We start from the raw sequence: 72,089 nt of genomic DNA, 5'->3' as shown, positions 1-72,089 counted from the left end.
TCGAATTATTCCATTTGAAATTCGGATTACAAATAGAATAATTCGAATTACAAATGGAATAATTCGAATTACAAATGGAATTCTCGAATTACTAATGAAATGTTACGAATTACAAATAGAATTCTCGAATTACAATTAAAATAATTCGAATTACATCTGAAAAAGGTGTAGAAGAATAAAATTTACTATATCCAATGGAGACAGAAATATAGTACGCCTTAGACTGAGAAGTTTATTTTTTGAATGGCAATTTTTTACTGGAAGAATGCGTCTTTGCTATATCTTACCACATTACTTGCAGCGTACCAGCGATGTAATGCCATTTATAAATAGCCTTAAAAGTTTTTTTTCCTAATTTAATTTTTTCATTGTGATCATTTCACAAAACCCTGACATCACTCTCGATTCTATTTTGGTTCAACATTTCTTAAATTTTAAATCTTTTAACTTTATATATTCTCAAGATAATCTTTCAAATTGTTGTCATTTATGTCAACCACATTTTTTGCAGTTTTTATTATTTACTAGCAGACCAGGGTCCGTGTTGCTGGCCCGTCATATTGATTTTCAATTAAAAAATTGTGAAACCGAGCTATTCATTGAGGATTTTAAATATATCGAGAGCTTTTTCCTGTAAACTTTCCTTTCTCTAACGGTCTTTGTTGGATTTTTTCGCCCAATGATGCTGTTTGGAATTTATTATCGTCCCTGTCCCCTATATTTATCCTAACACGATCTTATTATAAAAGTTAAAAAATGGTAAAATCATTTCTCCCGATTATTGAGACTTTTATGTTTCCAGTTTTTCATATCTGATGGACCGTTGAACCTCACCATTTAAGACAATTTGTAAATACAGTCGAACTTCTTTATAACGTAGCAGATGGGGACCGACGAACTACCACGTTATAGAGAAAATTCGTTATAGAGAAACCGGAGCAAAATGGCAAACCAGTCATTTAACAATGCAATGAAATTATTCATAGTTGTCATGGGAAATTTAACGTACTTTGAATCAATTTTTATTCTAAGAACGTGGATAAATGAGTTTTGATTCTCATTTTTAGTGAGAACTTCAATAGGAAGAGAGTTGATGAATGTGTTTTTTTACATTGAGTGTGCGAACTTTTTTTATTCGTTATAGGGAAATTCGTTATAGAGAAGTTCGACTGTCTGTCGTTTTTGTTAATAGGGGGATACCTTAACACCTCCGAAATTCATGTCTACGTGTACCACGACACATTCAACAAAATTTCATTAAAATAGTTTCGTTAGTTTTCGAGGTATTACATATTTAAGAAGTGACCGTTGTCGGGACTTCGGGCCGTAAGTAAGAATATTTGATCGGGGCGCAACCACCGTTGCAACTGTGGAAAAAACTACCGATTTAGCGCGCCAAAAGTAAAAGTCTATGTTTTATTGTATGTTTGTCCATAAATTCGATATGAACAGCTATAGACTGACAATTTTACTTCATTTATTACTATATTTGGTAAATTTGTATTTTTACCGTAGAATGGTACCTATAGATCTTCGGTATTTTAAAGATTTCTACCATATTATTCAACCGAAACGGCTAGAATATGGTATTTAGTCTCCGTGGGGGTTATGCATACACTCTTATAAACATTTTCGGTACAGGACCACGTTTTCATATAGCCCCCATAGACCGGTACCACCGATTTCGGTAATTTTGGAGGTTTTAGCCGTATTATCCAACCGAAAGTTGACATTTAGTTTTCGTTGGTGGTATGAAATATTCCGACGGAGAATTTTCGGCACAGGTACACGCATTGATATGGCCCCCATAGAAAGGTTCCGCTCTAATTTCAGCATTTTTACATAAAAAATGATATTAATAAAAATAATAATAAAATAAAATGTTGCAGTTTGTTGCAGCTAAAATTTTTCAAATTAGTTAAGAACTATATGTACTAAAAATAAAATAAAAAATCTACGCGCCATCCCGCGACACTCCTTAGTAATGGCTTTAACAATGTGCTCAATTTGGAAAAAAATCGGATGTCACATGTTTTAAGTGTAAAATCCGAGTTGCAATAAATAACATCTTATATTCTTACATTTTTTAAATCACCTGCTTCACGAAATGTTAAATTCAATAAAGCTTTAAAATTGCTTTGTAGGAAGAGAGCATGCGACGATCACAAATTTACTACTAAACTATATTATGAAAACTAGTTCAAAAAATTTCAACCAAAAAAGGACCGTTATTCCGCTTAGACTGATGCAAAACAAATTATTTTAAATGCCGTTGCATTCTGTGGACACCTTAGATTAATACGGCAACAATCATTTTTAAATTGGCGTATGTGACTTTTGGCGCGCTAGATCGGTATTTTTTTCCACTGTGCGTTGTCTCGAAAATTGATTTGCATGCCGATGCATTCATAAGTTTAGCATATAGCGATTATAGAACAATAGGCTCCCGAAATTCATCAACAAATATATAGCATTTTGCACCACGGAATTTTCCTGAACATTTCCTGATAAATTCATGAAATTAGGTTCAGTAGTTTTGGAAAAATAATCTACTGAATAGAGTGGCGGTGGTCATCAGTTTTCCAGATATAATATATTTAAAAAAAATAGGCGTGGTCCGGTATATTGGCTCCAAATATGTACCTAGGGTCAGAGGCCCAATCCCATTGTCTTCCAAAATTAATTCTGAAACCAGCATCGTAATAAGTTTGGCGTATACATGAAGCGTTTAAGAGAAGGGCGTGGGGAAGGAATCCCACCTCCATAAACTATACATTACCACGGTAAATCTTGAGCATTTTCTGCAAATTTCATGGATATCGGTTCAGTAGTTTTGGAGATATAACATATTTAAAAAAGTAGGCGTGGTCGGGTATGTCCCAAGCTCTGGGTGAAGGCCTTCCAAAAGCAAAGCATGCCTGTGAAAGTAGAAAATCTCATCTTTACAACGATGCAAAGTAGGTTGGTCAAATTTTTTCCATTTTTTTTTTTTTCATTTATTATTTGAATTGTACTGATGAATACTCCACCTTTGGTTGCGTGTATTTCACAATTGCGTTAGCAAACGTGGTAAAAGAAATATAGAAAAAGACGCCCTGATATCCCAATTTCCAATTTGTGGAATTTTATTTCCAATGCTTCTGTTTGACATATCGGTCATTTACTCAAAGAGTGACACATCTCAAAAAAAAACATTTCGAGAAAAACGCGTTTTAATTTTGCGATTAAAATTTAACTTCCTAATTATATTATACAAAAACTAAAATAACTACTTGGACCATATTTTGCAAACAGCTAACCAGATATCAGTGTGCAAGATCAAGCCTGATTTGAAGTGTTTTAGTGCTTCATAAACTCAAAAAAATGTTGTGTTGAATTAATCGAAACTCGTAGTAAATGACATAAGATAAAGTAGAAGTCGTAGAAAAAACAGAAATTACTAATTCAGAAAACGAATTTTTTGAGTTATGCCACTCTTTGAGTAAACGAGCGATATGTATATGTCCATGATGAAATTATAAGGTGGCGTAAAACGGCTAGGTGGTTGGTTTCAAGTTTTTTCTTTGTTCACCTTTATACTTCGAGCTGACGATTGATGTATAAAAAGTTTTTTGTTGAAGAAGTTATTGAAAAATAAATTCGGTGCAGAATATCCACAAACATGAAACAAGGGAACTGATGAGATCCAGTGGCGTGGAGCGAAACTAGTCTTCCCTTCCTTACCCCTTGGTGAAACAAACAACGACAATGGGATTAAGCCAGATCTTTTTAAAAAAAAAAAATAAATATTTTACTTTAAACAGAAAAAATTGGTCTGCTTTAAAACTGCAAGGATCTTCAAGTATTTCTATTTTACTCCTTTCCTTTTATTAATTTGAACAATAACAATTTTGTATGCGAGAACACACACATTCTGGTATATATTCTGACTTTGGCATGTTTTATATCATTTCAAGCTGAAAAGTCCTGTTTTCCAGCATGTATGAAGCGCATAAGTTTTAATTTTGGCCATTTTCTAATTTATAGCTCATTTTAATCTGCTTTCATCATAGAAATAATTTATGTCCATAAAGTCATTATAACAAATCTGAATTTGTTAAAGCTGCCAAAGTCTTGAGAAATATCCTCTACAAATTTTTCATTGTCGCAAACATATCACATCTCAAAAAAATCAGATTTTGAGAAAAACCCATTTGAAGTTTTTTATTGAAAATAGTCTTCCCAACTTAAAAATATTATTATTATTACAACTACATAGTCCATCTTTTGCAAGGATTTAACCAGATATCAGTGCTAAATTTCTGTATAAGATCAAGCATGTTTAAAGTTTTTTAGTGCCTCATAAATCAATAAACTTTTTTGTTGATTGAAAACTCAAAAAACGCATGAGCGCCTAATGGAAAGTGATGATTATGAATTATGAAAATGGATATTTTCTAGTATGAAATGGAAGCAGTTTTAATAGAAAAAAGAAACACATTTTTAGATATCTTGGAAATTCCGATGTGAAGTTTACTTTTTTCTTGCTTTGCTGCTCAAAGAACGCATGAGCGCCTAATGGAAAGTGATGATTATGAATTATGAAAATTGATATTTTCTAGTATGAAATGGAAGCAGTTTTAATAGAAAAAAGAAACAAAAGAAATTCCGATGTGAAGTTTACTTTTTTCTTGCTTTGCTGCTTACTAGTTGTTAATTTCCCTCACATTATAAAAAATGCTGACACATATGGGGACAACAAATTTCTTTTCCCACAGAAAGTGTTAAGGTGCAAACACAATGGAATTCGTCGCTTACTTCACTCTCAATTTCATGTAAAAGAATAAAGGGAAGGTTCTACCTAATTAAAATGCGATCTTGTATTTCTTTATTCTTTTACATAAAATGAGGCTTGGATAAGCCTGAATTCCTCATTAAAGGCCTGGGTACAAAAGAATTGGCTCGGCCTTCTTTATTCCTTCGTGATGTAGTTTTTTTTCATATTCTAATTATATTAATTAAAACGAGCTCGAGGTCTTTATGTTGTTGTTTTTATTTATTTATTATTTTATTCAATATTTCGTCTTTCTTCGAAAGACATCATCAGGATCTACATATGAAAAACATTTTGGTTACTTTTTGTATGCATTAACATGTTGTTGTTTCACTTACAAATAATATTTAAAGCTATTACAACAATAACAATATTTTTGCAATGCGTCGATCTAGTGTCGCTGCCATCTGTTTCGTCACTGAAGGGTTCTCCTCTTATTGTACTTTGTTTATTTTTCTAATAAGATGTCCGTAACTATCATTGGTGCTCAAAATATTTTGTGCATTAGTCTCTCTGAGCGAGTCTTTCCTTTGCTAAACCACGACAGATGAGAATAAAGAGAACACATGATGTTGTTGCAGTCACGTTAACGTATATGGGTGATCTTGGCTGGTAACTATGTGCCAAATTTTCTGTATCTGTTTTGTAATTTATACGTTGTGATGTTGGAGCAGCCAAGATCACCCATATACGTTAACGTGACTGCAACATCATCATGTGTTCTCTTTATTCTCATCTGTCGTGGTTTAGCAAAGGAAAGACTCGCTCAGAGAGACTAATGCACAAAATATTTTGAGCACCAATGTGTTGGAGTGTTCATGATGTGGAGAGTTTCCAACATAAGTCTCTTTTGGTAGTTGTTTTCACACTGCAGTACTCTCACTCTCTCCAATTCTGGATGGTGTTGTTCGGTGGCACAGTGGGTGGAAAGTGCAGTGTTATTTATTGAGGTGATTGATCGATTTTTAATGTCTGATTTATGTCCTTATAACCGCGTTTTTAATTTGTTTTTTGTTGTCCCGATATAATAGTTTTTGCAGTTTTCTTTTTCATTACCATTGCATTTTATTTTGTATATTAAATTAGATTTGTCCATAATGTCTATTTTTGATTTTAACTGTGTAAACAATTTTTGTAATGTATTGGATGTTTTTGGTGCTATTGCATGTTTTAAATTTTCATAGCATTTAGATTTAGTGAAGCGTTCCGAAAGGCCGGGTATATATGTCACCGATTTATAATTTTTAATGGACTTTTCCGTTTTTTGTTGACTTTTATTATAGTATTGATTTATTAAAATATTTATGACATTCGAAGGGAAACTATTTTGTTTTAATATTGATGTAATTTTCTTTTTATTTTCTTCGTGAAATTCATTGTCGCTAATATTTAGAACGCGACTAATAAAATTTGCTGCGGTATTCATTATTATTGTTTTAGGGTGTTTCGAGTGGAAGTTAACTAACCTCCCCGAAGCCGTGGGTTTTTGGTACCAATTTGTCAATATCTTGTTGTTTTTCCTTGTGATTAATATGTCTAAGTATGGAAGCCGGTCGTTGTTTTCTTTTTCTATTGTAAATTTTAAGCGATTATCGTAGCTATTGAATGTCGTCAGTAGATTATTTATTGCACTTGATTTTATTATTCCAAAAAGGTCGTCAACGTATTTTGTCAGAAACTTAGGTCTAATATCACAGGTTTCGATACATCTATCCAATAGCTCTTCCATTACAATATCGGCTACTATCGGAGATGCTGAGGATCCCATGGGCAGGCCTTTCTTTTGTTGGTAAAAGTTATTTTTGTATCTAAAATAACGGTTTTCACAGATGCAAAATTTGAGTATTTTTATAAATAAACTCTTTGATATTTTTGTCACTGGTTCCAGATACTTCCACTTTTCTTCTATTATTTTTAAGGCTAAGTCTACTGGAACGCTTGGGAAAATGGACACCACGTCTAGTGAAAAGAATGTACAGGTACCTCACATAAGATACATGTGCAGTTTCTTATATCCATCCGAAAGCCACATTTTTTCAAAAATATGTAAGATTTTCATGAGATGCAAGATCACTTTCCTATTTTTCCCTACATTTCCATTATTTGCTCTCATATTTCCTATCTTGTTTGGTAAATGCTCTCAACTTTGTTATCTTTTTCTTTTGAATGGTCTCATCGTCTCACCATCACATTGACAACAAACCACAACCCCCACCATCGTCTCACCATCACATTGAGACTATATCAACAAACCACAACAACACAATCTGCAAACCTTTTCAATCGCCTAAAGATAATTCGCTATTCTCCAGGAAGATCAATTTGATCGCAGAGTCGTTTGTCGTTGAGTTTTCCCCTTTTGTTTCCTTTTCTGCTTTGTTATGGTTTTTAATTATTCCTTTATGCTGTGGTAATTAGTTATATGTACTGCTGAAGTACTCAGTACTGTTTCCTCATACACTTTGTTGTCTTTTTCGTTAAACATTTCAAAACTCATAATATATACCATTTATATCAAAGTTCTGTAGAAAGTGTATGTGAGACTATATCAACAAACCACAACAACACATAATCTGAATAAACGCTTTACGCTAAACTACCACCGTCGTAACATATAACAAATGGTCTGTTCCAGTACTGCAAGAATCTAATAATTTTTACTATTTTTTCCGATAACATAAAGGAAAAAATGTTATCGTAGTAAAAAATAGTAGCTTCTTGCAGGTTCTGGAACAGAGCAAAACTAAACAACTAAAGTGCGTTTGGTGTCGAAAAAACAAAATGTGTGTTCCAGAACCAGCAAGAATCTACTATTTTTTACTATGATAACAATTTTTCCTTTATGTTATCGGAAATAATAGTAAAAATTAGTAGATTCTTGCAGTTCTGGAACAGACCAATTGTGATTGGCCGTACGATATAGTTCGCATCTATTTTAATTTCTTAAATATAAAGGCAACATCTAATATCTCAACCTAGTGCTGATAGACTCAACAAGTATGTATGTACATATGGTTCATATTGTTCTGCTATGCTCACATGACGATACCAACTACAGTTAAATCATTAGAAGAAACGGTAAATTAACAATAATTGTTCTGTTCCAGAACCTGCAAAAAGCTACTACTTTTTACTACGATAACATTTTTTCCTTTATGTTATCGGAAAAAATAGTAAATATTAGTAGATTCTTGCAGTTCTGGAACAGACCAAATATAAAATAAAAGTATTAAAAAAGCAGCAAAATTTGTCTCTGGTTTGGTTGGTGGTGGTGTGTGGGGTGTTGTTAGTCAATAAAAACAAAACAACTCGCCAAAATTGTTCTTTTCAATCTCTCAGAAGAAACCAGTATTTTTATACCCTCAGCCTTTAGGCTAAAGAGGGTATTTACACTTTGATACGACCAAAAATGTGCCTCATCGAAATAATGGTTTTAGACCCCAAGTATGTTTGTACGATATCCGTTTCAGACAATGTTGAGTAGATCTAGCAATGTCCGTCCGTCTGTCTGTCTGTCCGTCTGTCTGTCTGTCCGTCTGTCTGTCTGGCTGGTGCGCACGATAACTCTCGAACGGATCAATCGATTCGGTTCAAATTTTGGGTATCGAAATATTTTGTCCAGATTCGATTTAAGTTCGAAGATGGGCCATATAGGTCCACTCCTTCAGGTACCTCCCCCACAAATGTTCAAAAATTGTCGCAAAACTTGTGCGCACGATAACTCTTGTAGGGAATAACCGATTTGGTCCATACTTTACACATCGTGTAATTTCTACCAAACTTAGATGAGGTTCCAATATGGACTCAATCGGTCCACTCCTTCGGGTACCTCCCACACAAAATTTCCGAAAAGTTCCGTTTAGGACCTGGTCTCGAATCGCTTTGATTTTTGTTTACACAAGTTGTATTCGCTGTCCTCTATACGACGCTGTATGTTTCATTAGGGGCAAGTCCATACTTCCTGAGAAAATAGCCTGAAAGTTACAAAAACCCTATGACACCGTGTGTAGTGGTTGGAGCGCAAGATAACTCTCGAACGGATCTGCCGATTCGGTCCAAAATTTGGCTTTCGTAATATTTTGTCCAAATTTAGTTCAAGTTCAAAGATGGATTATATTGGTCCTCTCCATCCCATACCTCCCACACAAAATTTTGGATAAGTTCACTTTATGACCTGCTATTGAATCACTTTGGCTTTTGTTGAAGCAACTTACATTCGCTGCCTCAATTACGATGGTAAAAGTTGTTTCAGGGGCAACTCCATACTTCTTGAGAAAACAGCCGAAAGGGTGTAAAAACCCCCTATGGCACCCCCATGGTCTATGTTGGTCCATTCCTTTAAGTACCTTTTCCGCAAAATTTTTGAACTTTTGAAACCCCCTAAATACATAATTTTTTTGTGAAAAAAGTGTTTCAATTTGCACAGGCTGAGGGTATATCTCTGTCGGTAAAGCCGACTGATACTTTTTTACTTGTTTGTTTAGGCGTTCATGAAATGCACAAATTTGAACCTTGGCAAGACTTTATGAACACTATTCCTAAAATGCAATATTTTTTCTGTGTTATATTAGAAACGAAGCAGCCAAGTAGGCCTTTAAGTGGGGTACACACGATCAGTTTTGACTGTCAGTTTTGCTCAAATAATCGGTTGCTTGCCAGTGTGGCCGTTCATTTTTGTCAGTCATCAGGCAACCACAAAATATTTTGTGGTTTCTGGACCTGCGTGAAGTTAGCAACGAAAGTTAGCAACGATAACAAAAGTTATCGAAAAATACAGGGCGACACAGAACGCCCAAAATTTGCATTTAATACGTTTTTTCCAACTGTGGGGACGAAAAATATCTACGAATATAAAAATTTTATTTATTTATTAATTAAAAAATAAGCTCCAATGTATAAACGTACACAAGAAACTATACATAAAAGGAAAGAGAGAGTCCTTATGAGCATTTTGGCATACTCCATATGTTTCAGGTCAGTTTTTTGTAGAACAAAACTTCCAATTTTCTGGTTTCCAACTGGTGGTCAGGACAGAAAATTGGCTCTGGAAGCCATAATATAAAAACGTACACAAAAGTCTTAACGGAATATGAAAGAGGGAGTCCTTATGAGCATTTTGGCATACTCCATATGTTCCAGGTCAGTTTTTTGTAGAACAAAGTTTCCAATTTTCTGGTTTCCAACTGGTGGTCAGGACAGAAAATTGGCTCTGGAAGCCATAATATAAAAACGTACACAAAAGTCTCAACGGAATATGAAAGAGGGAGTCCTTATGAGCATTTTGGCATACTCCATATGTTCCAGGTCAGTTTTTCGTAGAACAAAGTTTCCAATTTTCTGGTTTCCAACTGGTGGTCAGGACAGAAAATTGGCTCTGGAAGCCACAATATAAAAACGTACACAAAAGTCTCAACGGAATATGAAAGAGGGAGTCCTTATGAGCATTTTGGCATACTCCATATGTTCCAGGTCAGTTTTTTGTAGAACAAAGTTTCCAATTTTCTGGTTTCCAACTGGTGGTCAGGACAGAAAATTGGCTCTGGAAGCCATAATATAAAAACGTACACAAAAGTCTCAACGGAATATGAAAGAGGGAGTCGTTATGAGCATTTTGGCATACTCCATATGTTCCAGGTCAGTCTTTTGTAGAACAAAGTTTCCAATTTTCTGGTTTCCAACTAGTGGTCAGGACAGAAAATTGGCTCTGGAAGCCATAATATAAAAACGTACACAAAAGTCTCATCGGAATATGAAAGAGGGAGTCCTTATGAGCATGTTTGCATATTCCATATGTTCCAGGTCAGTTTTTTGTAGAACAAAATTTCCAATTTTCTGGTTTCCAACTGGTGGTCAGGACAGAAAATTGGCTCTGAAAGCCACAATATAAAAACGTACACAAAAGTCTTATGAGCATTTTGGCATACTCCATATGTTCCAGGTCAGTTTTTTGTAGAACAAAATGTCCAATTTTCTGGTTTCCAACTGGTGGTCAGGACAGAAAATTGGCTCTGAAAGCCACAATATAAAAACGTACACAAAAGTCTCATCGCCAAATAAAAGAGTGAGTCCTCATGAGCATTTTGGCATACTCCATATGTTCCAGGTCAGTTTTTTGTAGAACAAAGTTTCCAATTTTCTGGTTTCCAACTGGTGGTCAGGACTAAAAATTGGCTCTGGAAGCCACAATATAAAAACGTACACAAAAGTCCCAACGGAATATGAAAGAGGGAGTCCTTATGAGCATTTTGGCATACTTCATATGTTCCAGGTCAGTTTTCTGTAGAACAAAGTTTCCAATTTTGTGGTTTCCAACTGGTGCACTATAGGTCAAACAGCCCATTTTACTGGCCAAAAGTCAGATTTCACACTTTGAATTTTCCCTTATTTTGTGTTACTTTCTTGTAAGAAACACTTCAAATATAATAAAAATAAATTTTGTTTTTGTATGAGAAATTATACCGTTACATGACAGGCTGCCAAATATGTATTATCCAAATATCTTTAGAAACTTGTTAACGAAATATGTTTTCTTGTATACGTTTAGGGTTAAACAAATTCACAATATTAGCATAAGTAACGATTTGATTAGAAAGTATTCGATATCTATTTATCAAAAATACCCTCCTATCATCATTTATGTGAATAAATAGTTATTAAATGGCTGTTCACTTTGAATTTTCGAAGAAAGTAGAACATTTTGAGGTTATGTACGCTTTTAAAGTCTCGGCAACGTTCGGCAATGAAAGTAAAAATTGAAATTGGTTCATTAACTCGTGCCGAATGCAGACAATTTTATGTGATTTTGCGTAAATTTGCTCGACAAGAATTATACAACTTTTTTAGGTTACCATATTTTCCATAATATTGATTTTTTTGAAGTCAGGGTTAAACCTCTTACCAAATAATGTTAGCCAAATTGAAGTCTACAGCATTTTGCAGTATTCTAAAGTAAAATTATTTGCAAATCTATTATAAATATGTACAGTTATAGTCAAAATATGTCACATCATATTGGGAGATTGTCAAGGTAATAATTTTAAGGCATATTCACATTAAAACTAAAACGAAACACAACAAAAAAGCTTCTGAATTTATCGGGCGTCGATGCCTTCAATTCTGTAGACAAATAACAGACTTTCCAGTTTTTGTCCCCAAAGGGTTAAGGTACCAGTTGCGTATTTGGTCCATAAAGGGTTAATTTTTTGGCCCACGTTGTTCCATTTTTCTCCCTGAATCTAAAAACGCTATATTAACTTAAACCAAATACTTGTGGTGGTCAAAATTTGCGCCAAATTCTTCTTCTTCGCCATCCACTTTGTGCTGTTAACTTCTTTTTATTGATAATCTGTGCATACAAAACATCGCGCTTTCTTCTATTCTTGTATTCTAGTCCCTCTTTTATAGAAATAATATACATCTATATATATAAAATTGAAATTTGTTTGTACGTTTGTTTGTTTGTTTGTTCGTTTGTTTGTGCCTTATGGACTCGAAAACCGCTGTACAGATCTTACTGAATTTTTTAGGGTACATTGCTACATGGCCTGGAATGAAAATAGGCTATATAATTTTTTGAAATTTCGCATGGATCTGGAGATATAGCATCAAACCCGGAGGTACCTCCAAAAAATTTAGATTTTGTATGCAAATATCTTTAGAACTATTACAGATACAGCCTTCAAATTTTGTATGTGTGACGGAATTTGATGTAGAAATAAATTTACCAAATTATATTCACATCGGATCAGATTTGGATATAGCTCCCACATACATATATTTTCGGCCGATTTCCTTATTTTATGTACCACACATGCTATTTATGTCCAATTTCTATTAAATTTGGAATGTGTGACGGAACTTGGTCTGGAAATAAACGTGCTAAATTATATCAAAATCGGTTAAGATTTGGATATAGCTCCCATACACATATATTTTCGGCCGACTTCCTTATTTGATGCACCAAACACGCTAAATATGTCCAATTTCGCTGAAATTTTAAATGTCTGACGGCATTTGTTCTAAAAATAAATGTGCCAAATTATAACGAGATTGGTTTAAATTTGGATATAGTCCCCATATACATATATTTTCGGCCGATTTCCTTATTTTATGCACCAAACACGCTATATATGTCCAATTTCGCTGAAATTTAGAATGTGTGATGGATATTGGCCTAGAAATATATGTGCCAATTTATATCGAAATCGGTTCAGATTTGGATATAGCTCCTATATATATTTTCTGCCGATTTCATGTATTTGAGGCACCAAACACGCTATTTATATCCAATTTGAATAAAATTTCGAGTGTGTGACTGAACTTGGTCTAGAAATACATGAGCCAAATTTTATCGAAATCGGTTCAGATTTTGATATAGCTCCCATATATATTTTCGGCCGATTTTCCGCATTTGATGCACCTAACACGCTATATATGTCCAATTTCACTGAAATTTGGAATGTGTAACGGAATTTGGTCTAGACATAAATGTGTCGAATTATATCGAAATCGGTTCAGATTTGGATATAGCTCCAATATATATTTTCGGCCGATTTTCGACATTTGATGCACCAAACACGCTATATATGTCCAATTTCGTTGAAATTTGGAGGGTCTGACGGAATTTGTTCTAGAAATAAATGTGCTAAATTATATCGAGATCGGTTCAGACTTGAATGTAGCTCCCATATATATTTTCGGCCGATTTCCTGTTTTTTATGCACCAAGCACGCTATATATGTCTAATTTCGCTGAAATTTGGAATGTGTTACAGAACTTGGTCTAGAAATAAATGTGCCAAATTATATCGAAATCGGTTCAGATTTGGATACAGCTCCTGTATATATTTTCGGGCGATTTCCTGTATTTTATGCACCAAACTCGCTATATATGTCTAATTTCGCTGAAATTTAGAATGCGTAACGGGATTTGGGTGACGTAGGGGATGGAAGATACCAACCAACGGTCCTGACCGGTTTGAACATGGCAAAGCCCAGGATTTATCTTGGTCCCTCTTTCATCTCAAGTGGACACTGACCTTCCCGTGGTGTCACCTGGGGAACTGCCTTTAACACCCGTTAAAGGTAGTGAGCTAACATGTGCCGCGCGTTCTCCCACAAGAACGTTAAAAACTTGGGTTTGGGCATCAGGTTAGTAACCCTCCCCAGCATACTATGAAAAAACGAAAGAAAAGAAACGGGATTTGGTCTAGACATAAATGTCCCAAATTATATCGAAATCGGTTCAGATTTAGATATTGCTCCTATATATATTTTCGGCCGATTTTGTGTATTTGATGCATCAAACAAGCTATATGTGTCCAATGTCGCTGAAATTTGGGATGTCTGACGGAATTTGTTCCAAAAGCAAATGTGCCAAATTATATCGAGACCGGTTCAGATTTGGACACACTATATATGTCCAATTTCACTGAAATTTGGAAAGCGTGACGGCATTCGTTCTAGAAATAAATGGGACAAATTATATCGAAATCGGTTCAGATTTGAATATAGCTCCCATATATATTTTCGGCATGTTTTTGTTACATATGTTCAATTTCAATGAAATTTTGAAGACTTAGCAGTCAGTAGAACTCATCATTATATACACAAGAACTTATAGTTGGAAAGGAATTGACCAAGGATACTGCTATTAAGTATCATATCTTTGAGAGACTTCTTAAGATTTATGTTTTATTATGATATATCTAAATCATTAGGAATACTTATTGGCGGAAAGGCTTTGGGAGGAGTGTTACCTCCTGAAACATACAAAAAAAACATAGTAGCTCCATAACAACCCTGAATAAGTATATAACGCCTTCATATCTCCTATATTTATTCGTTAAAATATTAAAAACGTTAATATAATTATGGCATTCCATTATATTTTATCGTAGTCGGGGCAGCAAAGCGCACCGGGTTCAGCTAGTATATTTATAAAATGGAAATAAATTAGTGAACGTTTTAGCATGTGGCATAAGTCGTGTTTACATTAGAACTTTTGCAGGATTTACTAAATGCAGTGCAATGTAAAACCGAAAGCACAATAAACAAAATGACGTAAACTCCCAAAACACCTGTTTTAAGTGCAAGTGTAAAAGGCATTTTGCGTCATTTATTTGAAAGATATACTTCTTATACTACGTTTACATTTACGAAATCCACTCGACTTCAACTGTCAATTACATTGCTCAAACGTCAGATGATTTTTCATTTGACTTATACGCAAAGGAAATGACAGTTGAAATCGAGTAGATTTCGTAAATGTAAATGTAGTATTAATTTTGGTTTAGACTAAACACTTACATGCTTCGTTTACATTTACGAAATCTACTCGATTTCAACTGTCATTTCCTTTGCGTATACGTCAAATAAAAACTCATCTGAAATACATTGATTTCATTTGACGTTTAAGCAATGTGCAAAGTGCATTAAAGTACGTTTATATATAACCGGATTTAACAAACTCACTGGGTTTTAAATGTCATTTTCATTGCTTATATTTCAAATAAATCCTCAAAAAGAAGGTTAACCCTGCAAAAGTCTATAGTATAAACATGACCTTATCTCCATTTATTTTAAATCCACTTCTTTTCCTAAATCAAATAAATTCACTTGATTTCAAATGTAAATTCCATTACGTATACGTCAAATAAATCAATTGGAATCCAATGGATTTATTTGAAGTCGAGTGGATTTCGTAAATGTAAACGTAGTATAAGAAAGGATTGTTGTTTATAAAATGAATGTTGTATATTTTTCAGAATGCAATATCTCCTGCATGGTACAAAAATCTCTGTTCCTTTAAGTGCAAGAATCTTCAAGTTTTCAATCGCGGTGCTACTCGTATGGTATTTGATCTAGAACGTACTTTAATAGTACGTTTATATATAAACGGATTTAACAAACCCACTGGGTTTTAAATGTCAATACCATTGGTTATTGTCATATCCAAATTTTATATTCTTACATATTGGCAACTCTGTTAATATTAATGATCTGTCATTATTCATTGTTGACATTCCTTTTTAGTAGAGTCTAAGTTATTTGTTGTGAAATAAACTACTGAAATTAAAAACGCGTGCATTATTTCAATCCTTCAAATCACAACAAAATTGGCGACGAGATAAAAAAAATTAAATATTCAATTCAACAAAAACTTTCAAATGAAATAACTCAAGATGGACGCAAATCAATTCCAACAGTTGCTGGAAATTTTCAATAAAACACAAAGCGATTTGCTGAAATGTTCCGCCATTACAAATAATAATTCCACCATTTGAACAATATGATGCCAGTAAAGAAAGCTTCAAATTCTATATGCAAAGGTTCGAGAATTATCTGTCAATGAGAGGGGTGTTATGGGTACTTTACACGATATGTATTTTACATATGGGTTGTCACTTTCTATATACAAAATGTATACGCAAAGTGACAACCCATATGTAAAATACATATCGTGTAAAGTACCCATTAGCTGATAAAGCCGTATGTCATCAGATGCTCGTAAATTCAATTGGCCCAAAACATTTTAAACTGATGGTATCTTTAGTGGCCCCACAAAAGCTAAATGATGTTCAATATGATGTTTTAGTGCGCAAACTGGAAACACATTTGTGCCCGAAGAAAAATGTATTTGTACTTCAACACCGTTTTTTGTCAACGTACCAGGGCGAAGACCAAACACTTTCCGAGTATGTGGCATTGCTCCGCCGAGATTTAAATGAATGTGAGTTTGTCTCCACTTGTGACTGCAAAGCTGACATATCCAACATCTTCCTTCGAGCCCAGTTCATACGCGGTGTAAAAGACGTCAACATTAGAGAACAGCTGCTACAGTCAGAAGAGCCAGACTTCGACAAAATATTTGAGAAAGCCTTGTCGTTGGAAGCTTCGAGAATAGACAGCCGAGAATTGGATTCCAAAAACAGCAGTGGTACAAGCAGCGTGAACAAGATACGGTCCAGATCAACAAGTGGCAATCGCCGAAGACAATTTCACAGATCATCTTCGAGAGGTTCGACATCACCAAAATCTAAGGTAAATTTTTCTCAATTGGGTATTGACAGTTTGTGTATACGGTGTGGACGAAATAATCATAAAGTAAAGGATTGTCGCACCAACCCGAAACGTCTAAAGTGCAGAGCTTGTGGCAAAACAGGACATGTCAAACAAGTTTGCATAAAAACTCTACTCTCAACATCAAACAATAATTCCATCGAAACAAACGACGAGTATGAGGAAGCAATTTTTAATATGCATGGCATTAATAAAATCATCGATATTCATCACAATCAACCATATGATCGCAGAGATGATGACAAGTACATGGTGAATGTTCAAATAAATAGACGCCGTCAACAATTCGAAGTAGACTCTGGTGTTAAGTATACACTAATAAAAAAGAGTGAGTATGATCAGCTGTCTATCAAAACACAATTACAACCGTCCTCGATAAGGGTTGTTTACACCATCTATCAATGTCGTATGAGATGCCAAATTTTCTACCTGCGAATGTTGTACACATAGTGTAACCACTATGAAAATTTTCATCTATCAAAATGATTTGGCAACTCATATGTAAATTTTTCATTTAGGGAGCGCTCTATTTGATACGGCATTCTCGTATGTAAACATAAATTTATCAGCTGTTTTCTGACATTCTCAAACAAAAAATGAAAAACAAAATCTTTTAAAAAAGAAAATGGAAAGGTATGTATATTTAAATATTCAGTAAAGTAAATAAATGGCGTTTATAATGTTATTTTCAGATCGATTGGTCGAAAAAAGCAGTCTTTGAAATGATTGTTTCGTGGCAAAAACATTAATGCCTCTATAACTCCAAACACCAATTCTACCAATTCAGTTTCCTTCAACCAAAATTAAAATTTGCGCAAAATTGCAACTCAACAATAAATGTAAATAATGACAAAAACAGCTGTTTTTATATTTTTAGGTTATGTCATACGAAAATAACACTTGCAGGTATGAACGCACAAATTGAAAGTTGTATGGATGACGTCAATTTTGACAAACATAGAGAATGTCGAATGGGTGATAGAAATGGCAGCTCATATGACATTGATAGATGGTGTAAACAGCCCTATAGCGTTTCGCTCGTATACGAAGAACATTTTGGTACCATATGGAAAAGTTAAGGTAGAAGTTCAATACAAAAACAAACTTTCAACTGAAGAAATGTACGTTGTGCCGAATGATTATGAATCTCTATTAGGTAGAATTTGGATTCGAAAATTAGGAATTAATCTTCAAGATATTGATAAAAAGTGTTTTTATTTAATCAATTCTACAACGGCAGGATACACACATTTGTGGAAAAGGTAGGATGTGTACCTAATTATGAAGTCAAGTTGCAATTAAGAGAAAAATCGAAACCACAATTTTTCAAAGAACGAGAAGTTCCTTTTGCGCTCCGCGAACGGGTAGAGAAAGAGCTCAATGATTTGGAATCTGCTGGTATTATATCAAAAGTTGAACGAAGTGATTGGGGGTCGCCCTTAGTAATTATTCCGAAGTCAGACGGAGGAATTCGACTATGCGTTGACTACAAGGTGGGGGTGAACCCAAAACTGGTTTCTGCAAATTACCCGATTCGACGAATTGATGAGATTTTGAACAAGCTCAAGGGAGCCAAATATTTTTGTGGACTCGATTTATTCAAAGCTTATTTACACCTCAAAGTAGACAACAAATCGAGTCAAATCCAGACTATTTCCACACATCGAGGTACTTATTTGGTGAACCGCCTGTCTTTTGGCATAAAGACAGCACCTTCAGAATTCAATCGAATCATGGAACAGATTTTATCCGGGTTAAGAAATACAATGTCGTACTTTGATGATATTATGTGTGTTCGTTTACTCAAAATTTTTACAAATTGTTACTGGATGTTGTTCGTTTACTCTACAGTACAATGCAAAAGACCTTAGCCGATTACAAGAAGTTACTGAACTTGTACAAATTTGTACAAATTGTTGAGTAAACGAACACACCAATTATTGTGTACGGAGCTACAGAGGCCGAATGCAAATTCAATCTGCACGAATGTCTTCAACGCCTCAAGGATCATGATTTGCATCTCAATTTAAGTAAATGCTCATTTATGAAAACCAAAATTGAATATTTAGGACACATTATTCAACATAATAAAATTGCAAAGTCACCGTCAAAAATTCAAGCAATTACTAACATGCCACGACCGTCTACAGTAGATGATGTCCGACGTTTTTTAGGCATGGTAACCTATTATGCTCGATTTATTCCAGAGATGTCTTCAATAATGTCACCACTACGTCAATTATTACAAAAGAACAAGAAATTCTATTGGTCAGCCGATTGTGAATCATCATTTCTAAAGCTTAAAAACACCATAGCCAGCGACCAGGTTCTAATGCCGTTTGATCCACAATTGCCCGTAGTAGTAGCATGTGATGCCAGCCCCACGGGAATAGCAGGCGTACTGTCACATATAGTGGATGGACATGAACATCCTGTTGCATTTGCTTCTCGCTCATTAACTTCCGCCGAGAAAAATTACAGCCAATTAGATCGCGAGGCACTTGCGATAGTTTTCACATCATCATAATAAATAATAAATTGCCCGCCATGACATCAGCGAGGTTATTGCGATATGCAGAGTTTTTGTCTAATTTTGATTATGAGATTGTTTTCAAGAAAGGTTCAGAAAATACGAATGTCGACTGTTTTTCACGTGCAACGCAAGTTTTTGAAAAACCATCAATTGACCAAATAATAAATGAAGAAGTAAATCAACTATGTTTATTATCGATTTTTGAGATTTCAAGCGAATTTGTCAATGCTGAAAGTTTAGCCTCAGAAACAGCAAAAGATCCAGATTTATCCAGCCTTTTAAAACAATTACTTAATGGTATCGACAATAATGAAATATATACATTAAATAATAACATAATATTTAAGGATCAAAGAGTGTTGATTCCAAAAACTGGGACAGAATTCACATCGACTACGCCGGTCCCTTTCAATGTCATTATTTTCTAATTGTGGTAGACGCAAAATCCAGATGGGCAGAGATTAGAATTACTCGTGATGCTCCCACAACAGCCATTTCTATAAAACTTCTTGCAGACATATTTTCAAGCCATGGTTTTCCAATAATAATGGTATCCGATAATGCAACAGTTTTTACTAGTGACGTGTTCAAATCTTATTGCTCCAGAAACGGAATTTTACAAAAATTAATAGCACCGGGACACCCTAGTACTAATGGGTTAGCAGAACGTAATGTGCAGACTCTTAAACGCAAATTAAAGGCAATGTCGTCTGAGCAAGGAACACTTCAAAATAAGGTTAATGAAATTTTACAACGATATCGAGCTACACCATTGTCAAGCGGGAAGAGTCCAGCCGAGTTATATTTTAACCGAAGTATACGGACAAGACTAGATGCTATTAAACCAACAATTCAATGTCAAGCAACGAAACCTATTCCAGGTGTTCGACAACTAAAAGTGGGAGGAAGAGTTCAAGTTCTACACATGAAAAATAATAAAACGATTTGGAAAACCGGTACAATAATCGAAAAGTATGGTCAATTACATTATCTCGTGAGACTTGATGATGGCTATGTTTTAAAACGCCATATCGATCAGTTAAAATGTACTCATGTTGAACAACGTAAAGTTCATTTCGATCCAGCAATAGAAAACACTTCAACAGAACAACCAGACAATAGACATCAATGTTATACGATTCCAGCGTACCAACAATACCGGACCTATACTGAAAATAGATCAACGATTCAAGAATCACCACAACTAAATCTTCAACCATCTCAAGAAAATAGACCGTATATGCAAGAACAACCTCAACACACATCTATACATCAACAAAATAGACCAGATATTCAAGAACCAACTCAAAATACATCTATGCAATCTCAAGATAATACATCGAATATTTCAACACCAAACCAACCAGTTTTTCAAGATAATAATTCAAATGTTCAAGAACCTCAAGTACCTACACTAAATCAATCACCAATGGAAGCACAAAATCAACCTCTTAGGAGATCGCAACGTCCCCGGAAAAAGCCAGTCTTTTTTAGAGATTATGTAGAAGAAATTGATTAATGTATGTAGATGTACTTGAATTCAAATTTATATTTTCCTTAATGAAATACTTTATATTGATCTCTATTAAGCGTGGCAGACTGTTATATCCCAATTTTATATTCTTACATATTGGCAACTCTGTTAATATTAATGATCTGTCATTATTCATTGTTGACATTCCTTTTTAGTAGAGTCTAAGTTATTTGCTGTGAAATAAACTACTGAAATTAAAAACGCGTGCATTATTTCAATCCTTCAAGTCACAACAGTTATATGTCAAACAAATCTTCACAAAGAAGGTTAACCCGGCAAAAAGGCTGTAAGACCATGTTTATATTATAGGTATTTTGCCGTTAACCTTCTTTATGAGGATTTCTGTGATGTATACAAAAGGGAGTTGACGTTTGAAACCCAGTGGGTTTGTTAAATCCGATTATCTATGAACGTACTATAATGTGTTCGGCGTTTAATGCACTTAATCATGGTAATAGTAACACTATGTTTACATTTGCGAAATCCATTCGATATAAACTGTCAATTCCTTTGCTTAAACGTCAAATGAAATCCAATGGATTTCAGATGAGTTTTCATTTGACGTATACGCAAAGGAATTGACAGTTGAAATCGAATGGATTTCGTAAATGTAAACGAAGCATATAAGTGTTTAGTCTAAACCAAGATTAATACTACTTTTACGAAATCCACTCGATTTCGATTTTCCTTTGCGTATACATCAAATGAAAACTCATCTGACGTTTGAGCAATGGAATTGACAGTTGAAGTCGAGTGTATTTCGTAAATGTAAACGTAGTATAAGAAGCATATCTTTCAAATAAATGACGCAAAACGCCTTTTACACTTGCACTTTAAACAGGTGTTTTGGGAGTTTACGTCATTTATTTCACAGTTATTGTATGGAACTGACAACTTAAATGATGCATGTTTTACAAGCCGTGTTAAATGTAAAAAGCGTTTAAATTTCCAAAACACTGGCATTAAATGTAAGTGTAAAACGCGTTTTACAGTTCAAGCTAATACCCCGGTTACACTTAACAGGATTTAATAAACCCACTAGCTTTCAAATGTCAATTCGATAGCGCAAAGGTCAAATAAATCTTCATGAAGTGGGTTAACCCGGCAAAAAAAACTCTAATGTGACCGTGCTATAAAGACTACTGCTTGGTTTACATTTAAGAAATGCACTCGATCTCAAACGTCAATTCCTTTGCGTATACGTCAAATGAAAACTCATCTGAAATCGATTGGATTTCATTTGACGTTTAAGCAAAGGAATTGACAGTTGTAATCGAGTGGATTTCGTAAATGTAAACCAAGCATACTGCTTTAGGCATTTTTGTACATTTTTCATAATTTAATTACAAACAAACTAGCTGTGTCTTTTTACGTGATAATTAGTAATAATTATTACTAATGTTGCAGATTTTGACAGTTGTATAAAGGAAAAGTTGCTGAAAAAGTGTTTCAGCAACATATAGTAAGTAAAAAGACACACCAACTATTAGAAGAATATAAACTATTTTGAATGCGAATTCCGATTTCTTGCTATAGACCTTGTATTTAGGTGAAAAATTAACTTTTTATCTTTTCACCAAAATACAAGCCTTAAATGACGCAAAACTGTTTTGTTTATTGTGCTTTCGGTTTTACATTGCACTGCATTTAGTAAATCCTGCAAAAGTTCTAATGTAAACACGACTTATGCCACATTCTAAAACGTTCACTAATTTATTTCCATTTTATAAATATATGTACAGTGAGTGTCAAAAATATTCGGTTTTCTATTTTACCAATAATAACACCTCAGTATTTTAAAAGTCCATACCCAATAGCCAAGAAACCAAATACTTAAAAAATTTTGGTCCTGTGGCTATTAAAAAATGTATGTAGCATGGATCCATGGCAACCCTATAAGCGAGAATAACAAAGAACACGTTGTTAACCCTGTTTGCTATGCGTCGAAAATATTCGGTTTTTTAACTTTTGTTAAATATTTTGGCAAAAAACAGGTCAATATCGAACTTTTTCTGCAATATTAGTATAAGTTTCAATAATTGCGAACAGAATCTTTGTTTCTGTGTGCAAAAATATTATATTTTATATCAAATTATTAAAATTTAAGGCTAAGGAGAAACGCTATCCTAGAAAAGAGAAAACTGTTTATATTTCATTATAAAAACGGCAGAAATAAAGGGAATTTTTGCTTATTTTTGAATATTTAGTCGAATATATTTGCTATAATGTGCAAAAGTCACGAAAATAAAGAAATAATCGATTTCGTGAAACAAATAAGCCAGCCAAACCAAGGACTGGAAGGGAAGGTAGAGGTATCTCCTGAAAAATTAAGGCTAAACCGCCCTTAATTTTCTTGAAATTGATCACCGAGCCCTAAATGACTTTCAGAAGATTAAAAATATGCACTTAATTTCCAAAAAAATCGTAGGGATAAAGCCTTTCATGGCCTTGTAACACATCATAAGTCATTGATAAATACATGTATCCTAGAAGCTCCTTCGTACTTTTTGTTTTGGAGTACACAGAAAGGCCGGAAACTTGGTGGTATACTGATTTTCCTACTTAGACATTCAAAACTAACTCCATTTCACCAAGTTTCTGATGTACATCAAGTTTTGAAGGTACATCAAGGCGAAATTTGGCCATGAAAGGCTTTATCCCTACGATTTTTTTGGAAAGTAAGTGCATATTTTTAATCATCTGAAAGTCATTTAGGGCTCGGTGATCAATTTCAAGAAAATTAAGGGCAGTTTAGCCGTAATTTTTCAGGAGATTCCTCTACCTTCCCTCCCAGTTCTTGGTTTTGGCTAGGTTATGTGTTTCACGAAATCGATTCTTTCTGTATTTTTGTGACTTTTGCACATTATATCAACTATATTCGACTAAATATTCAAAAATAAGCAAAAATTCCCTTTATTTCTGCGGTTTATATAAAGAAATATAAACAGTTTTCACTTTTCTAGGATAGCGTTTTTCCTTAGCCCTAAATTTTAATAATTTGCTATGAAATACAATGTTTTTGCACCCAGGAACAAAGATTCTGTTCGCAATTATTGACATTTATACTCATATTGCAGAAAAATTTCGATATTGACCCGTTTTTTGCGAAAATATTTAAAAAAAGTTACAAAAACCGAATATTTTTGACGCATAGAAAACGGGATTAACAACTTCTTCTTTATTATTCTCGCTTATAGGGTTGCCATGGATCCATGTTACATTCATTTTTTAATTGCCACAGGACCAACATTTTTTTAAGTATTTGGTTTTTTGAATATTGGGTATGGGGTTCTAAAATACTGAGGTGTTATTATTGGTGAAATTGAAAACCGAATATTTTTGACACTCACTGTATATTATTTCTATAAAAGAGGGACTAGAATACAAGAATAGAAAAAAGCGCGTTGTTTTGTCGCAAATTGTGTATGCACAGATTATCAATAAGAAGAAGTTAACAGCACAAAGTGGATGGCGAAGAAGAAGAATTTGGCGCAAATTTTGACCACCAGTTGGAAACCACAAAATTGAAAACTTTGTTCTACAGAAAACTAACCTGGAACATATGAAGTATGCCAAAATGCTCATAAGGACTCCCTCTTTCATATTCCGTTGGGACTTTTGTGTACGTTTTTATATTGTGGCTTCCAGAGCCAATTTTCAGTCCTGACCACCAGTTGGAAACCAGAAAATTGGAAACTTTGGTTTACAAAAAACTGACCTGGAACATATGGAGTATGCCAAAATGCTCATGAGGACTCACTCTTTTATTTGGCGTTGAGACTTTTGTGTACGTTTTTATATTGTGGCTTCCAGAGCCAATTTTCTGTCCTGACCACCAGTTGGAAACCAGAAAATTGAAAACTTTGTTCCACAAACAACTGATCTGGAACATATGGAGTATGCCAAAATGCTCATAAGGACTCCCTCTTTCATATTCCGTTGAGACTTTTGTGTACGTTTTTATATTGTGGCTTCCACAGCCAATTTTCTGTCCTGACCACCAGTTGGAAACCAGAAAATTGGAAACTTTGTTCTACAAAAAACTGATCTGGAACATATGGAGTATGCCAAAATGCTCATAAGGACACCCTCTTTCATTTGGCGTTGAGACTTTTGTGTACGTTTTTATATTGTGGCTTCCAGAGCCAATTTTCTGTCCTGACCACCAGTTGGAAACCAGAAAATTGGAAACTTTGTTCAACAAAAAACTGACCTGGAACATATGAAGTATGCCAAAATGCTCATAAGGACTCCCTCTTTCATATTCCGTTGGGACTTTTGTGTACGTTTTTATATTGTGGCTTCCAGAGCCAATTTTCAGTCCTGACCACCAGTTGAAAACCAGAAAATTGGAAACTTTGTTCTACAAAAAACTGACCTGGAACATATGAAGTATGCCAAAATGCTCATAAGGACTCCCTCTTTCATATTCCTTTGAGACTTTTGTGTACGTTTTTATATTGTGGCTTCCAGAGCCAATTTTCTGTCCTGACCTCCAGTTGGAAACCAGAAAATTGGAAATTTTGTTCTACAAAAAACTGACCTGGAACATATGGAGTATGCCAAAATGCTCATAAGGACTCCCTCTTTCATATTCCGTTGAGACTTTTGTGTACGTTTTTATATTGTGGCTTCCACAGCCAATTTTCTGTCCTGACCACCAGTTGGAAACCAGAAAATTGGAAACTTTGTTCTACAAAAAACTGACCTGGAACATATGGAGTATGCCAAAATGCTCATAAGGACTCCCTCTTTCATATTCCGTTGAGACTATTGTGTACGTTTTTATATTGTGGCTTCCAGAGCCAATTTTCTGTGTTGACCACCAGTTGGAAACCAGAAAATTGGAAACTTTGTTCCAACAAAAACTGACCTGGAACATATGGAGTATGCCAAAATGCTCGTGAGGACTCCTTCTCTCCTTTTATGTATATTTTCTTGTGTACGTTTATACATTGGAGCTTATTTTTTTAATTAATAAATAAATTAAATTTTTATATTCGTAGCTATTTTTCGTCCCCACAGTTGGAAAAAACGTATTAAATGCAAATTTTGGGCGTTCTGTGTCACCCTGTATTTTTCGATAACTTTTGTTATCGTTGCTAACTTTCGTTGCTAACTTCACGTAGGTAAATTTTGCAGCAAATAATCGATTAACCGTAATCGATTTTACGTATCCCTAAAGTGCAGTACACTTACAGTCTGTTCCAGAACTGCAAGAATCTAATAATTTTTTATATTTTTTCCGATAACATAAAGGGAAAAATGTTATCGTAGTAAAAAATAGTAGCTTCTTGCAGGTTCTGGAACAAAGCAATTGTCAGTTTTGACTGACGATTTTTCGAAAATATCGATTGCTTCAGTTTTGTTGGGTTTTAAAGAGCAGTACACATATGCTCTGTTCCAGAACCTGCAAGAATCTGCTATTTTTTACTACGATAACATTTTTTCCTTTATGTTATCGAAAAAAATAGTAAAAATTAGTAGATTCTTGCAGTACTGGAACAGACCAATTGTCAGTTTTGAATGTCGATATTTCGCAGTTATCGATAACTGTCCAACCGTCCAGCAACCACGAAACATTTTCAGCCCTATTCTGAACGCATGGGAGTTGGGAATTTTTTCCCATTCCCACATTTTCGTATTCTGAATAAAATTTTGTGGGAGTTTTTTTCCCATTTCCTATCTCCCCTCATTCTGAATGAAGTTCGAATTGGGAATTTGTTCCCATGGGAAAAAAGTATACATTCTCTATCTTGAATTGTGGGAGAATTTTGTGTCTTTTTGTGGGAAAAATCCACACTAGCAAGCACCAACAAAGCTGTCATTCAAAACTGGCAATGTGTACTCAGCTTAATATTTTGCTGCTGTGAATTAGAGCTCATTTACACGAGGAAACAATGTTTCCTTGTTTCCTCCAAAACGTGTGTTCCGTTTTGATTCTCATTCGCAAAATTGGTCAGTGTTGGGAACAAATGTTGAAATGATTGTACAAAAACGTACAAAGATATGTGCAAGAAATAAATAATAATTTATTTATTTTGTCTTGTAAAAAATGTTTCTTGTAATTGTTATACAGTTTTTAATTTCAGTGTGTAAACACTGATATCAACAAAGACATATGGTTCTCTTTGAGAGAATTGTTGTAATTGTAAGAGAAACATGGTGTAAGTAATAACAATTTACGACAGGTAATACAGGTATTTTTTACCCTCATGTGTCAATACTTTTTACGGAATTTTTCATGAATGGTTATTTATATTATTTTTACCTTCACCTTTCTTTTTTCCTGTTTTTGTAGTTTTCCAAAGCATTGTTTTTTTTTGAATATTCATGTACAATAGGTAGATAATCATTTTTGGTAACTTTATGTAAAAACGTACGTCTACCGTTCAAAAGGTACTCTTGTTAAACAGCGCAACCCTGAAGATGCAATTACGAATGAGAATCAAAACGGAACACACGTTTTAGAGGAAACATTGTTTCCTCGTGTAAATTACCTCTTAGAGTTGGGGAATCTAGTTCCTGGTGCGGATCGATCTTTCTAGTTCCTTTTCCCAAAAGGAACTAGTTCCTCAATATAGTTCCATAGTTCGAGGCGATATACATTGTTCAATGAATCTTTCTCTTTCATCGTTCTTTACATTTCCTTCATTCCAAATAGTTCCGAGAGCGATATAGTTCAATGAATCTTTCTCTTTCGTCGTTCTTTTTATTTGCTTCGTTACAAATAGTTCAGAGAGTGAAGTAGTTGAACGAATCTTTCTTTTTGTTTTTATCTTTTGGAGGATAAACTGACAACGAGGATGTGATTTACGTTTATTTAAGAATGTGGCCGCATCTGAATGATGAAGGAACCGAACGTGAAAGAGCGAAGTAAGTGTGGAATTAAATTAAGAAAATAAATTATACAAATGGAAGGAATTATATGCACGGTTGGAACTATATGAACTTAAGGAACTATATAAATGCAAAAGCCGGATATAGTTCCAATAGTTCTTTGTATGGAATAGTTCCTTGGAACTAGTTCGTTCCGGAACTACACAACTCTACTGCGAATATTCGTGATATATATTTTTAATAAACCAGCTGAAAAGTGTATCATTTTTATCTGGCTGTACGCAAGTTAATTAGACTTTATACAAAAATATTCGCTAATATCATGAATTCTGAAGAAGAGAGAATAAGAACTTTTGCCTCTTGGCCTTTAAACGCACCAGTCCAGGCACACATATTGGCAAAAAATGGATTTTATGCTACTGGGACCTTTCTTGAAGCTAGTTGTAATTGGTGTAACTGTCGAATAAGTGACTGGGAATACGGGGACGATGTTCACACTAGACATTCAGCTGCCAGTCCACTATGTGAGTTTATAACAAATTATAACAACTGTGGAAACTTAAGAATAGAGCCCGCAGGAGGAGATTTGCCACATTCTACTTCAGCCATTGACAATGCTACAGCAATGAATCCTTCAGATACACACCAATCTACAGATCTGATGATAGAAGCAAATAGACTGGCGACGTTTAAAAACTGGCCGGTATTATTAAAATATCTATTTACCGTTTCAAAATATTATATTTTTTCTTATTTTTAACCACAGAATCCAAATATTTCCCCACAGTCCTTGGCAAAAGCTGGATTTTTTTATTTGAATCGATCAGACCAAGTCATGTGTGCTTGGTGTAAAGGTGTAATTGCTCAGTGGGAAAAGCAAGATAATGCCTTTCAGGAGCACCGTAGGTTTTTTCCTGGTTGCCCACGAGCTCAATTAGGACCACTAATCGAAATAGCTAGTGCTGGAATAAGAGATTTGGGTATACAGCAGATATCTCCAGCAAAAAATCCGAAATATTCATCTTTAGACGCTAGACTTCGTACCTATGCAAATTGGCCAATTCCAGATATCCAAAAGCCAGAAAATTTAGCTCAGGCTGGGCTGTATTATCAGGGGGTCGATGATCAAGTTCGGTGTTTTCATTGTAATATGGGCTTGCGGTCGTGGGAGAAAGAAGACGACCCTTGGTTTGAACACGCAAAATGGTATGTAATATATATTAAATGTCAATCCACATAGGTAAATTGTGTGAAATAACTGATTTTTAAAAATAATTGTAATAAGACTTGACCAAGGCACATTTATATAAAGTAGATGCATGAATGACAACTAACAAATTTACAAAAACAACATTGTTATTGAAAGATTAAGTGTCGAAGAAAATATTGAATAATAGGGTCGTTCTAATTTTTTTTTTTCAGGAAAAAACAAATAATTTTTGATAATCCTCTAAAATAGAACCCATTTGAATCAAAATGTAAATATAAAGCATTCAGAACAGTTGTAGGCTATTTTTATTCATGTCTAGGATGAAAAGAAGTATTTTATGCCAGCAAATTTCGAGGTTTTAAATTTCATGATTAGACCCTATCACATTTTGAAACCCAAATTTACAAAACAAGTAAAATACAGCTGATTGTCGCTTCTACCTTCTATAAATGTACCTGGGACATGACCATGGTTCAATTATTACAAGGTTGGACAAGCTGAAGCAGTTAGCTTATAACTTCAAAATAACTAATATTTGAAATGCTGTCAATATTTGCAAAGATAAAGTTTTAAAGACCTTTCCCGGGTCTTGATGATAGACCTTGGTGTCCTGAGTATAAATAAATTTAATTTCTGAGGAAAAGTCAGAATTTTTTAATATTCCATTTGGATATTTGGTACATGGATTGAGAAAAAAATTCCCATTCTCAAATCTGTTCGAGATACTAATTTTGGATATTGTGCGCAAATGTTATGGTGGTTTCAATTCTGAATATTAGAAAAAATCTTATAAAAACGATATTCATTATATCGAGAAACATTGTTAATTTATGGCTTCCTACATACTATACGTTTACTGAGGTCCCATAACTTTTGTGAAAAATTGTACATTTTCGTGGAAATTAGGAAAGAATTCAAAACAATTGGTAGTAGTGGTTTTCATATTATAGCAAAAACAAAAAAAAAAATATAGTGAGCAAATTTATAAAATTTTTGTAAGAGAAAATATTTATTAAAATTTATTTTGTGAGTTAGTTGAAAAAAAATTTAGGAAAAAGAGGTCGGAGTTATCTTCTGTATTAGTTAAATTTCACGCAAAAAATCACATTTTTTATTCTAATCACTTTTCGAATACACGCTAACATCTAGCGGAAGATATGGGTATCGTTCAAATAAACTTTGGGTTCCTTTAAATGGGGCATAATCTAGAAATAAAACTGTATCGGGTAATGTTCATTTTGAAATGCGTGTAAATCGCGAAATCCTCAAAATAACTTGATGCGCATGCGGTTTACCAATACAGTGAATTCTTCTCTTTTCATTTGTACAAATTTGCAAGGATTTACTTTGACGGCTAAGATGTAGCATCGTCTGCATTTTAGTGTGCAACAAACTGTATAACGCTTATAATTTTCACAAAGTGCATACACATTTTATGCGCATCCGATTTCACTATCATCCATGAAAAAATACATCGATCTAAACCTATTTCGATAAAATCAATGAAAAATCGTAGATGTAGCATCGCACACTATTTGTGGGATAAATCTTCCATGCCACTAAAATTTTTAAACCGATGTTTTCGCAAAAACGTGAGTGATGTGTTAGTTTCATCATTGAAAAGGAAACGATCCACAGAAAATGCGATTTAATCCGCGATATTTTCAAAATCATTTTACGCACATTTTTCGGTTTTTGCAGTTGCTGTTTTCACCGTTCTAGTGGATGGATTTTCATGATCTATGATTTATACGATCCGGACCGTCAAAAAGCTAAAATGTCTTGGGGTCCCAGCACAATCAAAAGGATATTGTAAATACTGTTCCCAAAAAATATGGTTTTTCGAAAAAATATCGCACTAAATTTTGGCCTTTGGCAGTAGATTACTCTGATGCTGTCTGGGCTACATAGTCAATATACATATCAAATTATGCGTAACCGCGAGTGCTTTGATACTATAATATGTTTTCTGAAATACCCGAATGCGCGTCGCAGTTAGATTAAAAATACAAAAAACACGGCTTAAATCTAGTTTAGTAAAAACTCTCCGATTTTTTCGAACAACATTTTCTTCTAAATTTTAAATTTTTCTCTCATTCAAAGGTCAATATCTCTGGACCCAGTGAAGGTATTATAACAAATGGCACCATTTTGGAAAGGTTGAAGTATGAGCTATAAAATTACGTGAATTAATTGAGCACCCATAATGGGCCCTTTTTCGACTTTTTGAGGGTTTTATGGAAAAACCCGGGTCCAAAAAGAGGTATTTTGGTTATAACTTCTGAACCCCTGGAGATAACCCCATCATATGACCACTTGTTGGATAGGTAGTTTCATACCCATTTTGTAAGAATCGACTTTCGGGTCGAATAACCGGGTAACCGGGTCCGTCCCCCAAGAAAATTTTATATTCCCGTAATCAGCGTAAAAATACCTACCTCTGGAAAAAATTTCAAAAAAATCGGAGAGTTTTTACTAAACTAGATTTGTTCCAAAAACACCTAAAATCTGGCTTCAAAATGTCAGCATCCATAGAAGGTGGATGCAGTGGAGATTTTGAAATGTGATACATTAGAAGTGTAATCTTCATTTTGTATTCTTCTATTTTTACTTTGGACTGATATCCGTAATTTAAACGGTTTAACCGCCAATCGAATAACAACGTAAAAAACTCGTTTGCTTCAACGTGTTTTTACCTATTTTTATTCATTTACGCGGTCATAGCTTCAACGCAAATTAATTTTTTTAGCCACATTTTTGAGCTTTGATTAAAAACAATTCGTTTGATTCAACTAGGGCCATATTTCGTGGTACACTGCAATATTTTGCGAATTATAACAGTGCAAACCTTGGCTTTATCAATGTTAAATTTTTTGACTTTTCGTCGTATATATATATATATATATATACACACAGTGCTGCTCAAAACATTTGCAACTCAGATGCCTATATCACATTCCGCCTATTTTTAGGGACATTTTGAGTTTTGAAATATGTTTGTACTTGTTATTTGATTTTTTATTGGCCATATTTTCAAGATTTAAAAAAGGATTATTCAGTTATGAACACTTATGTTTAAAAAAATGTGTGAAATATCGGAGGAACACATGTTTTAGCCTGCTCAAAACATTTGCAACTCCGTGGTACGAATTATATATAATTAGTATATATATATAATTATATATATATATTAGTATATATATATAATTAGTATATATTGGTATATTAGTTCATTTTTGACGTATTTTTTGTATTGATTGGCATCAAATTGTTTTTAATCAGAAGAAGGGGAAAAAGTTTTCATGAGGAGTACATTTTATCCCACATATGTTTACTTTTGATAGACAAGTATGCCGAAAACAAGACATGTCTAACTTCTTAAGAAAAACTTAAAAAAGATCATTTTTAGTATTAATTGTTAATTTATTAATTGAGCTTTATGATCTATAATGCAAGTGAAAAAGGAAAGCCGACAATTCGAACCCACACACCCACCATGTTTCGCCTTCGGTAAAGGCTTTCCAGACATATCGAATCGTGGGCTTTCCTTTATCACTTGCATTATAGATCATAAAGCTCGATTAATAAATTAAACAATTAATACTAAAAATTATCTTCGCCTAAAAAGGCAAATTTTTCACATAAAAAAAAATCAGCTGAGCCGGACTGGGGTTTGAACCCACGTCCTTGAAAACACAGGAAAAAAGTGTTGTCACGGCGTGTTAGCGTTCAGAGCCAAACTCCTAACTTTCAAAGGCAGCGCTAAGCGTTTGTCATGAAAGCAAAACTAAATGGGAAAATACTCATTGTTGTTGTAAAAAAAAAACAAAACAAAAATGCATTCGAAAGAAGAAAAGTTCGAGGACAGCGAAGTCGCTCCACATCCAATATGTCTGAAGAGCCTTTACCGAAGGCGAAACATGCATGTCACTTGCATTATAGATCATAAAGCTCGATTAATAAATTAAACTAAAATAATTTCTTCAGATTTTGAATCAAATTTTCTCTGTTGCATTTGTTTTGAGCATAAGTTCGAGCTTTCTTTAGTATATTTTTTGTAAAATAAGTGACATTTTTGCAAATTAATTTTTAAATGAATAAACAATCAATCTACAAAAATATTGGCATTTCAAATCCACAAACTACCTCAGAACTATATAAAATATGAACTATATATGTATATATATATATATATATATATTTATTTATTTATTTTTTATTTATTTGTTATTCCATTTCTTAATACTGAAGCCTCCAAGGCCAATGAATAGTATTAACAAAAACTAAAAAATGTCTAAGTAGAACTTAAAACTAGAAATACATAAACACTACTAGCTAATATAATTAATATAATTGGCTCCCCATCCGTAACTACGAAAAACAAGAAATATGAAAGCAAAGCCATGATAAACAACTAAGTCGCATGTAAATAATTGCCACCTTATACATTCGTAAAATAATAAACTCAAAAAACCAACAAATACGTAAAGGCATTACCAAAAACGTAATAGATAGGAATCAAGCAGAAGGTAATTATGTACTATCTTAACCAATATTAGTTTCCAAACTACAAAAATAATTCAAAAGCTTTACCCGAAAGGCATTATTGGTATGAGAGAATATTCTGAGCTCTATAGGCAAATAGTTCCACATTCGTGCAACACGTATTAAAAAAGATTTCTGAAACACAGTATTATATATTCTGAGTCATGGTAGAACAAGAAAAGGTAGCAGCAATACCCAGCTGACTGAACTGGGTTGTAGTGTTAGTGTCAAATTCCATTCGACATTTTATGTATTTATTTCTATGTTCGATGTATATTAGGGATATATATTTTTGAAGAACAAATTTATTCATCAGAAAAAAAAAACTATTTCCCATAAAGACGGCTTCATATCATTGACATGTAACCTCCTCCAGGTCCGAACGACATGCCGCACACTAAAACACCGCTTATAGAGGCGGTACAATATTTGTTAATATGTGTGGTATTTTCTTAAACTTGAAAAGAATGAAGCCCTAATAAACATGTGCTTTTTTGTTTTCAAAAGCAAATGATTGAAACATCTTCTCTTTTTTCAATGAATTACCAGCGACCCGAAACATTTTTGCAAGTATTCTACTTTCTGCGAGAAATTATGCATTTAGTGGAATGATATGGAAACATTCAAATTGAAAATCTAACGAGTTTTCATTCATGTTTTCTAAAATATTCAACCAAATGTGAAAAATTATTAGTTTTTTAAATTCCAATAATTTATAGACATTTCCTTGTTTTGTTTACATTTACGTTGACACTAAGGTTTACAAACAAAAACAAATTCCTTTGTGGTTGTTGTTCGAGTTGTATTTGTTGTAGTATTAACTTTACCTTGTATTTGTTCTACCATGATTCTGAGTATAGATATCTGAGTAGATCTTGTAAATATAGAAAATCTGAACATAATCGATAGTAGATGAGGTACTCCAGTTTTAACTACTTTATAAAACGAGCTAAAACCCTCACGGATACAAATATTTCAAAGTCAACCCCTAGAAAAAGCTTAACATAACTAGAGATATGTTCACGTTAACTACCCGCTTTAGTTTCGAGAATATCCGGTCTATAATGCCAGATACGACCTCCAAACCATAGGTAATCTGAGGTATAAGAAGAGCATATGCCAATCTCTTTTTAACCCAGACAGGAAGAAATACATTAGCAGAAAATAACCGACACAAAATACCACATACTTTCCGGTGTATAAAATCAATATGGGTGTCAAAAGACAATTTGTCATCCACAAAAACACCCAAAATTTTATGACAATTGACAAATTCAATTTGATTCTGTTTAATAAGGATATCATAATCATATGCCTGACTTCCAAATCTTATAGCTTTCGTCTTCATATGATTTACAGCGAGACAGTTATCTAAAGACCACGGCTGAAATAGAGCAAGACTATGATTTATATCACGCTCAAACTCACTTGAAGAGAGTCTATGATCATTAAAAGCGGGATAAACAGCATCAGCAAATAAGAGCGGGACGCAACACACACCAAAGAAACAATCACTCAAACTATTCATGTACAAAATGAAGAATAAAGGACCTAACACAGAGCCCTGTGGTACCCCGCATCTAACAGAAGAGTCCCAGAAGATTTACCATTTATACAAAAGAATTGAGTTCTGTCACGCAAATAAGATGAAACAAGTTTACAGGCAGTAGCCGAAAAATTGAATTCATTCTTAAGCTTCATGATTAAAAGCTGATGTTCAATAGTATTGAACGCTTTGGCTAAATCTAGTGATATAACTACACTACAGCAGTAAACTAGTAGTACTATGATTTTTTCGAAAAGCGAGCTGACCACTATATATGCGTACACTTACATAAGCCAAAATTTGATTCTTCATTATATGCTCAAAAAGTTTAGACAGCACCGGGAGAATTGAAATGGGTCTAGGTTCATCAGGACTGTTTACATTATGACATTTAGCAATTGGAACAACACGAGATTTTTTCCATAGGTTCCGATAAACCGATGATGTCAAAATAGAATTGATCAAATCTAGAATCAAATCGGAAATATATGGAAAAATTAGTTTTAAAAAATCCACAGGTATTCCATCAACGCCTATGGATTTAGATTTAATTTTGCTTAATGCAGAAACAACATCATCAATATAAACGCAACTAAAAGAAAAGGCATTATCCAATTCATCCCATGTTTGGAAATCAATATCACAATCGAGTGAGTTATTTGAAACAAATGATCTATTAACGACATCAACATTAAAATTAAAAAATGTTTCATCGCCACTAGTACATCCTGATTCTCTAAGGAAGCGCCAAAGAGCAGTAGAACCCATAGTATTAAATTTTCTAGAGTAATACCTCCTTCGCTCGCGTCTTATTGCAGACTTAGCTTTGTTTCTGTACTTACAGTATATTTTCCAGTTTTCACGACTCTTATTTTGTTGGTAGGCTTTAAAGGCCAGGTCACGAAGCGATCGGGAAAAGGTGATTTGATTCACATTTATCCAATTTTCGTCAAATCGAACTTTTCTGCGCACAGTAGGAACTGACTCGAATAAATCCAATATAAAAGCATATATCGCAGAGCATTTTAGTCGCTATCAGTGGTCTCAAGCATATCAACGTCAAAAGCCGTTAAAGAGGAAAAGAATCTATCCCAGTCCATATTTTCATAATCGCAGTATTCGACAAAGTCTGTGTAAGTATTAAAGCAGAGATCAATAGCGGCAAAAATAAGTACATGATCAGATATAGATGCGCAGTACATGGATCACTGACCAAGAAAAAATCGATCAAAGAAGAAGAGCTATGAGAAACGTCAAAGTGAGTAAATTTGCAATTATGTAGAATTGATAAATTTAGTCTGAAACGCGATGAGCGGACAGAGGAAGCCTTATGGGGGTCAAACAAATTGGAATTGAAGTCACCAACTATAACCACCTCTGAATATGACATAAGCAGATTAGCATGAGCATCTTCAAAATAAGAAAAGTCTCCAGGAGGAGGTAAATACACAACACCTACCAAAATCTTAGCAGCACCGGAAAGTATTTCAATAAACATCGACTCACATTTTCCCAACACTGACAATTTAAAAACAATTTTATACTTAATTCCTCGTAAAATGTACATACCAACATGTACAACACCACCACCTCTCGAGTTTCTGCGATCATTCCTCACAAGTCTATACCCAGGTATATCTATAGCACGACTTGAAACATTAGGCTTGAGCCAGGTTTCCGAGACTGCAAGAATATTCAATCCAGAACCACATATAATTGATTTATGTTCATGAAATTTAATAGAATTCGCAGATTTTCTAAGTCCCAATTTACATTAGGCGAGTTTACTTGCGGCAATTGTCAGTTTGTAGGTGAGATAGGGTGCTGAAAGGCAAAGGGTTACCATATGCCTCACCTCTCTCTCCTACAAAATGACAATTGCCGCAAGTAAACTCGCCCAATGTAAATTGGGACTTATACTCCGACAATTTAAGTGAGCAATATTGAGCTTGTCATAATAAGGATGCAAAACTGTGCTAATGTACATGTTGCTGCTTATCACTATTAGATTGGAATATTTTATTGAAGTGAAGTATGTTTAAAAATATTTTCTGAATACATACATACATACATAATACAATGCCTACTATGTTATAAATCAACATTATAGAATACAGTACATATTAATTTGTTAAACACATATTTCAACACTTTCCCTTGTTTAATTAATTAATATTTAAATGATTACATAAGTATTGCAATCGAGGCTTAGGTAAGGGTTTGGTCATTAAATCTGCTAGTTGATTTTCAGATGAAACTTGACATGTTGACATTATACCCTCTGTGACCTTTTCACGTATGAAGAAGTGTTTGAGATCGATGTGTTTCGTTCGCTTATGAAATTCTGGATTCTTTGATACACGAATTGCAGCAGTGTTGTCCATTTTTATCATTGGAATACAATTGTAATTTACTATATCCTTGAAAAGTAGTTTAAGCCATATAACTTCTTTTGCGGCTTCACTTGCAGCTATTATCTCTGCTTCAGTTGTTGAAGTTGAAACAGTTGGTTGCCTTTGACTCATCCAAGATATAGCTCCACCTGCATAGGTTGCAACAACACCTGTTGTATAACCTCCAGTACTGACACATCCACCATAGTCAGCATCACTATAACATTCTAATACCTTGGGTCCTTCTTTCTTGTATGTAATTCCAACAAATATGGATCCAGCAATATATCTGAAGACTCGCTTTAGTCTCTGAATATCTTCATCGGTGTAGTTATCAAGGTGTCTTGAGAGAAAACCAACACTGTATGCCAAATCTGGCCTTGTTTCCAGCATCAAATACATTAGAGCACCTACTGCCTGTCTATAAGGAAATTCTCTTGGTGCTTTCCCTGCTTTTGCAATGCATTTGACTGTGTTTTCCATTGGTGTTGAAACTGGGCGACACTCTGAGAAATTAAACCTCTCCAATATTTTTCTAGAATATGCCTTCTGAGAAATTTTGATTCCATCATCTCTGTTTTCAATTTCCATTCCGAGAAAGTATGAAGCGTCATTAGAAACAAAAAATAAATTAAAAACTAGAATGTCAGCACATAAATCTGACATTAAATTAAGAAATGTTAACATAACACAAAAAACCGCATTGTCCGAACACTGTAAAAAACACAATCATACACCCAATATTGATGATGTGAGACTATTACAGACGGAGAATCACTACAACAAGAGACTAACGCTAGAGATGCTCCACATAAACAGTCTCCCAACAACAACAAGAATAAACAGCAAAACCGACACGGGCAACACAGCCTATTGCTACAAGCAGCTTACACGGGGGAAGAGATCGTGAAATAAATAAATACTAATCAGTGCAATAATAGAACTTGTCGGAGTAGGAACACTACAGTAGTTTTTAAGTTTTTATTATGTTTAGTATTTACACGTAAGCGATCTTTTTCTGTGTTTATTTACCTGTTAGTATTAGGGAAAACTGTGATATAATTATTAAGTCGTACTTTATTTATTTTATTTTACTTGTGGGTGTATTCGAAATTTTGGGATAAATAATTAGGGTGACCAGATCAGGAAACTTTTCGCATTAACACCCCCTTTTTCGGCACTCATTATAAGAACGTCATCGTTTTCTTTCAAAAACGTTTTGCAACGTTCCACTGTGCTTACAATTAATTTGTCTTTTTCATCTGTTCGTCTATAAACTAGGTTCATTCTCGCTATTTTTTGTTTCTCTTTGTCGGTGATAGTTTGTGTGCAGTTTTTTCCTTCTCTGCGATCACTTTAAACAACGGAAAGTTTTTGTTGTTGTTGGCGTTGCATATTTTGGCCCTTGCGAGAGCAACCACTCAATGCCATCTGGAAACTTTTTAGTTGTTGTGTTGACAAACCATCCGTTTTTGTTGTCCATTTGCAATTTAATACTTTGTTGTCGCAGCGACTGAAGTTTTTTTATTTGAGTGCATTTGTGTGTGTATTTCTCTTAGTTTTGACTCACTCGCCATGTAGAGTTTCACATATAGACTAGACATAATGCATGCAACAAAAAATGTTTATGAAACAATATATAGAAACATTACCCGTAACAGAAACAATGCAGTTTGTTGTTTATTAAAAATACAATCAAGGAGGTATATTTCAAGTTATATTATCAGAAGCGAAATGTATAAATTCAAGGATCTATTCAAGAAGAAGTCCATGTCAATTGGCTCGTTAAATTCGGATAAATGAGTACAAAACGTATAAAAGAAAATAATGTTATTTAACCATATCGTAAAATTACATTATGTTAAATCCAAAAGCCATTCATTCACCATAGACTAATGAATGTATAGACAGAGAAATTGTAATGTGTTTGTTTTTTGTAGGGGTCGCCCTCACTCCATGGGTGACCAAGAAGAGAACAGGCCAAAACGTGAATGTATTCAAACCAATGTTAATCACCACTGGGCTCGCGAGCCGTGTCTGTGTGAACACACACAATCTCAATTGTGGTGAGTTTGAACGTTACTCTCACCACCGATCATCTTCTTTATTTTAGTAATGAATCAACGCACACGATGTTTATCTAGAGAGGGATAGATAATCTCGTGTGTGTACCCAACACAAACGCAGCTGTTAAATTTGTTGTTGCTGGTGAACACTGATTCAAACTATTGGCAAATTATAGCTTCGTTCCAGAACTAAAAAGTTTTTACACATTTTGAACATTTTTCCCCGAAATGCGTTCCCGTACACCAAAAAAGTTGCAGAATGTTCACTTCTCTTTGAACAAAAATGGCGCTGAATGGCTTTCTCTTTAGAAACTTTTTACACGACAAATTTGAGCGAGCAAAAATGTGCAACATGTTTGCCGGCTTCCGATTCGCTGAAACTCAGACTTTGACATTTGTTCCAGATTTTTTGACGTTTCTGCCATTTTTCCGTTCCCGTACATTTTGGAAAAATGTGTGCGTTGAACTCATTTTTGACAGTTTTCTCTTTTGAACATTTTACCATTAAACAAGTACTGGAACGAAGCTTATGACTGTGTTAGTGTTTTTTAATGCACGCACGCTACAAAACAAAACATTATCTCTCTTTCTATGCATTCGGGTCGGCACCGCCTTGCCAAAGAATAACACATTGCAATCAATTGCATTTTGTTTTGGGGTAAATTGTGTTGAATTTGTTTATATGAGGATGTATATCCGGCCAAGAACTACCGATTATCAGAATAAATATTTAAAATCTATGGTTGTTGCTATTTTAAAGATTGAGTGCATAGCCATGTTGCGGGAGGGAAAATTAGTCGGATAGACTTCCTGTAAGGGTCATGTGCAATCTCTAGTTGTCTTTTTTGTAACTATGAATGTTTGTATCGACTGTGCTTTGTTAAGAGTAGATTTTGTTTTGTCTTGTAGGGTACCCTGATATAGGATAGTTGTATGGAAGTGATAGCCGTTGCGGAAACCACTATGACCGTAAGACAGAGTATCATTTACCAGAAACTCATGAAAGCTTGTTTAGCAATGAGATAAGCGACATGAGAAGGGCATTAGATACCTTAGTTAAAACAGTTCAAAGTATGAGTATGACTAGCAAGGATACAGCTTACATGCCCAGCACTTCACGGGCTAATGAAAACATCCCTCCACCACAGTTGCCAGAGGTGTCGAATGGGGCCTCTCATTCCAATGTTCAACCACCGGGAACGGGCTCTTCTAATGGAAATTACTACCCACTATCGTTCCATAACGATATGATCAGGATTAGAGGAATAAACTTTGACGGGAATTCGCAGAAGCTCACTGTTGAAGAATTCGTTGGAAAGTCTGCAAGCCCAATATGGGATCCCATGGGATGAAATCGTTAGGGATTTTCGTGTATTAATCTCGGGACCAGTGCTAGAGTGGTTCTGGCAGACACAAAAGATGCGCAATTTCACTTCGTGGATACAATTAAAAGACACCAAATCGTCATTCGAGGCTATGCGGGATCTGGTAGAACGCAAACAGCAAATGAAACCATCGATGCATATTTCCAAGCAATGGGTCAGTTACGGTCAAGTTTAGTTCATCCTATAACAGACCAAGATATGGTCAATATGATAAAGGTTAATGTCAAGGAAAATATAAGAATCGCGTATTTGTTTGCTGGAATTGCCGTATGACTGGACATATGTTCGTAGAATGTCCGTCCACAGAACGAAAACTTTTTTGTTAAAGGTGCGGTAGGCCGAGGACCACAACTCCTCATTGCCCAAATTGTCAGTCGGGAAACTCCAAGAGGGGTGTGGAGACGATGGGGGAAACACGTCCGGGAGAGGACCCCGAGAATGCAGCCCAATAAGAATAACGTCACGACAAATCCTGGAAGAAAGAAAAGAAAAAGAGATAGTAAATAAGTAAGTAGTATACCAAGGTCAGCGACAACATTTATCACTAAGCCGAAGCGAATATTAAAAATTCGCCAGAATACCAAAGAAAAACGCAAGATGATATGGTCAAATAACAGTGATCCCAGAATGTATGTGGAAATCGATATAAATGGAACAATTTTAAAAGGATTACTGGACAGTGGGGTTTCCGTCAGCTTATTGGGAAAAGGTTGCCGAGAATTGGTGGAAGATTTGGGTATGGACATTATACCAGTTTTCCATAACATCACGACAGCAAGTGGTCGTAGTTTTAGGGTTTTGGGAAAGATAGAATGTGAGATAGAATTCGATCGAAAACGAAGATGTATGACCATCTATTTATGTCCAGATTTGGAGCAAATGTTGTATCTAGGAATAGATTTTTGGCGAGAGTTTGGCTTAGTCCCAGTGGTATTACAAATTGGGGAATTAGATATAGAGAAAGTTACTGAGGAATTCACATAGTCTGGTAATGAACATCGGCTCAAACCACATGACCTCTCCGTCATTAAAGAATTCGATGCATTTGAAGAGAAAGGTCTAGGAAGAACCAAGCTCGAAAAACATACCATAACAAGTTGATAGAAGGGGCAGAGCCGGTGAAGGATAGACATTATACTATGTCGCCTGCTGTCCAAGCAATTACTTACGAAGAGGTTGATAAGATGCTCCAACTTAAGTTTATAGAAGAAAGCGAGAGTCCCTGGAGCAGCCGAACCACCGTGGTGAAGAAGCCCGGGAAGAATCGCTTCTGCCTCGATGCCAGAACATCGGCGGAATACTCAGTAGGATTGATGAAACGGTTTTTATAAGTAGTGTCGACTTGATATTTGCCTTCTGGCAAATCGAGTTAGATGAAGACAGTACGAAGTACACGGCCTTTACTGTACCGGGACGACCTTTGTACCAGTTTCGCGTAATGCCCTTTGGCTTATGCAATGCTGCGCAAAGATTGTGCCGGCTAATGGACAAGGTCGTCCCCAGCAGGTTGAAGGAAAGCGTCTTCGTCTATCTCGATGACCTCTTGGTCATTTCAAGCGACTTTGAACAGCATATGGAACTGTTAAAGGAATTTGCACAATGCCTCAAAAAGGCGAATTTAAACATTGGACTTAAGAAGTCACAATTCTGCTTCCAAGAGCTTAAGTACCTGGGGTTTATCATCGGGGGAGGAATGTTGAAGGCCGTCGGTTCATCCGAGACTTCGCGACAATCTCTGCCCCGCTGACGGACATGTTGAAAAAAAACAAAAAATTCACTATGAGCAAAGACGCCATTACAGCCTTTAACAATTTGAAAAGAGCATTAATAAGGTTCTACATTCAGTGTGATGCCTCGGAATACGGTATCGGGGCCGTACTGTTCCAGCTGAGTGACCACGGAGACGAGCAACCGATCGCTTTTTACCCCCAGAAGTTAAACTCGAGTCAAAAAAATTACAGTATAACAGAAAAGGAGTGTCTAGCTGCTGCTATGGCAGTGAAGAAGTTCCGACCTTATGTCGAATTAATGGACTTTACTGTCACAACATACCGTGTTAGCCTCCAATGGTTAATGAACTTGAAAGACTTAAGCGGTCGTCTCGCCCGTTGGTCACTTCAGTTACAGCATTACCGCTTCGAGATAGAGCCTAGGAAGGGGAAAGACAACCCAGCAAAATGTTCGATGCCAAAGATGACATTCAATCATGGGTGCAAGTGATCTAGCATGTCATCTTTTTAGCATCTTCATCGATGAATTTTATATGAGCGTGGACCCCAAAAGATGACGTTCTTTTCTGGATCCTAAGCATGTCATTTTAACCAATGCGTTGACATGTCATTTCCACCAATGCTTTGGCTTGTCATTTCCACCAATGATTTGACATGTCATTTTCACCAATGCTTTGACACGTCATTTTCACCCATGCTTTGACATGTCATTTTAACCAATGCTTTGGCATGTCATTTTCACCAATCCCTTGGCATGAAATTTTCTTGTCTTGTTTGGAAAATGGAAATGCTGTATTGAAATATGGTTTTCATGAAAAACAAAACTCTTTATTAATTCAAACGAATTCATGAAATAGCTACAATTAATTTATCAGTTTAGTTTTTCAAAAGTTTACATCCAAAATTGCAATGTAATCACCACCGCTGCAACGCAAAAGATTACTTCCTCCGTTCTCCGCAACTGATATTCTTTCATCTTACAAAAGGTTTTTTCAATTATCTTCCCATCACCAGTTCAGATTTCAACATTGACTCCAAATGCACTCCTTTAAGTATTTTTATTTCGTAAATTACTTTTATTTTATAATTTTGTTATTTTATAACAACATTTTGGTAATTTATACTCTTTTGTTTAGTGACGGAAATATGTAGGGATCTACAACCCGGCTTGCTTTAGGGATCTCTAAGAACAAAATGTAACGAACGGGGAGGAGAGACTTTTTATGGAAAATACCATTTATGCTTAATTAATTTATTTTTAATTGTTTCTTTCCAAAAGTAATTTCTTCTTTATTTTCAGATTCTTGTTCCTTTTCGTTTCGGACTTTTTTTCCAAATTCCAAGAAGCGAGATTTGATTGATTTCATTCTATGTCGGATTTAGAACAGACAAGGGAACTTTTAAAATAGCAATGTGTGCAGTCCGATTCTATTTTTAGCTCGATGGTTGGGACTTCATATAATACCAATTGTTTAGAAGTTTTAGTTGTTTGATATGCAGGCAATGTGAGACAACATCACGACGACAGTTCTAACAACTTTGATCTGTTCCAGAAACTGCAAGAATCTACTTATTTTTACTACGATAACAATTTTTCCTTTATGTTATCGGAAAAAATAGTAAAAATTAGTAGATTTTTGCAGTACTGGAACATACCAAAATGAAAATAAACAGGTGTGTAAATAAAAACAAAAACATCATCTCTATTGGATCGATGGAATGGGTACAAATGCTGATGAAAAGATCGGATCTTTCACGACTTCCTTGGCATTGGTTCAAATCCTAATGAAAAGATCGGATCTTTCACGACTTCCTTTGAACCAATGCAAAAGATGACATGAAATCACGTCATCGCAAAGAACCCCTTCCGTCAAATTTTGCTGGGAATGTAGTGGCAGACACCTTGTCGAGGCTCCCAACGATTGATGAACTTGAGATGACTCAAGGTCTCGACTTCGATATGAGTGATTTCCAAAAGGATAGTTATGAAGAAAGAGAGGCTACCGGATCTTAAGGTTCACGAAGGTCTAGTATACAAGAGAATGAGATCGAATAATGTCGGTGAGTTTGGGGAATATGAATGGAGATTGTGGGTTCCGGAATCTTTAACTCACGGTTTTTTACAAAAGGCACACGATGTGCCCACCTCAGCCCACGGTGGGATAGCAAAACGACTTGGTCGCTTAAGAGAGAAATATTATTGGCCCAATATGACGTCACAAGTGCGTCAATATGTGGGTAAATGCCCGACATGTACAGAGACCAAAACCGCGAATTACAATACCCAAACCACCGTAGGAAACGAAGTCAAAACAGAGCGTCCTTTCCAAAAGCTTTATATGTATTGATTTTTTGGGGACATACCCACGTTCGAAAAGTTGCAACGCTTATATTTTCATAGTAGTTGATCACTTTTCGAAGTTCGTATTTTTTAAGTCCATGAAAGAAGCGACAGCAAGTAACGTAGTCAAATTTATTGTGAAAGAGATATTTAGAAAGTTCGGCGTGCCAGGAACCATTCATAGTGATAATGGGGCAAAATTTATCTCCAAACAATTTAAAGATTTAATTGCAGCGTACCAAATAAAACACGTACAAACAGCCCCCTTACTTACTTACTTAGCTGGCCCATTACAGAAAATTTCTTCTATAGGCCGAACTAAGAAGAGATCTCCATTCCTCTCTATTTGTTGCTTCGCACTCTGGAATACCGCGCCTTTTCATCTCATCGTCCACTTGTTTGCGCCATCTATTCCTTGGCCTGCCAATTCTGCGTGCACCGCCATGTGGCATGTATTCATACGCCTTTTTAGCGGGTTCATCATCGCTCATTCTTATGATATGGCCTAGCCAATGCAATCGCTGCATCTCTATACGTTTAACTATATTGATGTCGTTGTATAGCAGATACAGCTCGTGGTTCATGCGACGTCGATATTCACCGTCAACGCAGATTGGTCCGTAGATCTTTCGAAGAATTCTTCTCTCAAACACACCAAGCACTGCCTTATCTGCTTGCGCAAGTACCCATGCTTCGGAGCCATACATTAGCACGGGTAGTATCAGCGTTTTGTATAGTGTTATTTTTGTTTGACGAGATGTGGCTTTGTTTTTAAATTGCTTACTTAGACCATAGTAGCATCTGTTGGCCAATACAATTCTTCTTCTTATTTCACAACTGATGTTGTTTGTTGTGTTTATGGCAGTGCCGAGGTAGACGAAGTCTTTAACTACCTCAATATTATAGGAACCAACATCCACAGTCGGTCCGAGCTCAATGGATGCATTGCGCGTCGACACCATCAACTTGGTCTTCTCACCGTTTACCGCCAGACCCACTTTAGCAGATTCTCCTTCGACCTTTATAAAGGTATCAGTTACTTCTTTTACTGATCGGCCCATGATGTCTATATCATCAGCATAAGCAAGTAACATGTGACTATTGGTGTAGATTGTGCTACTTCTTTTGACGTTTGCCTCTCGTATAACCTTTTCTAGCAGGATGTTGAAGAGGTCACACGAAAGGCTGTCTCCTTGTCTGAAACCTCTTTTGGTACCAAACTCTTCGGAGAGGTTCTTTCCTATTTTAACTGAAGACCTCGTGTCAGTTAAAGTCATTTTACAAAACCGGATGAGCTTTGCGGGGATACCAAATTCAGACATGGCTTGGAATACCTTTGAACGCAACGGGCTGTCGAAGGCTGCTTAATAATCGACAAAAAGGTGGTAGGTGTCGATCTGCATCTCTGGGGTCTTCTCCAGGATTTGCCGCAGGGTACATATCTGGTCAATGGTGGACTTGCCAAGTCTAAAGCCGCATTGGAATGGTCCAATTATCTCGTTGACCATAGGCTTTAGTCGTTCGCACAATATCCCTGACACGATCTTGTAGGCAATAGGGAGTAGACTTATGCCCCTATAGTTAGAGCATACAGTCTTATCTCCCTTCTTGTGGACGGGGCACAGGATACTCAGGTTCCAATCGTCGGGTACTCGTTCTTCCTGCCAGATGGTGCTAACTAGCTGATGAATACACCTTATCAGCGTGTCGCCTCCGGTTTTGAACAGCTCGGCTGGTAAGCCATCGGCCCCTGCTGCCTTATTATTCTTCAGCCGATTTATTGCTGTCTTTACCTCATCTTGGCTGGGCGGTATACATTCAATACCATCTTCTGGGATTGGGACTATGGTATCTTCGTCGTCTTCGCTGCTATTGGATACCAACAGATTTGAAAAATGTTCTTTCCATATCCTGAGTACACTATCTGTATCAGTTACCAAATTACCTTGCTGGTCTCTACAGGAGGATGTGCCTGTACCAAAGCCATCAGTTTGATGCTTGACTCTTTGGTAGAATTTTCGGACTTCATTCTGGCTCCTGTACATCTCGATTTTTTCACACTCCCGCTTTTCCATCTCTCTCTTTTTCCTGCGGAAAAGACGTTTCTCCTCTCTCCTTTTCTCCCTGTATCTCTCTCGTGCGCTACGCGTTGCTACGGATTGTAAAGTAGCCCTATATGCCGCATTTTTCTCTTCGGTGGCAGCACGACACTCCTCATCATACCATGTATCCATGGATTCCTTGGTGGAGGTCTCTGGTATCCTAGTATGGATTTTGCGACTGTTTGCATGGAGTGGGCAATGCTTTGCCATTGCGCTGATATGTTATCGGGATGAGGAGTGCTTTGATTAAGCGATTGGGCTAGTTGAGTGGAATATGCTGTGGCTATCTGTTGTGATTGCAGCTTACCGATGTCTAACTTTCGTGTTGTGTCTGTTCGTACTTTGTTTGCTACGTTTAAGCGGGTGCGTACCTTTGCTGCAACAAGGTAGTGGTCCGAATCAATATTTGCGCCTCGAAACGATCGTACATCCAACACGCTCGATGAATGTCTTCCATCTATCACAACATGATCAATTTGGTTTCTTGTTTTCTGATCTGGAGACAGCCAGGTGCCCTTATGAATATCGAGATGATTAAATCTGGTACTGCTAACTACCATTTTTTTTCCAGCTGCAAAGTCTACCAGCCTCATACCATTGTCAGATGTTTCACTGTGGAGACTGAATTTCCCGACTGTTGGGCCAAAGATATTCTCCTTTCCAATTTTGGCATTAAAATCACCTAGAATGATTTTAATATCATGGGCAGGGCAACGGTCATATGTTTCTTCTAAGCGTTCGTAAAATATATCTTTGGTCTGTTCGTCCTTTTCTTCAGTGGGAGCATGAGCGCAAATAAAGCTGATGTTGAAATATTTAGCTTTTATTCGAATTGCAGCAAGTCTTTCATTCACTGGGGTGAAGCTGGATACCAGATGTTTTAGTCTCCGACTAACTACAAATCCGCAACCAAACTCATGCTTTACGTCATGGCAGTTATAATACAGTGCGTCACCTTTAGGTGTTGTTGTGACGCCTTTCCCAATCCATCGTATTTCCTATATGGCAGTAATATCGGCCTTGTACTTTTCAGGTACGTCTGCCAATGCGAAGACTGCACCTTCTCTATAGAGAGTGCGAACATTCCAGGTGCAGATTCGCAGATCATGGTCCTTAAAATGTTTGCGGGGTTCGTCAACTTTAGAGGGTTTGTTTTTCCTTTTCTTTCTTTCGTTTTTTCATAGTAGGCTGTTTTTCTAGGGGAGGGTTACTAACCCGACGCCCAAACCCAAGTTTTTAACGTTCTTATGGGTGAACGAGCGGCACATGTTAGCTCACTACCTTTAACGGGTGTTAAAGGCAGTTCCCCAGGTGACACCACGGGGAGGTCAGTGTCCACTTGGAATGAAAGAGGGTCCAAGATAAATCCTGGGCTTTGCCATGTTAAAACCGGTCAGGACCGTTGCTTGGTATCTTCCATCCCCTACGTCACCCAAACAGCCCCCTACTCACCCCAATCGAACGCCTCAGAATGGCGGCGATTCGGGCCTATATGGAAAAGATCATAGGGATTGGGATCTCTACTTAACAGAGATTGAATGCTCATTACGAACGGCGGTACATTCGGCAACCGGAGTAACACTTTTCTTTGCCTTATTCGGCTATCACATGTTCTTGAAATGAACCGATTACGCCTTGGCTAAGAAACTAAGATCTTTAACTGATCACGAGATCCTCAATGTTAACAAGAATGATCGTTTACAACTAATTCGTGAAAAAATTAAACAGAATATGCATAATGCGTATGAAAATAGCGCTAAAAGGTATAATCAAAGAGTCAGGGTGATAAGATTTATGCCTGGACAGGAAGTTTTTCGCCGAAACTAGGTGAGGTGATAAGCGACTGTGATAGGCTGTTTTATGGCAAACGAAAACGACTATGATATTAGTATTAGTAACTATGTGCAGTATAGGATAGGTAATTATTTAATTATTTGGTTTAATTATACAATTAATTATTTGGTGCATGTCCTATATGTCAATAGTTCTAAGAAGATAAATAGGAATTTACCACCAGACCCTGAGAACATTATGAACCAAAAGCAGTCAAAGCCAATAAAACTCGGGCCGTTAAATCACAAAGGGGTCTGGAAAAGAATATACATCCAAAGTAAATGATCACAATATTTGTCATAATCATACGATACTTCCCTAAAATAAGTGTTTATGCCCGGTTGATGAGACCTGAGGGTGTGGGAGTTCCCCACGTTGTATCTCGCAGCAAACATAATCACGATAGCGAATATCTACCCGAGCAGAACAAACCCTCCGCACACCGGTTCTTCCTGCGCAGGCTCGTAATAGCCGGGGTTTTGTTGCGGGAGGGAAAATTAGTCGATTATAATACCACTCTTAAAAATCCATTACCCTAAAGTGATTACACTGACATTCATGGCATTGAGGCGGAGGCGTTTTTCAGGAGCGACCCTTCGCTGGTTCAGTCCAGGAAGACGGCACAGAAGACAAACACAGACCAATGCATCTAAAATCCACCAAAAAACAGAAGAACTAAATTAATTCTGGTCAGAATATATTTGTTTTGGTTTTTTTAACCAAAAACAGCACTAATGTGAATGATCACGCTGGTAAATGGTTGTGTCATGGTGGAATAAAAAAGTGTTAAATCAAATCATGCAAAACGTCAACATTGTTCACAATAATGCATTACTGTGAATTGCTTGTTTACATTTTGTATGTGATTTTATTCATAATAATGCATTTTGACAACTGGTATGAAGATCAGATGTTTTTGCCTCTGCCTGTATTATTGTGCCATGGTTGTATGTAAACACACATACAAATGTCTGGTTAAACACCAATGGGGACATCAATCGATCCAATGTATTGTTTGTTAAGTGTTTTTAAAGTGTGATTATATATGATGTTAGGCCCTGGGTTTTAGTTGGATGGGTTAAGAATCGCCCTGAGAGGTTACTGAGGAGCTGCCGGAAGGTCCAAATTATCACCCGTGTGGGGTCGTAACAGCCAACTGACTTAATTCACACTCAATGAGAGAAATTTAATGAGATGATTTCTTTGTCTATACTTTCATTAGTGCAAAGACATAGAACATAAAGACTAGAAAAGATGAATAATGCAAAAATGTTTATGAAACAATGCATATAAACATTTTATTAACAACTGGGATATGTTAATGTTAAAAACCCAATTAAAGAGCAATTCGGTTTATACAAATTGCATTAAAGCAACGATTTGGACTCAGGATTATATTCCATAGCAGTTTCCAGTTCATTGAGTATGAACTTAGCGGTTAAAATCGCATGAAATGGTTAACTACTTAAGTAGTTAATTAACGGAATGTTGTTATGATATCGTAACAACAGAGTTTAACTCCATCTATTGGCAAATGTTAACAATTGAGTTTTCCAATCTTATGTCATGTTCACACGAGTGTTTCAATTACGTTGTTCGCCTGTCGAACGACGTACACGAATTAACCCGTTTCCATGACACCATTCGTAATTTACAGAAACTGGAATATAAACATAAACAGGAACATAAACAAAATTTCCTTCATTTTTGTTTCCTTGTTTTCACGAAAATTTGAACCGAAAACACACAAAATATACATTAAATGAATAGGAAAAGCAATAGACTTTCCTTCAAATGTATCTTCTATATTTAACTACACACACTTCATTAATTTTTTCCATAAATTCTGAATAATTTTGTATTTTCAATATATTTTTATATGTTTCTATTTTCAAAATTAAAGAGAGAGAGACATATCAAAACAATGTTTGTGTATACAGACTTTCAGTTATTTGTTTCCTTTTTGTTTCTGATTTTTTACGCGATTTTGAACTAATGGACAAGAAATGTGTGTGGAATTAAGAAGGAAACACAACCGTCTTCCTTCTGCATCTATATAAAATGTTTAGTTCATTATTTTCATTCATCTTTTTCCTTTTTTCTAAAAATTTTTGTGTTTTCAACAACTTTTTCAATTTTGAATTTAGACATGTCATAATTATTTTTTTCGATAAATTCTCTCATTTGTTAGGGATGCACAATGGTCCCAAATCCAAATTTTCTGGCCAAAACTATTTCAACGTCCATTTTGTATTGAAATTAATTATTATTTATAATAAATGTGTACAAACAGCAATTCTTACGTTTTATCGACCAAAATGACCAAAAACTGCCAAACTTTGTTGAACAGGGTGGTCCCGTTGTGTGGGGTCTAAACCAAAACATTGACCTATGTTAATAATTTTTGGTACGAAGGATTCATATCTTCCAAGAGGTCAAAATACCAAATTTCAGCCGAATCGGTCATAAAGTGTCGCTAAAATCCACAAAATATCTACAATCGGACGGTACTTTTATGTGGGAGCTATGATAAAAAATGGACTTATTTTCAAAAAAATTATACATACTTGTTTTCTACACTCTGAAACCCTTAAATATGAATTTTAAGGAAAATCGGTTGATAGATGTGGGTATTACCCTTCTATTTCAATTGGATACTACGTACAGTCACAACAGGTATTTACAAAAAATTCTCCCATCTTAAAATAGAAAAATCCACATTATTTTAACTGTGGCAAATTTGAGCCCGATTTGAATTCTGAATTTATTAGTACAGACCCCCTGCTATCTTTCAAATTCGATTTGGAGGTGGACAAATTTGGACATTTTTTTTAAAGTTTAAGTATATTTTGATTTTTCAAAATAGTCTGGCTTAATCCCTTTTGTTGTTTTAATATTTAAAACAACAAGTTTATTAGTGGAGAAGGTTTGGCATTGTTCGCCAAGGGGTTGTGTTAGGTTACCAAAGAAAAACTTCTCATTGAAGGGTTTTCTTTGTTTACGTTTATACTTCGAGCTGACGATTGATGTTTGGGTATAAAAAGTTCCTTGTTGAAGAAGTTATTGAAAAAATAACTTCGGTGGAGAATATCCACAAACAAGAAACAAAGGGAACTGATGAGATCCAGTGGCGTGGATCGAAACTAGTCTTCCTTGCCTTACCCCTTGGCGAACAATGCCAAACCTTCTCCACTAATAAACTTGTTGTTTTAAATATTAAAACAACAAAAGGGATTAAGCCAGACTATTTTGAAAAATCAAAATTGTAACAGCTATCCCAATTAAATAAACGCCACCAATGTTCTATTTGAGAAACACTGGCACGGTTTTGTGTGTTGTTGGTATATAAGCTACCAAACAGCATTTGGGTATGTGCAATTGTTGAAAAATCAACGACACATACGAGTGGAAGAAGGTTTGCTTTGTTTCGTAAACACTTTCGTCGGAGTTGTGTTAGGTTACCAAAGAAAAACTTCTCATTGAAGGGTTTTCTTTGTTTACGTTTATACTTCGAGCTGACGATTGATGTTTGGGTATAAAAAGTTCCTTGTTGAAGAAGTTATTGAAAAATAACTTCGGTGGAGAATATCCACAAACAAGAAACAAAGGGAACTGATGAGATCCAGTGGCGTGGATCGAAACTAGTCTTCCTTGCCTTACCCCTTGGCGAACAATGCCAAACCTTCTCCACTAATAAACTTGTTGTTTTAAATATTAAGACAACAAAAGGGATTAAGCCAGACTATTTTGAAAAATCAAAATTGTAACAGCTATCCCAATTAAATAAACGCCACCAATGTTCCAGTTTAAGTATATTTAAAAAATATTTGTAAAAAATAATTGTTAATATATATATAAAAACATTGATTTTATTACGCTAATTTCACAAATTTCATTGTTCTTTTTGTAAATATTATTAAAGTACTCATTAACAGCTTCCCGATTCATAATAACTTTGGTCTCACTTCTGTATATTTATGCAGCAACGCAATACAACAAAAATTGTATATTTTACAGCACAAAGTCTGTTTTATTTTTACATAAAAAGTGTCAACTTTGGTACTGCGCCAATCAACGAATACTTACGTTATTTACAAAAACTAATTATTTTCAGATGACTTGATGTGTTTTTTATTATTGTGTGCAAAAAATAATTCAAATTTCGAAACTTCAAAAATAGGGTTTTGGCCAAAAAATTCCTGATTGAAGCCTATGTGGGATGGGACATACTTATTCGTCGTTCAGAGAGTATTTCTAATCGAACAACGTAGAAAAATCGTCGTTCGTTCATAGAATTTTGTGTGGGGAAATAAGTAGTTTATTCGTAGTTATGGGTCGAACGACGAATAGAGAACGAACGACGTACCGTGGAAACGGGCTATTAATGTATTTACATATTTGATTAGTCCAAAGACATAAAATATAACAAAATGGGACATTTCCATTGCTACTATACATCGGCAGGTGGCGCTGGAGTTATGTTAGAGCTCCAGCGCCACCTGCTCTGTTCCAGAACTAACAAGTTTTTACAATTTGTAACACTTTTACACATTTTGCGTTCCCGTACACAAAATTTATATGAAAATCGTTTACGACTTTTACAACTTTTACCACTTTATAAAGTACGGGAACAGGCCAATAATGTTATGTTCCAATATGGTGACATAAAATTATGTTATACTTGTTTTTGTTGCCGTCGTGTTCTGTTAGTTGTCTCTTATACACAAACACCATCTATGGTTTAGTAAAATTGAACTGCATTATGCACTATATCCAATCTTTACAGTTCTATGTCTTTGATTAGTCTATGCATTCACTGATGAAATATCCTATCTAGTTATATTTATGTCTTTTGATTTATATTCTTTAAACATTTGCATTTTGAACGATTTCAGACAACATTAATGTTTAAAAAAAAAATTGAAATAATATGCTGCTTATATTAGAGCTTTTTGCAGGGTTAACCTTCTATAAGAGGATTTGTTTGAAATATAAGCAATGAAATTGACATTTAAAACCCAGTCGGTTTGTTAAATCCGATTATATATAAACGGGGTATAAGTAATGAAACATCAAGAAAAATGAAATATTAATTCTCCCTTAAATTTTCTCTTTTCCTATTTTACTCACCATTGGTCTAAAGCAACCATGCACGCGTCTTTACGAAAACGTTGAATACAGCTCACGTGAACACTTATGCTTTGTTTGCATTTACGAAATCCACTCGATTTCAACTGTCAATTCCTTTGCGTATACGTCAAATGAAAACTCATCTGGAATCCATTGGATTTCATTTGACGTTTATGCAATGGAATTGACAGTTGAAATCGAGTGGATTTCGTAAATGTTAGCCAAGCCTTATGCTCAGTTGTTTAGTCGTTGTTGAGAAGGCAACACAACAAAATATGTGAACGAAAAACAAAAAGAAATCTATGATTTTCATCCATAATTTTGCTACTGTTTTTGCAGTTGTCGTCCCTACGTCACACAGGCAAGTTTTGGGTTTTTGACAATACATGAACTCAACTGTCTTGTCATATGTAAACGCAGGGTTAAATATAACAAGAGACAACAATTTTTTTGCTATCATTCATCAGTGAATGGCTTTTGAATTCAAAGACATAAATACAACAAGATAAGACATTTTTTTGCTATCATTCTTCAGTGAATGGCTTTTGAATTTAACATAATGTTATATCACGATATGGTGATATAACATTTTTTTCTTTTATACATTTTTACGTATTTAACCGAATTTACCGATCCAATTGACATAGAATTATTCTTGAATAGATCCTTGAATTCGTAAATTTCGTTTCTGATACCATTACATGAAATGTTCCTCCTTGGTTGCGATTTTGAATTAACTGCAACCTGTTAAGGGTAATGTTTCTATACAAAATTTCGTAAACATTTTGTTGTTGCATGCATTTTGTCTAGTCTTAGTTGTATTTATGTTTTTGTTGAATTTAACATAATGTAATTTAACGATATGGTTAAATAACATGTTTTTTTTTAGTTTGTACACATTTGACTAATTTTAACGATAAAATAGACATGGAATTCTTCTAGAATAGATACTTGAATTCATATTAAGTTTCTGATACTATTACATGAAATGTTCCTTCTTGATTGCGATTTACTAATTTCTACTATTTTTTTCGATAACATAAAGGAAAAAGGTTATTGTAGTAAAAAATAGTAGCTTCTTGCAGGTTCTGGAACAGAGCAATAATTATATGTTTTTCTTTAATAAAATATACTATTTAAACAAAAGTATAAGCTCATTGTCTTATTGAGAACACTATATAGCTTTTTAATCGATAAAAACTTCCAAATAGGCCAAAAAACTTAATAGTGAAAAATTTGGTACCAATGTCTCCATACGACCCTTTATGTACTATTGGCTCACTACCTCCAATGTCTCTATTGACTCACTACCTCCAATGTCTCTGTGGACTTACTACCTCCAATGTCTATACTGACTCACTACCTCCAATGTCAAAACATGGTTCCTCAGCAACTACTGACTTACTACTGACATACTAGTTCCAATGTCAGTACTGACTTTCGAATGACACGTTCATACAAAATGTCTATAGGAAATTACATGAGTTGTCAACAGTTTGTCAGTAGTACTGTTGACAATGTCAGTAGTAAGTCAGTATAGATTCACTATTGACATTTCCTACAGGTTGGTCGTAATTGCGGTTTGCCTTCCGTGATGTGTGTTTGGTATTTTTCCAACAGTTTGCATTCTTTTGATTTCTTATGTTGTTGTGTCTGTTTCTGTTAAATAAAACTGCATATGCAGCCATTGAATTAATTATTGAATTTACCTTTTAAATTTGAGAATGTGTGTCGCAATTTTATGGATTAAGGAAAATCAAAATAGCTTTAATTTTCAAAATTAAATCCAGCCAAAAATACAAAAAGCAATGAGTTTTTCAAGACTGATGAAACACAAATCTGTTTCGATTTCAAAATAAACCGCCCATCAGTCTGGTGAATGGACTTTATTTTCAAATTGTCAATATACACTTTTTGGGCCAAACCTATAGCTCTGCGTGTTGCGTGTGCGTTCAAAAATACAAAAACAAAATACATGTATTTTAAATTGAAATACATGTATTTTTATTTTGTTTTTGTATTTTTGAACGCACACGCAACACGCAGAGCTATAGGTTTGGCACAGAAAAAAAAAATAGTAATGCTGCCCATACATTTACTGCCAAACTGCTGCTGCCGATAAACCCATTGTTTTGTGTACGTGTGAGATTGAGTAATGTGTGGCATTCCGTCAATCCACAGTTCAGAAATGATAAATTTTCTTCCAAAACACTGTTTTTAGTTGAAGTTTTCAAAAATTGTTAATTTCCCCACAAACAATATTCATTATTTTCATTAATAATTCTTTGATTACTTCGAAAATAAACAAAATTCATCGGATTGAAAGGGTTTCATTTCCAAAATCAAAATAAGCTTTGTTCCAGAACTAAAAAGTTTTTCAAATTTGTACTACTTTTACACATTTTACCCGAAAACCCGTTCCCGTACACAAAAAAGTTGTAAAATGTTTACTTCTCTTTGAACAAAAATGGCGCTGAATGACGCTCTCTTTAAAAACTTTTTACTCGACAAATTTGAGCGTGTAAAAAATAGTAACATGGATGCCGGCGTCTGATTGGCTGGTACGCCGACTTGAAATTTGTTCCAGCTTTTTTGAAATGTTTTCCATTTTTGCGTTCCCGAACTTTTTGAAAAAGCTTTTGTGTGACAACAATTTTTCTCTCTTTCTCTCTTTTACGAGTTTTACTCTTAAAAAGTATGGGAACAATGTTATAGTTTTGATTTCTATCCTGCAAAAAATATTCCAACATACACTGACAAATGCTTCAAAATTTAATAATACTATTACAAATGATGTCCTGCATGCCGACAGTGTATGGGCCGCATAAGGTTTGTGAAGGAACAAAGAAAAATATAAAATCATTTTTCACTCGAATCATTGGTCATTAAGCTCGTTTCTAACTAAAAATTAATTAAAAATACAATCAATTCATTTTTGAAGGAAATTGTCATGATTTCGAGTACTGACTGAAGGCTTTGCTACACACTAATCATGCACACGTATACACGAAGGGGTTCATCGGCCCGACAGCATGACAGATAGTGAATGGAGGCCTTAAACACAAAAAACCGCGTAATAACAAATTTAAATGTTTCATTTGATGCATTTAATGTTTTGTTGGGCTTTTGTTTTAAAAATACCAAATACACACATCCATACAAAACGTATTATACCGTTACGAATGTATAGGTTTAAGTTAATTTAGTTTAATTTCCTTTAATTTAAAAATTTGAATTGAAACGTAAAGTTATTATTACGCTGTTACTTTATTTAAGCAACAACAACTACCATGTAGAATTCTCTTCATCATTCTAGTTCTCACTTTACCTTTCGTTATGTGCTTTTGTTTGTTTTGTCATAATGTCATAATGTAATTATTGTTTAGTTTGTTACTTCTTTATTTCTTGCATTTGTTTGTTGTTGTAATTACGTCATTAGTGTGCTTGTCCACTTGTGTTGATCTACGCCGATGTATGTGAGTCTGGTTGTTCGCTTAGTGCGAATGTACGTCTGTGTGTTCAATGCACAGATTCGAGGTGTTGCCAGACGTGTTCTAGAGGATTCTTGAACGAGGGAATTTTTAGATAAATTCAGGTGGAACTAGCAATGACGAGTTAGTTGTGTTTTAAGCGTTGAACTGAACAGATCGGTTAAAGAAGAGCTGAGTGCTAACTAGATACAAGCTGTGTGCTTAGTAATTAAAGTCGGTTCCGAATAAGTGTAATAAAGTAAATAAAGCATTGTAGAAACGTAATCTAAAACAAACTCTGTTTTATTTGGTACAAATCGTACTGGGGAATAAAACAACGTCTACACGTTAATTAGTTAAATCTAATTCCGTAACAATACGTTCTTTTAAAGTTCGATTTATTCAACTTTAAATTGTATACAATCGACGCATATCGGTAATATTTATAAAATATTCATAAGAGGCATGCTTGAATACGTCCGCGTTAGAGGTGGCAAAATATCGGTGGCACTATCGATAATATCGATTATTATTTAAAAATTCAATATCGATAGATATAAATAAATATGTCGCTGCTTTTCGGTTATGTGTGTGTAAGAAAGTAAGTCCGTAGTCACATGTACACATTTTTCGGTAAAATAAAATGTATTATTTTACACTTTTTTTATAAAATAAAATCAGTTGTTTATTCTCCTTTACATTTCTGTGAACTACTTTTGCAAAATTTCAAGAAAATCATTGACATTTCCGCCATTTTCATCTCAAAATTAATGGCGAGGACAACTTAACGATAATATCGATCGATATTTTAAAACATTATATCGAAAATATCTAATGTTGGGAATATCGATGGTTTGCCAGCTCTAGTCCGCGTACCCAAAGCGTCTGTATTAGTATGAATACTACCGAAAGAGGTTTTTTGTTGTAGCAATTCGACGAATAGGCTACCTGTTCAATCTGCCTTGACCGCTACTCAAGTAAATGAAATATAATTTGATGTAGAATTCAATCATTTTAGGTATCCTATGTGTCAATTTGTACGTCTGGTTAAGGGTGCTAAGTACATACAAGATGTTCAAGAAATGTCAAGAAGAACGAGCACGGAACAGAATATTATTGCACCTACAATGACCATTGAAGAAGCTATGTTGACATCACCAGTCCGTTTAGCACTAGAGATGGGAGTAGATGGAGGAGTTATACGGAACGAGACACTGCGCCAGATAAATCACACGGGAAGACCTTATGAAACTGTTGAAGATTTGCTGAAAGCTGTGTTTGATGGCACAGAAAATAACGAAGAACAGAACTCCCCTATCGCAGAAACGACATGTAGGAGCGACTGTACAGGAATTACAAACGTAATCGCTGAAGATATTGCACCAAATAATTCCGCAGATGTTCAAAATAATATTACATTATCGGCAAATTCTTCTGGAAGCAATACTGGGGACGGTTTAAAATCAACAGAATCAAAAACAAATGTAACTGCAATTAAAGTTTCGCTTGAGGCATCTCAACCATCAAAGGCGGAGGATGTTCCAACGTCTGAATTATTATCATTAGAAGAAGAAAACCGCAAACTAAAGGATGCCCGGCTATGTAAAATATGTTTAGATGAAGAAGTAGCAGTAGTATACCTTCCTTGCGGGCACTTAGGTGAGTAGGATTGTTTTTTTTTTTTATTTAATTCCACTAAAAATGTATCTATTTGCAGTTTCGTGTGTTCAATGTGCTCCCGGTGTTGAACAATGTCCATTGTGTCGCACAACCATAAAAGGTTTTGTGAGAACATATCTTTCATAAGTTAAGTGTATATTTTATCAGTTGTTAAAATCTGTATTACTGACAAAATTATAATAAAAATCTACATTATTTTATGTGTTGCAAATTGCAAATTTTTGTAACAGGATCTACAAAATTTAATTTTACTCCACTTTGATATTTAGGTAAGCAAACACCTGGAGATTTTGCACCGTATATACATATAAATAACTAAATATTTGCAGACGATAACTCGATTTTCAATTAAAAATCGTCTATTAACGGCTAAAATAAAGTTTACTACATTTAAATATTGAAACAGGTCACGCACAAGCTACTTTGAAATTATAAATCAAGAACGGAATAGAGTGGGAAGAGGAGTGCACTTTATATTGAGGTGTTTTTCCATTGGCCATCTAGTAGTTGTGATTTTTTACAAGAAAATTTGTAACTCATAATTTTATTCCATAGCAGTTTCCAATAAATTAGGTATAGCTTTAGCCGTTAAAATCGCTAAAAATGTTGTTATGATATAGTAAAAACAGAGTTTAGGTCTATCTATTGACAAATGTTAACAGTTAAGATTTCCTATTGTTAAAGTTAGAAATGGCTTAATACTGAAATTTCTCGGCCCCTGTTTTGGTCCTTAATAATCCGTTGAATTGTATGCGCTACGATTTATTATAACCGTGGGTTAGTAATTTGTGTTCATCATGACACAATCATACAGGTACCCGCATCAACCCAGCTGATGGCACCAAGAGCTGTCAAACATAGGGTCTAATTACGTGTGTATAAGTTTGAATACAGTGTGAAACGAGACGGACGTGTTTGCTAAAAGCTCCGAATAAAAAGCGATTTACAAAGGTTTTAAGAACTTTTAAACTCAACAGAAGTGAAAGTGGCATTATTTGAAGAACCGTGTAGTGTTTTGTGTCATTGCTTAAAAAGCTTGTATTAAAACAATAAAATTTTATGTGAAATTAAACGAAATGACATGATAGTGGCAGCATAAAACAAAATATAACAAATAGAGAGAAATAGAGAGGGTGTTCTGAGAATTTTTTTGACGTTCAATTTAACATCAAATGCAAAATAAACAAAAAGTGCTAAAAAGAGAATATTGCTTTAAACTTTGTTTATAAAAGTTATTAGAGTGATTTAACACATTATTCTAAAATATAAACATATGATCCTAAAAGTATGCTTTAACAACTCGGATATAGAGTAAACAGGAAGTTAACATTTGTATGTAATAGTAGCTTCAGCGGATATACGTCTAATTTCCCTGCCGGCATTTGGAAGTGAGTTTCTCACTTCCTCTATCAGAAGTAATCGCATTCTGAACTTCTATTCTAGAAAATAGCGATCCTTTATCATTTTACAATAACAATTGCATTGCTGTCCCTTTTTGAACTTCTTGAATAACTACCTAGTGTCAGAAAAGGAGATCGAAATTCTACTATTGCTTTTTTAAACTAACAATGCTACTACTTACGACTATCGCGTGGGCAGACACATTCTCTGGTCAATGCAGATACTTCGATTGTTTACGTTCATTTGGACGTGTACAACCTTGAACTAATATAAGAAATTAGTCTATACGATGTTTATATGGTGCAGTGGTTAGCATGTTTGCTTTGCATTCTTAACGTCATGGGTTTGATTCCCAGGCCAGGCAATATCACATTTTTAAAATTACAACATTAATGTAGACGACAATTTCAACTAAGAATAGTTCTTTAAAACCTTGGGTACTTTGGAAAAATAATTCGAATAATAAAAATGGAAAAAGAAACATAAAAAACAAAATAAATAATTTTTTTTCGTCACAACCAATTTTATCGCTAAAAGTACTTCTAGGAAGTCTCGAAAGCGGCATTTACAAGTAGTGTCTTGGACGTGGTTCATTTCTTCCCGAACGGTGTGTCTACTTCAATTAGAAAGCGAGATCGCGGATGTGCATTTCTATCGCCTGGGAGTGACTGCTTCGGGTAATGGGCGATAAAAAATGCTTGCTGGGTTGTCTCATTTAAATACTCATACAAAGAAAATGCCATCAACAAGAGGCCGTAAAAGTGTTCAAACGGAGAATATTATTTGTGGACATTGTAAACTGGAAGTAAAAGAAGGAAGGGAGGACTTTATAGAATGTGACAAGTGTTTAACTATGTACCATGCGATATGCACCAGATTAGACAAAAAACAATTTGAAATTTTTTTTTTTAAATAAGAAAGAAAAGTATTCATGCCACGTTTGCAATGGTAATAGTGAGCCCATCATGCAACAACTGCAAAGAATGGAAGGAAAGTTGGATGTCTTGGCAGATTCAGTCCAATTTATGTCTGCTAAGTTTGATGAATTAATGCAAAATATAAATAGCAACGCGAAAAGAATAGAAAGTGTTGAAATAGAGAACGTTAAGCTTAAATCTGAAGTAAAACAACTGAAAGAGACAGTAAAAATTTTAAATGATCAAAGAGTCAAGAAAGACTGTATTATAAACGGATTAATAGTCGATGATAATAAAAATTGCGTGCAAACAGTCGTGGAACTATCTAAAAGCATTGGAGCAAATATTGTAGAGGAAAATATTGATGAAGCATATTTTGTGAAAGGGAGAAACCCAAAAATTAATACTCAATCTGTAATTGTGAAGTTTAATTCTAAAATGGCTAAAAATAAACTTATGGAAGCGAAAAATAAATTAAAAGAGAGTGAGAATACGAAATCAATCTACGTTAATGATTTCCTATCAAAGGAATCTCTTGAACTCTTCAACTACTCAAAAACATTGAAAATTGTTAGTTATAACCACATCTATACCAATGGAAATAAAATATATGCCAAAAAGAGTGCGATATACCGAAGGTTATTCGAATAAAGGAGGATGTAGACGAACTCTTGCTTGAAGCAACAACCCGAAACACTCATGGAAGAAGGTCAACGCGAATTCTGTCAGTTCCGGATGATGTAGATGATGAAGAAAATGAAGATATTGAAGATGATGGTCAAAACAATTTTCTATCTCCAGTAAATCACAATTAAAACTTGTTGTATTGATATTTTAATGAACTTTGTTTTCTATTAAATTTTTCTAATGTTAAACAATAAATATTTTGAAAACATTGAGTTTTTTGTTGAAAATTTGCTGAATATAATGTGTGTAAACGTCAGAAGCATTTCTTCTGTTAGTAAATTCAATCAATTTAAATGCTTAATTACCCAGTTTCCGGTTTTACCGGATATAATTGCTGTTCAAGAAACTTGGTTTCATCAGGATCTGACTCAAATATATTGCATCAGAGGGTACAATGTAGTGCACTGTTGCCGCAACGATGGATATGGTGATACATCCCCGTGTGTCCGCGAAAACCTTTCATTTGTAGTTGACCTGTGTGAAAGTAATAACTTCGTAGAGGCGATTAGAATTTCATTAAATGGTTTCTTAATAAATGGTATGCCGCTAAAAATTACGTCATTTTATCGTTCTCCTAAATGCAGTATAAACTCATTTATTACGTATTTGGAAAATGTATTGTGTGGTCCTTATCGCACAGCGTCCATAATTGTTGGCGACTCTAACGTTGATCAATTAATGCCTTCAGGCTACTGCGATAGAAATACACAAAAAAATTTTACAAGAAAGCAAACGAATCATAAAATACATACTATAATTATGGAAACATAGCGACAAGTATTCAAAATTTTTTTTCCAGTTACAATGATTCCGGAAATCCATCAACTGATCTTGAAAATATTACTTACACACTGAAAGAAATAATCAACACGAATTCAAAGACTAAGGAGGCTAAAATTTCATCGAAATCATTAGTTGCGCCTTGGATGAATGATCAACTGCTGTCACTAATGTCATACAAGGAGAAATTGTTAAAACGAAGAAGAAAACATCGTGGTGATGCGAAAACTGAGTTCATGTTAAATAACATAAGTAGAATAATAAAAATAGCCAATAAAAGATTTATGAATTCTTATGTAACATGTAATATTGAAAGATTTCAAGAGAATCCTCGGAAAAGCTGGAATTTTTTAAATCAGTGTTTGGGAAGAAATGTTAACAAGCAGATTCAATTAAAAAATGACGTAGATGAAATGATAACTGATGAAAAAAGGTTATGCAATATGTTCAATGACTACTTCTTGAATATTCCAAGAATCCTTAAAAGTGGGATAAAGGAAGAAATTGGAGATAATTTTAATAATTTAAATAGCCTTACACGTTGTAGCACAACATTTTCATTAAACAGTGTAGCCAAAGATGATATTATCAATGCAATAGACAATTTAGGTACTGGAAAAAGTCCTGGTCAAGATGGAATCTCCGCCAATGTTTTGTTAGATTCAAAAGATTCAATTAGTGAGCATCTCTCATCAACATTTAATAAAATGATACAGACATCAATTTATCCAGATGTGCTAAAAATTGCCAAAATTATTCCAATACCGAAGTTGACAAATTCCATTAAAGCGTCTGATTATAGACCTATAGCTCTGCTCCCTCTTATAGACAAATTATATGAAAAATTGTTACATAAACAACTTTCAACATTTCTTGATCTAACCGGACAAATGTATCCGATGCAGTTTGGTTTCAGAAAAGGGAGTGGCACCCAAGATGCTGTTGTAAATATGATCAACGTAATTTGTGAAGGTTTTGACAAAAACTTTGGTGGTGTTGGAGCTATGTTTTACGATTTATCAAAGGCTTTTGACCTAGTTGACCATAAAATTCTTATTGCAAAGCTACCGTACTATGGATTGGTAGGAAAAGAACTAAATCTGTTGGAGGATTATCTGAGAAGCAGAAGGCAATTCGTAGAGATAAATGGTGTAAGAGGAAATATTGGGTCAGTGGCACACGGGGTTCCACAGGGAAGTGTACTGGGCCCCTTATTATTTACGCTGTACCTTAACGACCTCAGTAACTTAAATTTGTATGGAAAATTGCTAATGTATGCTGACGATATTTCTCTTCTTTGCCCTTATAATCATCGTAATATTAAAATGCCAAATCGAACATGACGCAGAAATCATAATGGAATATTTCCGGCTAAATAAGCTTCTCTTAAATCCCAATAAAACAATACTTATTTGATTCAGACCACGTTGTCCACAGGATGGTACATCTTTTCATGTCACTATTGAAAATACATTTGCAAAGCAATTTAACATGGAATCTGCATATGGAAGATCTGAAGAGGAAAGTTGCACCAGCGATAGGAATCTTGCACAAATTCAAAAATATTTTTGATGTAAAAACAAAGAGTTTGCTATATAACGCTTTAATTCAAAGTCACTTCACGGCAAATGATTTCCTGTAGCAGTGATGAATGAACTTTTGCCTAATAATCACTACGCTATCGTTTATTCCATTGAAATATAAAAAAAGTTCACGCACAAATCGATTTTAAAAATATAATTTTTTGAAAAAATGTATGAAATGAAAAAAAAAAATTTTTTCAAAAATTATTTTTTGTTGCACGGATGAATTAATATAAGCCTACTAATAACTATAATAATGTTTATTTTATTCAAATATTGAAAAAGGTCATGCACAAAACACTTTGAAAAAAATTTAATTTTTTTGTTTTTTGTAAAAAACATATATATCTTTAAAAAGCGTTTACGACATTTTTACGATTCTCAGAATTGAAGAAAATTAGTGAGAAATAAATGTTATGTCAGTTTAGTTATCTCATGTGACTCTAAAGTTTATTTTCAATTGTATATCTGCTTACAGTCACTTCAAAAAATTGTCCATAATTTTGATAAATTCAAATTTTAAAATCATTTTGTGCGTGAGGTTTTTTCACCGAATCACCTTATAATTATGATTTTATGTAATCTTATGGCAAAACTCATCACGCTATGATACAGGGATATGAGGTTGTAAAAAAGTCATAACCCTAATATGCATATAAAAAGAGTGTGTATTTAAAGTCACTGCAGAGATCCCAAAATAGGGCACTTAAAATAGTATACAATTTGCCGAAGTTATACCCTACGTATGATCTATACAACAACAACACAAATATCCTACCATTGCACGATGGGGCCAATGACAGGGTTGCGAGGCAACAAATCACTGGGGCAAGCTAGACCTTCCAAATTTTGTACAGATGTTTATAATAGGCTTATAAACTAATATGCCAAATTTGGTTCATATCGGTTCATATATACATATAGCTCCCGTATATATGTTCGCCCGATTTCAAGCAATTGATGGACCAAACACGCAAATTCTGCCCAAGTTTCATGCGATTTGGAAAATACCATGGAATCAGGACTACAAATAAGTTTGCCAAGTTATATTGAAATCGGTTCAGATTTTGATATTGCTCCCATATATATTTTCGCCCGATTTTAGGTATTTGGGCACCAATCCCGCTATGTATGTCCAATCTTGATGAAATTTGAAATGTGTGACGGATTTTGGTCTAGAAACATTATTGGCAAATGATATTGAAATCGGTTCAGAATTGGATATAGCTCCCATATATATGTTCGCCCGATTTCAGGCAAATGATTGACCATGCATGCATACCTTTCACCACTTATATATAATATCCTAGATCTACCTAGATCTCAAAAGTTATACTCTAGAGAACACATGGATAACAAAGCAAAATACTCCAAAAAAGACATAACATCTTAACTCAAAAATACATTTACCACACATAACATTTTTATTATTTGTTAACACTATCTTATTTTAAATACCCATTGAAGAGCTTTCCATGTTTAAAAAATATAAAAATGTTGAAATGTTCTTTCTGGCGCCTAAAATGCTTTCACTACTTATTTATAATGAATGTCGGAAAATTATTCATAAGAAAATATGTCACCATTACCAGATCAGTATGTCGCAATGTGATGTTACCAGATTGATTTATTTTTTATTTTTAGTGATTCAGAGTGTTGGCAATCGAAATCCGTTATTATTGTTTGCAAATTGTTCACTTCAAAAATTGACTTTTTGCCTCGAAAACCTGCTATTGGCCCCATCGTGCATTGCATGGAATATACAAACTACAGATGCTTACATACATGTATAAAGTCATACACAAGACTGGCCCCACAACTATTCATTTTGATTTGAATCAATCTACAATCAACACAAGAAATAGATCTAATTTGAGAGTCACAAGATGTAGGCTTGAAATATCCAAACAACGAATATAATGGTTGCCTAGAATACAATAACATACCCAATCATATAAAGATTGTCTCGACAATTTCGTCCTTTAAAAGAATGGTAAAATCATACTTATCAAACAATGTTGATTTGCTTCTGACGTAAAAACAAAAATATTAATTAAAAATAATAAAATTAAATATTTTTTAATACTAATTGTAATAATGCATTCACGTCTGTAAGATTATACATATTTTAATCAATTAGCCCCTATAAGCCTTTAAGGCGCTGGGGCAACATTTAGTATTTGTAATGTCATATTTTTGAATAAAGCTGAATTGAATAAAAAAAAGTTTGATACATTCCAACCCAACTTCCCGAGCTCATCACGGATTCTGATTGACATTATCAGGCATCTCCTCTGCACGTTCCCTTTGCGGACTCCGTAGAGCGCAGATGCCACCGAGCGGTGGCTATTGAGTTTTCTCTCATTGGATCATTTAATGTCATGTTCACACGAGCGTTTCAATTACGTTGTTCGCCTGTCGAACGACGTACACGAATTAACCCGTTTCCACTACACCATTCGTAATTACAGAAACATAAACAAATTGCCTTCATTTTTGTTTCCTTGTTTTCACGAAAATTTGAACCGAAAACACATAAAATATACATTAAACGAATAGGAAAAGCAATAGACTTTCCTTCAAATGTATCTTCTTTATTTAACTACACACATTTCATTCATTTTTTCCATAAATTCTGAATAATTTTTTATTTTCAATATATTTGTATACATATGTTTCTATTTTCAAAATTAAAGAGAGAGAGACATGTCAAAACAATAGCTGTGTCTTTTTACGTGATAATTAGTAATAATTATTACTAATGTTGCAGATTTTGACAGTTGTATAAAGGAAAAGTTGCTGACAAAAATGTTTCAGCAACATTTAGTAAGTAAAAAGACACCCCTAATATTTGTGTATATTTGTTTCTGATTTTTTACGCGATTTTGAACTAATGGACAAGAAATGTGAGTGGAATTAAGGAGGAAACACAACCATGTTCCTTCTGCATCTACATACATATGTATATAAAATGTTTAGTTCATGAAAAATTTGTTGAAAACACAAAAATTTTTCAATTTTCAATTTAGACATGTCATTATTAATTTTTTCGATAAATTCTCTCATTTGTTTGGGATGGGACATACTTATTCGTCGTTCAGAGAGTACTTCTAATCGAACAACGTAGAAATATCGTCGTTCGTTCATAGAATTTTGTGTGGGGAAATAAGTAATTTATTCGTAGTTATGGGTCGAACAACGAATCGAGAACGAACGACGTACCGTGGAAACGGGCTATAAATGTAGTAAAAATTGACTCAGATCCTTTGCGATCGCTGCAATCCTCTGCGTTTGCAAAAACCTCTGCGTTCACTTGTCGACCAACCTTTGGATAGTACACTTGTACGAACTAACGTCTACGCGTTATACAAACCGGCCTCCGTCGCCGCCATAGATTGCAATTGGGAATCTTCGTACTTACAAACAGGTCTCTGTCGCCATCCCAGATTACAAGGTAATCTTTGTTGTTGTTTGAAAAGAAATCTATATATATAAAAGAGCTTAGTGAGTGAGTGAGTGACTGAGTGAGTGACTGACATATCATCGCCCAGACGAAACCGCTAAAGCTAGAAAGCTGAAATTTTGACTGTGGATTGCTGTCGGTGTGTAGGGGTGAGATAAGGCTGGGTTTTTGGAAATTCGACCTAGAAGGGTACGAAAAGTACTAAAAGGTACTAAATATGGTACCCTTTGTATTAGGCAAAAGGGAAGAGCTAAAATTCTGAAATTTGGAATGAGGGTAACTGATGGAGAGTTAAAAAGATGTACCAAAGGGTTTTTGGAAATTCGACCTATAAGTGTACGAAATGTTACTAAATTTGGTACCAATTGTTTATTTTGAGCGGATATAGCTACAATCTTCATATTTGGTATGGGAATCAAGGTTGGGAAGTGGTGTTGATATAAGGAAATGTTTTTGGAAGTTCGTACTTATGTGTACGAGAAGTAATAAATGGTACTAAATTTTGTACAATTTGGATTTTGGTGAACGGATAGAGCTGAAAACCTGAAATTTGGAATTTAGATTACCGTTGAAGTGTACGATTGAGATATGGGGGTAGTTTTGGAAGTTCGTACTTATGTGTACGAAAAGTGCTAAATGGTACCAAATTTGGTACAATTTGGATTTAGATAGACATGAAAACCTGAAATTTGGAACTAAGATTACTGATGGAGTGAACGATTGAGGTAGTTTTGGAAATTCTTACTTATGGTTACGAAAAGTAGTAAACGGTACTAAATTTGGTACAAATTGGATTTGGGTGAACGGATAGAGCTGGAATCCTGAAATTTGGAATTTAATCACTTTTGGAGTGTAGGATTGAGTTAATCTTGGAAATTCGTACTAAATGGTACTAAATTTGGTACAATTTAAATTTTGTTGGACGGAAGCTGGAATCCTGAAATTTTGATTTAAGATTACTATTGGGGTGTAGGATTGAGCAAGTTTTGGAAATTCGTACTTAGGGGGTACGAAAAGTACTAAATGGTACGCAATTTGGATTTGGGTGAACAGATGGAGCTGGAGTACTGAAATTTGGAATTAAGATTGCAGATGGTGTGTATGATTGAAGAAGTTTTGGAAGTTCGTACTTATGGGTACGAAAAGTACTAAATTTGGTACAATTTGGATTTGGGGGAACGAATAGAGCTGGGATCCCGCAATTATGAATTAAGATTACTGTTGGACTGTAGGATTGACTTAGTCTTGGAAATTCGTACTTATGGGTACGGAAAGTACTAAATGGTACTTAATTTGGTACAATTTAAATTTAGGTGGACGGATAGAGCTGTAATCCTGATATTTGGAATTAAAATTACTTATGGAGTGTAGGATTGAGGTAGCTTCGGAAATTCGTACTTATGGGTACGGAAAGTACTAAATGATACTAAGTTTGGTACATTTTGGATTTGGGTGAACAGATAGAGCTGGAATCCTGAAATTTATAATTAAGATTACTTATGGACTGTAGGATTGAGGTAGTTTTGGAAATTTGTACTTATGGGTACGGAAAGTACTAAATGGTACTAAATTTGGTACAATTTATATCTGGGTGAACGGATACAGCTGGAATCCTGAAATTTCGAGTTACGGTTACTGTTGGAGTGTAGGATTGAGGAAGTTTTGGAAATTCGTACATATGGGAACGATAAGTACTTAATGTGGTACAATTTCGATTTTGGGGGACGAACAGAGCTGGAATCCTGAAATTTGGAATTAAGATTACTGTTGGACTGTAGGATTGACTTAGTCCTGGAAATTCGTACTTATGGGTACGGAAAGTATTAAATGGTACTAAATATAGTACAATTTAAATGTAGGTGTACGGATAGAGCTGGAATCCTGTAATTTGGAATTAAGATTACTTATGGGAAATTCGTACTTATAGGTACAGAAAGTACTAAATGGTATTAATTTTTGTACATTTTGGATTTGGGTGAACAGATAGAGCTGGAATCCTGAAATTTATAATTAAGATTGGGTGCCACCGTGGTGCAATGGTATGCACGCCCGCCTTGGGTCCGCGGGGGTTCGATTCCCCGGCCAGGCAACATCAAACATTTTTCAACGGTGGCAAAATACCCCTCAGTAATGTTGGCGACATTTTCTGAGTAATTCAGCCTTGAAAAACTTCTTCACAAGTGGTGTCTTAAGACACGCCGTTCGGACTCGGCGATAAACAGTAGGACCCATATCATTGAGCTAAATATGAATCGGGGTGCACTCATTGATATGAGAGAAGTCTCCCTTGTCCCGTATGGGATGTTGTGGAACTATGTTGTTGTATAATTAAGATTACTTATGGAGTGTAGCATTGAGGTAGTTTTGGAAATTCGTACTTATGGGTACGGAAAGTACTAAATGCTACTAAATTTGGTAAAATTTAGATTTGGGTGGACGGATAGATGTGGAATCCTGAAATTCGCAATTACTGTTGGAGATATTTATTGAAATTCGTACTTTCATACGAAAAGTAATAATGGTATTATGAATAGAGCTGGAAAATTCGTACTAATGTATACGAAAAATACTAAATCGAGGTTGGGATATAAATGGAAGTAATTTTTGAAACTTATACATACTATAAGTATTAAAGTTGGTACCTGTTTGGTGTTGCATGAAGGGATATACATAGGTGAAATTGTTGTATGAGGGAGTGTGTTGGTATTTGGCTACGGATTTTTTGAAATGCATACAAATTCTAAAATTAGGCTGAGGGCTGGATGATTTATTGAGAAATACGAAATGTACTAAATGCTATTAAATTTGATGTTGGGTTGGAAGATGGAATTATATCATTAGTGCGTGAAAAGTACAAAATTACAATAAAATTTGGTATTAGGCTAAGGAATAGAAGTGAAATTCTGATATATTATTGATTTGTCAGGTTCATTGGTAGATGTGGTCGTACAATAAGTGTACTAGAAGTACTTAATAATACTAAATATTGAAGCACTGGTATTGGGTGAATCGATAAATGGAATTTGTTATGAGGATCACCGTTGAGATTGGATCAGAATATTTATTTAAATCCGCCTTTAAATGTATGAAATGTTTCTACAACGTTTGAGCTAAGGTCCTGGATTTTAAAAATTGTACTGAATAATGTACTATTGTTTCTAGGTTAACAAGAATTCGGTTTCTAAATAATGTACTGAAGGTTTTTACATCCTGAGAAAAAAAGGCCTAAAATAAAATGTCTCAAGAATTAACTGTTACATAGGGTAACATCCTCCGAATAATGGTATTCTATATTTTTATATCACAAATTCCAAAATTGGGTTGGAAAATGTGGATACAATTTTCAAAATACCCATACCGTTCTAAAAAAATATGGACTGAAATTTAAAATGTAGGCAGCTGCTGAAGTGTATAGGTCTTTTTTTTGAAATTCAAACAAAACGTGTACGAGCAGTACTTTAAGGAAATTAAATATCAATTCAAATAGCAATTAGTACATCAAAATTTTCAGTGTTCTCCCTATTAAATGTTGTTTATTTGTATATTATTCCTTTTCCGCATACGAAGTAGCGGGTATTTTGCTAGTACACTAATAAATCAACTTATTATTTACCCCCAGTATTTGTAAAAAAAAATTGCATGTTCTCATACGAAATGTCAATTTTTTTAGATCGATTTACTCATGGTATAATCATTACAAGGTAGGGCATAGCAAACAGCTGATTACAATTTTTTCTATTGGTTTGCTTATTCTTTCAAAACAGTATAAACAAATTAGGTCTGCACGATAACTGAAAAGTGTGTACAAATTTGTACAAACTTTTACAAAATGCTGTTCGATACAAACTTGTCCAGTAAAAGAGAAATGAGAAGAACTTGCAAGTAGTTGCAAGAACTCGCAAATACTTTTGACTTGCGAAGTTATCAAACAGGCCTATTGTGTATGTATGTGTATGGTTTTGAAAAATATGACAAAATATTTTATACATATTATAATTCAGTCGAAATGAAAATTATTATTACAACA

General features: G+C 34.8%; 2 protein-coding genes across 2 annotated transcripts; both read left to right on the top strand.

The window, feature by feature from the left end:
• The first annotated feature begins 16,353 nt into the window (after positions 1-16,353).
• On the top strand, positions 16,354-17,212 carry LOC141386756 (uncharacterized). Its single transcript, XM_073955676.1, has 2 exons — positions 16,354-17,145; positions 17,189-17,212. Exons 1-2 carry the CDS (start codon positions 16,354-16,356, stop codon positions 17,210-17,212), a joined length of 816 nt encoding a protein of 271 aa, XP_073811777.1.
• Positions 17,213-27,595: 10,383 nt separating this feature from the next.
• Positions 27,596-59,472, top strand: Diap2 (Death-associated inhibitor of apoptosis 2). Its single transcript, XM_073956414.1, has 4 exons — positions 27,596-28,503; positions 28,567-29,006; positions 58,570-59,210; positions 59,269-59,472. Exons 1-4 carry the CDS (start codon positions 28,123-28,125, stop codon positions 59,355-59,357), a joined length of 1,551 nt encoding a protein of 516 aa, XP_073812515.1. The 5' UTR covers positions 27,596-28,122; the 3' UTR covers positions 59,358-59,472.
• Positions 59,473-72,089: the final 12,617 nt, after the last annotated feature.

Source organism: Musca autumnalis, unplaced genomic scaffold, assembly GCF_047663935.1.
Source record: "Musca autumnalis isolate F117 unplaced genomic scaffold, ASM4766393v1 scaffold_5, whole genome shotgun sequence".
NCBI classification, from domain to species: Eukaryota; Metazoa; Arthropoda; class Insecta; order Diptera; family Muscidae; genus Musca; species Musca autumnalis.
Note: the sequence above shows the minus strand (reverse complement) of the source record. Positions and strands in the feature narration are given on the sequence as shown.

Bases quoted from the DNA above. Each gene is read 5' to 3' on its own strand.
- LOC141386756 (XM_073955676.1), top strand. From the start codon at position 16,354: ATGGTATCTTTAGTGGCCCCACAAAAGCTAAATGATGTTCAATATGAT. The intron at 17,146-17,188 runs GTGAATGTTCAA...AATTCGAAGTAG, and splicing joins GAGATGATGACAAGTACATG to ACTCTGGTGTTAAGTATACA.
- Diap2 (XM_073956414.1), top strand. From the start codon at position 28,123: ATGAATTCTGAAGAAGAGAGAATAAGAACTTTTGCCTCTTGGCCTTTA. The intron at 28,504-28,566 runs GTATTATTAAAA...TTTTAACCACAG, and splicing joins CGACGTTTAAAAACTGGCCG to AATCCAAATATTTCCCCACA. The intron at 29,007-58,569 runs GTATGTAATATA...CAATCATTTTAG, and splicing joins TGGTTTGAACACGCAAAATG to GTATCCTATGTGTCAATTTG.